This window comes from Bos javanicus, chromosome 25 (genome assembly GCF_032452875.1).
Source record: "Bos javanicus breed banteng chromosome 25, ARS-OSU_banteng_1.0, whole genome shotgun sequence".
NCBI lineage: Eukaryota > Metazoa > Chordata > Mammalia > Artiodactyla > Bovidae > Bos > Bos javanicus.
The window spans coordinates 963,207-1,030,049 of NC_083892.1; the positions used below are offsets into that span (position 1 = coordinate 963,207).

The window sequence follows — 66,843 nt, forward strand, 5'->3', positions numbered from 1 at the left end:
TGTGTTGCTGATTCAGCCTTCCCAGCGCCCAACGCACCACCCTCTCCCATCTGCACCGTGGTCCTGAATCATCTCCCCACGCCCCCCAGCGGTGGCATCCTCTGGACCAGCCTGGCGGCCCATGGGCTGATCCGTGGTGGAGCAGGCATCCTCCAGCCGGAATTCAGGGATGACCCTCCAGTTCGTTGACGCCTGGAATTCCTCCGCCAAGTGCTCACTCCCAGGGCTGTGCCCTGTTCCAGGCCGCCCCCTGCTCCCCTGGGAGTGAGAGGGCAGGAAGCTGGGGGAGGGTGGGCCCTGGAGCCCGGAGAGGAGGAGCTGCAGCCGCATGGGGCCCAGGACAGTGCCTGAGGGCGGACATCCTTGCCCAGCGCCCACGGAAGCCTCTCCTGGGGCGGGGGGGGGGGGGGGGGGGCAGGGGGGAGTCGGGAGGGCATTCCCAGTGCCACCCCCGCCCCCGCCATTGATGCCTGTGGGGGTTCCTGGCCTCCTCAGAGCCTCTTGGGAGGCCCCAGCAGAGCGCGTGACTCTACGGTGGGCTGGGGTCCCGGCCCTGCTCTGAGCCTGCCGGCTTGGGGAGGCCCCCGCCGGGCCCCAGCCGGGGTGGAGCAGGCTGTGCTGTGCTCGACCTTGACCTTGACCTCTGCCTGCCGACCCTGCAGACCCACACTGGGAAGTCTGGGGCTCCGGGAGGGGCCGGGGTGTTTCTTGCACGTTTGAAATACGGCTGGCCTGCCTGCTGGTGGGAGCGAACGATGTTTTAATTCCTAATTTAGACTGTTTATCTGCAGAGTTCTGGAGGCCGGGCGAGGAGAGTCAGTGCCCCCCCCCGCGCCCCTCCCAGGCGCCTCCCACCTCCACTGTGCTCCAGCTGCCTGGTGGGCACCGCTGGGGGCTTGCCTCCGGACCCCCAGCCCTGCCAGCCCCGCAGTAGCCTCCTGGATGGGCGTCTCTGGGCTGCCAGCTGGCCGCCACCCGCCCTCCATAAGGGGCGGCCCCCTCCCCACGCCTTCCGGGCCTTTCTCTGGGCCAGCACGGTGTGGAATCTGAAGCTGGGTAGACTCAGCTGTGGCCTGGTCTGAGTTTTACCTTAAAAGAGGGACTGGAGAAGGCAGGGAGGTTCAGGGGGCGGGGGAAGAGCCTGGTGGGAAAAACAGGCCTGCATCGGCCCCCTGCAGGTCCCCCGCCTCATTAAGGACCGACCCAGGATCAATGTCGCCTCTCCCACTTTAATTAGAAAATACGCCTCACTCTCTAGCCATAATGGTCTGGCTGAGGTCGGGCTGGCTTCCTGGTTGCCATGCCAACCGGGTATGCCCCCGTTTTGCCACCCCTTCCTGAATGTCCTCTGGAGGGAGCTGGGCAGGGTGTCGGCAGGCCAGGACCCTCTGCTGGCCGGGACCCTCATCAGCACCCGCTTCTGTGTGAACCTGTGTATTTCATCTTCGTCCCCTGATGCCCCCTTGCCTTTAGGGCGACATGCTTTGAATTGCTGGCCAGGAGGGAACTGGGCTGAGTGTAGCCCTCACGCCACAAGAGGCAGCGTTTGGTCACTCTGGGGGCCTGTGGAGCTGTGTGAGCGTGTTTGGAGCGTCAGGCATCCGGGGGGCCCCCAGGGGGTATGAAGGTGAGGCCCAACCTGGGAGGCTGGTGGCAGCTTTCCTTGGCAGAGCCACCTGGGCTGGGGGGCCGGTCCTGGCCGGCTGGTGGCTTTGCAGACCCCACGACCCCCCTCTGGGGAGCAAGCCCCCCTCAACTCATCTGCTGGCCCAGGCCCAGGTCCAGGAGGGGCCATCGGTGGGAAGGGTGGGCTTTGTTCCTTAGAAAGGGTCCTGCTGAGCCCCGAGTGATCCCCAGTCAGGGCCTTGTGGGGCAGAGGTACATCCGGCCCGGCCAGCCCAGGGGTGGTCCCCTCAGGCCTTGGCAGATGCGGGAAGGGGGCATCTGGGAACACATAACGTGGGGACCCCCGGCCAGCACTGGGTGTGGGAACCATGTTTGTGTGGCCAGAAGTGCTTTGGTCCCCTGGGGGTGTTGGGGTGTGTCCACTGGAACCCAGGGGGACCTGGGGAGGCACTGGCTGTGGACTGGGGGTTCTTAAAGCGGGCCCAGGAGGAAGGCCTCTGGGGGTGGGGCCTCGGGTGTCCGGCAGGGCAGGGAGGGGACATCCTTCTGAGGCTGGGAGCCCTGGCACGGTTGAGCACCCAGACCCTGTTCTGCCACCTCTGAAACAGGTTCCCGAACCCCAGGGCATGATGGATTGAGGCCCCAGGAGGTCTCTGCAATGGGCCTCTGTTCTGTTGTTAATCTCCTTGGAGTTTAAGTTGAAGAAATTTAGAAATCGTTCTTTAGTCATTAATTTAAAACAATAATAAACTCATTAGGTGTTGCCATAGCATTTTCTTTTATGAAAAACGTTTGTATTTTCCAAACCATAAAAATTCAGCTGGAAAAGGGGCATTGTGGGGTTTTGCCAGTCTATCGCCCTGGCCTGATGGAAGAGCTGGAGACAGCAGGGCCCTTGGGCGCCAGTGAGGGTGGGGTGGGTCCTGTTCCCCGCCAGGACCGCCAGCCTGGGACAGTAGCACTCGCCTGCCGGAGAATTCTCCAGGCTCCCCCTAGGGAGGGAGTGCCGCTGGGGTCGCTGCTTTGCAGATGAGATGGTGCTCCTGGGCCCTGGCCGCCTGCCCTGGCCCATTTGCTCAGCCTGCTTGGAGGCTGGGCCTGAGGTCTGCTGGTCACCCTGGCCCTGTGGGGGCTGCACCCCAGAGGGCATGTGCTTTGAGGAGCTGGGAGCCCGGGAGACTCGGGTGTAAATTCAGCTTCTGTCCATTGCTGGGGTGGGGGGTGGACGGTCTCCCTCCCAGAGTACCAGCGAGTGACTCCTCCACGAGGCCCACATCCCGGGCCGGGCTGGACTCGAGGGGAGAGCTGGACGGGGCCTAGAGCCCTGGGAGGGACGGTGCAGCTCTGGCCAGGCCGTCGGGGCCCCTTCCCCACGAGGGGCACAGCGAGGGTGGACAGCCCGAGACAGTGGCGAGGGGAGAGGCACCCTATTGTTAGTTTAAAAAAAATGACTCAGACCGTTCGCAGAAGCCTTCCTTTTCCTGCGGGTTTCCAAGAATCCTGCTCCGGCATAATGGATCGAGTTATTAGGGGATCGATGCAAAGGCAGGCGGCTGGAGGGGAGCCAGCATGGCTGCGAGCTCCCCAGGGCCCAGGGCTGCGGACAGGGGGCAGCCGGGCGGGTGGCAGCCAGGAGAGGTGCCCTCCCACAGCAGTGGGCCCGCAGGCCCCGCCTGGTCCACGCGTGTCCTGACGAGGCCGCCCTTCATTCATGACTCGGGACAGGACGCAGTTGTGCACACAGGCCAAATTCCCAGCCACGCATAATTTGAGGCCCTGTAAATGGGTGACCTCATTTGAAGTGTGGCCCTACTGTGTGCACCGGTGTACCTACCAAGCGAAGACTGCTGCGTGCAGGGGTCCCCCAAGGGGCTGCCCTTATGCTGCTGGGGTAGGATGAGCAGTGCTCTGAGAAGGTCTGGCAGCCTGCGTTCTGCGCCTGGGTCCTGTCTACACCTGGCTGGGGCTCCCAGGCTTCAGGGGTGCCCTGGTGGCCATGCTGGGGGTGCCGCCCCCGGGGCCGGGCCGCTGCCCCTCTGGTCATGGGAAGTGCCCCGCTAGTCGGCTCCCATGCGGTGTTCTCCGCGTCCTGCAAATCGGCCGCATAATGGCTCAGCTGGGCTCTCAGCTTAAAGAATTTCAGCCCATTAAGCGCAAATTCTGTGTCATTTGAAATGTTTGTGCCGGCCGCCCCTCTGTTGCTGTTGAGCACGCACCACACGGGGCTCTAATTAGCGTCTGATGGAGCCCGAGGCGCCTGTGGAGTGTCTCCCTCCCTGGTCCTGGGCATGGGGGTCGTGGGCGGAGTACATGCGTGTGTTTTGGACACTCCCTGGCCCCCACCCACCTGTGGGGGACATTTCCTGGAAGCTCCAAGGGCCCAGCTCTGTGCTGCTTGCCCGGGTTGGGTCTCTGTTGGGTCTGGGGGCCCGTACCTGCCAGGCCCGTACCTGCTGGCGGCTGGCTGCCCCAGCCCCCTGAAGCGCGGGGAGCCTGCTTCTGCGCGTGTGAGCCCAGCTGCTGAGACTTCCTGTGGGACGTGGCACCGGGAAGGGGCGGGGAGGGGTGAGACAGAGCCATGCCAGAGACAGCGGGCTGGCTGCTCCGGGAGGGTGGGGTCTGCGCTGGGGCAGCAGGAGGCAGGGGCCCCTGGGGGCCATGGGGCCATGTCGGATTCCCAGAGAGCGCGGGACCAGGGGCACAAGGGTGAGTGTCCATTGGAGTGTGGCCTGGCAGGCGATGTGCCCTGGGCCTTGGTTTATCCATCAGGTAAACTGTGGTCCCAGGAGGAAAATGGGACCCCCGCACACACAGGGGAGTCACCAGTGTCCATCCAGCTGTACATCTGTCTGGGCAGCCAGACCCCTCCCCCCGAGCCACTCCCCCAAATCTCTTCACCCAACTGACAGGGCCCATGGGACAGGGCACCGGGGCCATGCCGGCCCCTGGGAGTCCTAGCCCGGGTAAGGCGGGACTGAGCTGGGGGCAGGAAGGGTCCCCCAAGGACCTGGTGGCACTTGGGTGTGTTTGCACGGGGTGGCTGTGACAGCACCGCAGACGAGGCAGCTCAAACAGCAGATGTTTGTTTCCTCAACAGATGTTTATTCCCCCCGAGTCCTGTAGACTGGACGTCCGCAGTCAGGGCTGGTCTCTCCCGAGGCCACTGTCTGTCCTCACGTGCCCCCCAGTGTATGTCCGCGTCCCGATCCCCTGCGTCACAAGGCATTAGAGCCCGACGTAGCCTCTCACTTGACCTTCAGCGCTTCTTTAAAGGCCTGTCTCCAGATGCAGTCACATCCGAGGTCCGGGGGGTAGGGCTTCAGCATAGGACTTGGAGGGACACAGTTCAGTCCACACCCGGGAGGACGTGGCCGTGGGGGGCGGGCAGGGGGCCCCGGCCCGGGCCAGAGCATGACCCTCGCACTTGAGGAAGGCGTGGTCCTGGGCCGCGGTCTAAGCCGCGCTCCCACCTGCCCACTCCGCACTCCAGGCAGCAGGGCACCACCGGCCCTGAACCTCGGGCAAGACGTCCGAGCGGTGTCAGTGCTGAAATGTCAGGGGCACTGTCTGTGGTGGGGGTTGGGGAGCGGTGGCCGTGGGGGTGCGGGGAGACGGCGGTCCCGGGACGCGAGTCCAGGGCCAGCAAGTTTCACCTTGAAACTGGCATCCTGAGGGTCTGGGCCATCCTTTTAAAATGTCACTGCTGCTATTAACACAGGCAGGGCCGAGGTCATACCCGGCCAGAGGGCCTCAGGGGTGCGGAGGGGCCTGGGGGAGCAAGTGCGGCTGCCCAGACCTTCCAGAGGGCTGGGGCCTGGGGCCTAGTGCCCGGCTCAGCTCAGCAGTGTGGGCAGGGGGTCTGCTTGGGTGCGGGGGTCGCATCCCTGGGGGCTGCGAAGAGGAGACGAGGGGCTCCCGCAGGCCTTGAACTTGCTGCCCAACCGGGAGCTTCCTTCTCCAAGCCCTGGTGTGTCATCTGTAAGGGGTGGGGGGGCATCCGAATGCGTGGCCTCCTGCCCCCCAGATGGGCTGAGTCCTTCCAGAGGCTCCTTGGCAGCCCCGGGGGCAGGCCCTAGGCCATCCACACCCCCAGGCAGGGGGAGTGGGGGTGGGCAGAGGAAGAAGGATGCTCGGGCTGGAGAAGCCAGTGGTTCCATAGGTGGGATCAGCACAGGGGTGAGGAGTACCCACCCAGGGGCTTCTAGGGCCCGCCTTAAGCCCCAAGGCCCTGAGAGGCTGAGGCTCTCCCGCAGTGGCCTGGAGATTACCCTGTGCGGGGTGGTTGGGTCTAGGGTGCAGGAGGGGTGCCAGAGAGGAGGCCTGGACCCTCCCTGGGCAGAGGGCCCCATCCCCCGGTGGCTTCATCACTGTTGGAGCCGCATCCCTGACGGGGTCCCACCCCCTGTGCAGGGTCTTTCCTGAGAAGCCCACGGAGCCCTGGGGCTGCTCTGCTCTGGAGGGGGGAGGTCACCTTAGCTCCCAGTGCCTGCGACTCATCTGGAAGGTTCTGGACACTGCCTCTATTTTCCTCAGGACCCCCCCCCCCTTCCTGGGGCCCCTGCCTGGTGGTTCTGCTGCTGCGTCCTGGGGGCTGGCAGAGTGGAGGCAGTGGATGGCGCTCGACCCCTGAGGCTGGGCTCCCCAAACCTGCCTGGGGCATCAAAACAGCTGTGCGGGCCCCCAGCTGCTGTCCCCACCCCAGGGAGGGGCTCTGTCTTTACCCAGTGTCCGGGGGACTGATGGGGAAGGGGTGTGGCTCCTCTGGTGGAGGCTGGACTCTGGGGTCCCTGACCTCAGCCTCGAGCTGCCCTTCTGCTTTCCCCCACCCCAGGAGGGGGCCCGGCTGAGTCAGCCCTTGGGGTGGGGAGGCCTGACTGCGTGGGGATGCCCCGGGTGCCGTGGGAGGGCAGGCCGCCCCTGGCGGGCGGGCAGGCGAGGCCTGGCCTTTCTCCATCTGTTTAATAAATGCCCGGTTGCCCAGCAACACTCGTAGGGAAGCTGGGTTGCAGGGAGCCGCCCACGTAGGGCGAGGGCAAGGGGACAGTGCCCCTTGCGAGTTGCCCGCCCATGTCCCTGCCGTCTGGGTGACCAGGTCTCTCCTGTGCAGAGATGTGCATGCACGTGTAAGCCTGTTCCCACCACAGTGGCTATGTGTCCCAGGTGTGAGCTGGGCCTTACCTAACACACACAAGAGCTTGAGACCAGGTGTGCCAAGGCCTGAAGAACTCCCCGCCTGGGCCCTGCACTTGGGGGACGCGGGTCTGGGTGCGGGGGGAGGCCCTGCGGGGGGCCCCAGGTGCGCTAACCCCAGTCTCCTGTGGGAAGGAGCCCCCTGCAGCCAGCCTTCTGAAGACCCTGGGCCCCTTCTCTGGGGACAGCCTGCCGGCTGTGGGGGGCGGGGCGGGCCACTCCAGGCTGCGTTCCCATGGAAGGAGTGAGCAGTCCCCTGGGGTCGCTAATTCAGGCCGCGGGCAGCTGTGCAGTGTCGCGGAGGCGGTTATTTCTGGCCTGGAGAATTCCTGCCCGGAGCGGGCCCCACGCCGGCCTGTCATCTTCCCGAGGGGCCCCTCTTGGCTCTGTGCCGCCTCATCCTCCAAGGTCCAGGGCTGTGAGGAGCCCCCCAGCAAGGACCAAGATGGGCAGAAGTGTGGCTGGAAGGAGGCCTCACCTGGGAAGGCTGGGCCCTCCTGGGCCCAGGACAGAGCCAGCGGGGCGGACTGTTCCAAGGCCTCCACTGCTGCCCGCGGGAGCCAAGACAGAGCTGTGGCAGAAAGCTCTGTCGGGAAAGCTGGAAATAAGGGAGGGAAATAAGGCTGGAAGGGTTTTGGAGGGGCAGCTTGGGTGGCTTTACTTGCAGGCAGGAACATTCCTGGGCGGGGGCTATGGGCCACCAAGTGACTGGCGGAATCTCCACAAGGCTTGGTGGCCTAGACGTGGTGGCTTCTTGCGGGTGTGGTGATCGGCAGTGGAGACCAGGCACTTTTCCCTCAGTTATGCCTTGAAAAAAATCCCAAATCAAGCTCTTTATTAGGAGTTGAAGGGAACCATTAGCACCCTTCGTAATTAGCACAGTCTTCTGAATTGGGTGCTGGTACCAGGAGCTGTGGGCATGTGGTACGGTTCTTTGGTGTCCTGCAGTCCTGGGGTGGGGTCTTCCTCCCGAGAAAGAGGAGTGCCAGGCCCCCCCAAGGCCACCACCTGCAAGATGCACACGTGGCAATTTGCACGAGCTTGTGTGTGTGCAAGAGTGCATGTGCACGTGATGGGGTGTGTGTGCATGATGGCGTGTGTGTGCATGATGGGGTGTGTATACATGATGGCATGCACGCAAGAGTGCATGTGTGTGTGATGGTGTGTGTGTGCATGATGTGTGTGTGTGACGGGGTGTGCATGATGTGTGCGTGATGGTGTGTGTGCGTGACGGGGTGTGTATGCATGACGTGTGCGTGGTGGTGTGTTTGGTGTACAGATGTGTGAGCATGTGTGTGCACAGTCTTGCTTGGATGCACGCCTGGGGTGTGGATGGCTCGCAGGAACAAGCAGAGCACAGACTCGCACGTGCCTGGCACGCGCGTGCCAGGGGCGCAGGCCCGCTCTTGCAGGGATCTGGCTGCCTACCCCCTGGCCCCGCCTGGCTGGAGGCCAGGGGCTGCCTCTGCTCCTGTCCCCCTCCTCCATGGCACATGGGTGTGGACTGCCAGCGTGAGAACGGCGCTCTCCCGATGAGCTGAGTGAGAACTCTCACAGGCGGGGCGGGGGCGTCGGTGCCCCAGGCTGCTCAGGGTCTGGGCGCCAGCCCACATCATGCGGCCCCAGGGCGCTGGGGGAGGGGTGCGGAGCAGACTGGGGTCAGAACGGGCTTCCGGGGAGCCTCTAGACTCAGCTCCGGAAGTCTTTCGGGGCCGCCGGCACAGGGAGGGGCTCTGAGGACACAAAGTTGGGTCCAGGGGGAGAAAGAACGTTCCGGCAGCCTCAGCAAGCCGCTTGTGGGGCGATAAGCACCCATCACTGGGCTGGGTGGGTAGTGGGCTCGCAGGCGCCCGGGGATGCGCGCTACCTGGGACAGCCAGCACCCCCAGTACCCCCGCGTGACCTCAAGCCTCTCTGAGAACAAACAGCTCCATGTTTGGCCGGCTCTCGCTCCCCACCCGGCCGGCCGAGCAGACTGAGTGAGTCACACGGGCCCAGGCTGGGGCGGGGGTGGGAAGACCAGCCCCGTGCGCCGGGGTCTGAGCAGGCGGACAGTCGGGGAGGTCAGTGGGCACCTTCCGGGCACCGGGACAGGGAGAGCCCACAGGTGCTTGCGGTAGGCTCCTAATCCAGACCCCTGCCCCGTGTGACCACAGCAGGCACCCGGGACGGAGCAGGAAGGAAATGGAGTACTGCTGCACCCCCGATGGCCAGGACAGGTCCTGCCCCCCTGATGCTGGGTGAGCACGTCCAGGGAGCTCTAGACAGGTGGGCATACCTGTGGCTCCAAGGGGTACAGGTGACCTGTGGGGACTGGTGGCCACTTGTCCCCACAGACGTGGACAACGGGCAACTTGGAGCTGCCCACAGAAGACAGGGCCCTGCCACAGGCAGAGCCGCTGGGGGCAGGGAGGGGGCCAGCGGGGCCTTTTTCTCTCTGCTGCTGCTGCTGCTAAGTTGCTTCAGGTGTGTCCAACTCTGTGCGACCCCAGAGACGGCAGCCCACCAGGCTTCCCCATACCCGGGATTCTCCAGGCAAGAACACTGGAGTGGGTTGCCATTTCCTTCTCCAGTGCATGAAAGTGAAAAGTGAAAGTGAAGTCGTTCAGTCATATCAGACTCTAGCGACCCCATGGACTGCAGCCTAGCCTGCCTGCACCCGCCAGAGGCCGAGGCCACACACCCAGCTCCTCCCTGGTCTTGGGTCCCCCTCCTGCCTGCCCCACTTCTCAGACACCAACAGGATCCTCTGGGCTCCACCCCCTCCCCCAGTTAAAACTTGTGGAGCCTTCCTGTGGGGGAGACTGGGGGCAGCCCCTCCGTGGCCTCCTACACCTGTCAGCAGCTTGTCGCCTTGGCAATGGCCTGGGGGAAAGAATGGCTTCCTAAAAACATGGTCTCCATCGGCACCCTCCCCGAAGAGCCCCCCAGATGAACCCCCTTGCTCTTCCCTGGCATCAGGACGGCCGTGCTCAAGCCCTGCTCTGGCAGCCCCATGGGCACCGTGTGCTCCTGCGCTTTGTGGGGTTTCTCTCGCCTCCCCTTCAGATGGCTCTTGACGGCAGTGGGCTCGGGTCCCGGGCAGCCGGCTTTGCCCTGAGCCCTTGCGGGTGGACCTCAGCCCCACCTGGGCCCCAGGCCAGAGCCCGTCCATGCTGGATCAGCACACCCTCGGAGACAGGCCCTGCCCCCATGTCCCCGCTGGCAGTGGCCTGGGCACCCCTTGGGAAAGGGGGCATTTGGCATGATGTGGCTGAGGGTATAGTTACATAAATGTCTGGGTCCCCTTGGGGGGCTCCCTCACCACGTGGTTCCATTTTCAGCTTCCTGGTCTTGGCCACGCTGGCCTGTCTCCTCTGTCTGCAGCCCCGTGTGAGCAAGCACGTGCCAGGGGACCCACTTTGTCCCTCTGCCTGGAGGCCCCCAAGTCTGTAGAGCATTCCGTTCCTGGCTGGGCCCCGTCACCACAGTGGGAAACTTAATTAATGAATTACCTTGCTAATTAATTAATTATCCAAGAGTGCTTGTGGAAGAGGCATCTCCAGCCTCCAGGGAAGGTGCATCTGCCCAGGGTTGGGGGGGGCGCTGAATGGGGGCTGCAGGTGAGCCCAGACCCCCGAAGGAGGGGCCGGAGTGCTCGTTTTCAGGGGTCTGTCTCTGCCTAGACCCTCTGGCTGCACGTGGAGTCTGGCAGCCAGAAACTGGGCTGAAACTCACCCCACCCCAGGGGCAGGCGAGTCTACACAGGCCTCCGTCCACACCTTCTGCCTGCTCAGTGCTGCAGGGGGTCAGCCCCTGGCTCCCAAGCTGCTGCACACCAGAGTCCCTGCCAGGGCCCCAAGACCAGGGAGAAGACCCCTACCTGAGGGTCCAGCCCAAGTCCCTGGAGGTGTGGGCGTCACTCACAGGGGAGGATCGGGGCCTTGAGGCCATGGAGAGTGGGCCTGGAGCCCTGGACCCTGACAGAACCTGGGGGTGCACAGGGGGGCCAGGCCCAGCTCTGGGGGTACCCATGCTGAAGCCAGGGTGGATGCCACATAGCATGGCCTGAGTGCCACGTGTGTGGCTGCTGCCCGGCCTTTGAAGGGCGCTGCCTGGCCTTTGAAGGGCACTGCCCATGCCCAGGGGCCCGGCTCTCATTTGGTGAGGCTCAGCCCCTGCCTGCTGGGTGTTACTGTACCCCCAGCCCATCTCACCCACACCCCCGAGCTGCTGAGGCCCTGGGAGCCATCACTGGATACCCCACCCCGCCCAGCCCCTCACACTGGCCCGCCCGCCCAAGGGAGGCTCATTTCAAATGGCATCTTCCAAGGTGAAGTTCATGTACTGTAATACAATCAGCATTTTTATAGCGAACGGTTCAGCGGCATTTAGTACATTCATGGCCTGACCGACCACACCTGCCTAATTCTGGAGCTTTACCTCACCCCAAAGGGACCCCGCCCTCTCTGCCAGCCCCTGGTGCCCAGTGGGTCACTGCCTGTGGATCTGCCAGTTCAGCACGTCTCGTAAACTGTAGATGGGATTGTACTGACGTGGCCCTGGTGTCTGGCCACCCGCGCGTCACGTGTTCAGGCTCATCGGTGCGTGGCGGCAGGTGCTGCTCCACTCCTTTCCATGACCCAGTAGCGGTCCGGTGCTCGGGTGGACCATGTGCTGCCTGTCCATTTATCTGGTGCACGTTGGGGTTGTCCCCGGTTTTCGGGTGCTGTGAATGCGTGTATGAGCATGTGCTAAAGTCACTTCAGTTGTGCCCAACTCTTTGCGACCCCATGAACTGTATAGCCCACCAGGCTCCTCTGTCCATGGAGCTCTCCAGGCAAGAACACTGGAGTGGATTGTTGTGCCCTCCTCCAGGGGATCTTCCTGACCCACGGATCGAACCCGCATCTCCTGCGACATCTGCATTACAGGCAGATTCTTTACCACTGAGCCACCGGGAAAACCCTGAATGCATGTATGTATTAAGCTCCGGGTTTTGGGTCTTTTGGGTGTGACCCTGCGCTGCGTGGGGACTCGGGTTAACACTCTGAGGAACTTCCAGACAGCACCTCTTCATCTTCCTGCTTCCTCGGGGTCTGGAGTAGGGGCTGCACTTGGACGGTGTCCGTGGGTCCTGCCAGGAGCCCTCTGAGTTCCTTGTAGAGCTGGTGCTCCACAGATGGCGCTGCTGGCCAGCTTAGTCTCACCAGCATGCTGGCCCCTGAGTGGGGGCCACTCTCATGGCGTGTGAACTACCGGCCCTTCTGCGGGGATGCTGCCAGGGCGAGGCTTGCGAGGGAGGCCCCCCTTGTTAGTGACATGTGTCTGATCGGATGCTGGCAAGGGAGGAGGCTGCTCTGAGTCTGTGGCAACCTTGGGAAGTGCTGGTCACCAGCTGGGGGGCCGGGCAGGAGGCCTATGGGTTCTGGCTGCCCCACAAACACTGGGCTACGTGTGTCTGCTCAGGTGGGTGGCTGGGGAGCCAGGAGTGGGGACCCCTCCCCAGCCTCACTTAGCCAGCAGCCCTTGTGGATCGCGGTGTCTGCACTTCCTAACACCCCAGCTTGGTCACTGCACCAGCGATGCAGCTCCAGTGACGCTCACGTCATGTGTGGATCGGACTTCCCACCTGGGCCCAGCCCTCTTGCCCGCCTGCCGGCGCGCCTGCACACGCGTTCTCTGTAACAGGGTTGCTCTGTTCCCCACCGCAGACTTCTCCCACTCAGCCGCACAGGACATGTTTGGAGCAGTTCACGCACCCGTCAGTGGTCTCAGGGTTGCAGACACTGCTGTCCAGTGGGGCTTGGGCCCCTGCACCCAGACCGAGAACGTCAGGGTGCCTCGCCGCCGTAGCGGGTCCTGGAACAGAGCACTCGGTTCCGGACGCTGTGCTGCGCGGAGCGGGGCGGGCCCTGGGGTCTCCGTGCTGCCCTGAGCCCTGCCCATGGGGTCTCCAGCGGGCTCTGGGGAGGCACGCTCCCTCCCAGGCCTCAGGACCCAGGTTGTTCTTCCGCAGGGCGGGGCTTCCTCCCCCATGAATAAACATATGCTTTTCTCCTCTGGCAAATAGGAAGCGCAAGGTTGAGTGCTCCAGGACTGGAGGAGACAGAGATGAAGGCCGGCTTGCGTGGGCGGCGTGCAGCTACGGGTGGGGCAGGAGCAGAGCCGTGGGGAAGGGGCGGCCGCCCCCGGGCCCCCCACCCCGCGGCAGAGAGGGGTTTCCCACCAGGGGCCGCCCAGAGGTGGTGCGTCTGGGCAGGTCCAGAGCCTCAGTAACAGCTTGGCGTCCACCCTTCAAGTCCGTCTTCAGCCGTTCATCTTCCTGCCCATCGGGGCGGCTCTTCCACACCACACGGGACGGCCCGATGCTGGACCCTGGGGGCAGGGTCTGGAGGCCCCCCCACGCTCCCCACCGCCGCAGGACAGCCTTGAGGGCTTCCCTACAGGGGTCTGCCTGCTAGGGGTCACAATCAGCTAAGGCCTGCTCTTGCATCTGTGTGTCCTGGACCCTGGCGTAGTGGAAGGACGGGGCTCCGGGGGCTGCCGCAGGTACAGGGCAGGCAGCAGGGGGGAGGTGGTCCCGGCGCGAGCAAGAGTGGCCTGGCCTGGGTGGTGGCCTCAGCCATGGTGAGGAGGGCACAGATGCTGACCCGGATGTCTGGCGTGGGCAGCGCTGGGCCACCCCAACCCGGGTTCCTTTTCCTGGTGCTGGAGCCCCTCTGCCTGGGCACGTGGACGTTCACGCTGAACAGTTGTGGGCTGGGCCTAAGAGGGTGAGTGAGCCCAGCAGATTGCTCTGGGGGCAGCCAGCTCAGGCCTTCTCATCCTCCTGGGAGCTTTGCATCTCTGTCCACGTGATCTCAACGTGGCCTGGGGGGTCAGGGCTTAGACCCCACATAGCAACCACACCCGGGGACTCCGCCCTACAGCCCTTGAGTCCTGTGTTCCCCGTGGGTTTGTGTCTCTGGGGTCTGGAGCCCGGTTCTGCTGTCTGACCCCTGGTGATGGCGTCCCTCACCCTGACCCTCCCCCACAGGCCCCGCCCTACAGCCTCAGATCCTTGGTGGGGGGCAGGCATGATGTCCCCTCCCTCCGCATGTCCCGGGCGGCAGGGGAGGGGCCGTGGCAGCCTTCATCAGGATGAGGGACAGGATGGGGGGATCTGAGTGACTGTCCTCATCTGGAAAGTAGCTATCGTCACCACTGCTGTACAGGTGGGGAAACAGGCTAAGAAAACGTGAGAGGTGGGTGGTGGTGCTCAGTCGCTCAGTCCTGTCTGACTCTTGGCAACCCCATGGACTGCAGCACGCCAGACTGCCCTGTCCTTCATCACCTCCTAGAGCTTGCTCAAATTCATGTTCATTGAATCAGTGATGCCATCCAATTATCTCATCCCTGGTCATCCCCTTCTCCTCCTGCCCTCAGTCTTTCCCAGCGTCAGGGTCTTTTCCAGTGAGTCGGCTCTTTGCATCAGGTGGCCAAAATATTGGAGTTTCAGCCTCAGCATCAGTCCTTCATTCAGGGTTGATTTCCTTTAGGATTGACTGGTATGATCTGAGGCTAAAAAAAGGTGAGAGGTGGGTGGGGGTCATGAAGAGAACCTGGCAGTCAGGTTCTTGTCCCCAGACTCGTGGAACCAGCAGGTCTGGGTGGGCTGTGGGCAGCTGCATAATGCTGAGGATTTGGCTCAGGGGTCCGGGACCACACCATCCTGCGCCACCCAGGCCTCAGGGACCCCCACCCTGTGCCAGGACCCTGGAGACCAGTGTCCCTGGTGATGGGCATGGTGAGTCAGTACCCCCATGGCGTGGCTGCTGGTGGGTGGGCTGGCTGCCTCTGGTGTGTGCTGATCAAGCCTCTCCTGACCTCCCCAAACCCCAGCTCCCTACCTTGCAGCATCCTAGCACCTTTGGGGGTCACCCTGCTCCCCAGTTGTCTTCCAAGCAGCCCTTGATGTGCTTTTCTTAACCAGCTGGGAGTCTGGGAATGAGAAGGGACATGGAGCTAGACATTCTGAAGTGGCTCCACAGAGCCCGGCCCTGGGTGAGCCCAGCCTCTCAGCCCTCAGCTCCCCAGATGTGTACTCTTCAGCACCATGGACAGCGACTGCTGTCCACCTTGCCCTCCTTGCCCTCTGGGCCTGTCATTGGGTTTGTGTTGGGTGCTTTGCAGCTGTGGGCTGGGAGACCATGGATCCAGCACCAAGAGTCTTCACGACAAGACTGACTTCCTGCACTGCACCGGCTGGGGGAGGCGAAGCCTGTGGGCATGGCTGCAGGGGTGGGAAGGTGGTCCCCACCAAGGCTGCAGAGACAGAAAGAAGGGAGGAGCAGGGAGGAGGCTGATGCAGGGCCGGTGGATGCGAGGAGAGCTTCCAGACGGAGTGTGCGGCCTGTGGGGCAGGGTGGGGGCAGGGTATGGCACTTGAGGGGGTCCCAGGACAGACCAGATCCCTGCCCCCTTTGCTGACTGGGTCTCCGGGCCTGGCTCTGGGCCCCTCTTTGAGCCTCTCTGGAAACCCATTTCTCATTGCAAGCCCCCAGCCTGGGTGTGGGACAGGCTTCCCTAGGAAGTGTCAGTCCAGGCCCCACCCTGCCCAGGCTGGACAGCAGGGCTCTGTCAGGCCAAGGCCCAGGGGGGGTCCGGGAGCATGGGTCAGCAGTCTGTCTGCCTTTGTTTCAGCCTCCAGGCCTGGACAGAACCTTCCTGGCTGTGGGGTCCCGTGCGAAAGACCCAGGCCCCAGCCCCTCTGCATGTGGCCAGGCCTCTTGCCGGGCTGGCGCAGCCGTCTCCGCCCAGCCACACGTCAGCCTGGCTTCCTTGGACCCGCAGTGGAAATTGACTCTGATTTGTAGAATTTGGTTCAAAACCTACAGGATTTTTAATTAAAACCCGGAAAATCCATCTGTGTAATTAAGCCTCCGGAAGTCAGCGGCTGTGAGATGAGAGTCCGGTTGGCACCGCCTGTCGTCAGCTGCCCACTGAGGCGCGACTCGGGGATGGCTGGCCTAGGGGGCTGATGGAGCCTCCCTCCAGCGGGTCTCCTCTCTGGACTGGGCCAGGGGGACCCTGTGCGTGGAGAGCCCTCCCCAGGCAGGGCGGCTTGCGTCTCCTGGGTGCACTTTGTACAGACACGGGTTGCAGGACCCCGGGACCTCATCCCTCACATGGTGTTTAGGTGGGGGTGGGGAGGGTGTATCATAGGATGGTAACCACCAAGGGGTGTGCTTGTGGGGATGGGTGGGGGCCATACTGGCCAGGTAGGTCACCCCAGCTACACGGACCGTGTCTCCGCTGCTCACGTGAGCCTGTGCTCATCCCTCAGGGTCACTGCAGCCATGGAAGCTGTGCTGAGCCCCTGGGGCAGGCCCCAAGGTTGAGGGAGGCAGGCAGGGTCAGGGGAAGCTGAGGTTGGGGGTTTGTCTACGGTTTGGGAAGGTATCGAGGTAGGACCGCAGCCCAGGACCTTGAGCAGGACTGTCTTTACAACTTGCTGGGGACCTGGCTTGAAGCACCGGCGGGGGACTGTGACCCCCAGTGCCTGCCCAATAGCTCTTCATGGGTCCCAGTCCAGACCAGCCTGGGGCTCCAGATGTACACGGCACTGTCGAGTGCCAAGGTCCTCAGCTCTGCCCTACGCCAGCTCCAGGGTCTGGGGTGACCTCAGAGCGAGAGTGGGTGCAGGCCCTGGAGGAATCAGGCTGGTGACATCAGTCTGAGAAGAGGGATGTGGTGATGGTGGAAGATGGGAGGGGCTGAGGGCTCAGGGGTGGGCTGGGCTGGGCACTTTGCTGCTCCTGGAGCAGGACGTTCACCACGTGGGAGGCAGGGCCAGCCAGGCAGAAACCGTTGGGGTAGAGGAAGAGCTAGGGGAATTGGGGCAGGGAAGAGGTGTCGCGGGAGACGGGTGCGCAGTCCCCACACCCCTGCTGCTGGGGACAGGCAAACCGAGGGCGCAGGCTGCTCTGCGCTGCCTCCCTGCAGGGGTGGGGGCGGGAAGCCTGCAAAACCAAGGGACCAGCCAGGTCTGGGGAGCATCTGACCATCACCCACCAGGCCCAGCGCTGCCTGCTCGCGGTGGCCCGCCATTGCGGACCTGGGGGCCGGGCCCTCTGAGCTATCTTAGCGGGATGCTGATTTCTGTTTCTCTGCAGCCAGATCACAGCAGAGGCACTTGTTACTGCTGAACCCATTAAGTGTAATTATGGCGCTCTCAGCGGGAACGGGTAATTACATCGGTGGCCCAGTGCCACACTGCGAGGGGCGCCAGGGACCAGGGGCTTCAGAGAGGCCACTGTTGGCCCTCTCCCTGTGGGGCACCGGGGGAGAAGGGTCTGCCCCTTGTCCCGGTGGGGCAGGCTGCCAGCTCCACGATGGGAGGGCAGACAGACACAGCCCGGCCTTCTGCCCATCTGCCTGAATTAACACACAGGCCCTGAACATCCCCACGCCTTGTCCCTCCCTGACCCCGGTCACGCATAGCCTCTGCCAGTGTATCAGGTGACCTCAGGGTCAGAGACCCGCATAGGCGGGGCCACATGGACCCCGAGCCTAGCACCCACGTGCAGAGGGGCGTAGAGTGGGCTCTCAGGTCCCTGGAGACCGACCCACTTTGTGGAGCCAGGCCCTACTGCTATGGTCACCTTGTTGAACTGTGCAATGCGCCCTCCCCCAACTGGCGGACACTGAGGGGGCACAGAGGGGCACCAAGGCTCCAGGGCACACAGCCCACATGTGCTGCAGGCGGTCCAACCCATCATCCTGTCCAGCCCCCTGGGCGCCGGGGGTGGGGCTAGGGGCCGCGGTACCGAATTTCCCAGGCTGTCTTCCAACAAGCAGTGTGTTCCAAGTGCTGACTCTCTCTCTTTAGTAGGAGGCCCTTTCCACCCCACAGAGCTCGGGAAGGCTTCTCGGGTCCCCTGCTATCCAGCCCAGGGCGGCACAGGCGGGCAGCCCCACGAGAAGCCCACCCCGGGGTTGGCTATGTGTCCTGGTGGGAGGCGAGGTACAAGGAGTGCCCCAGGGCCCTCCCATCTGAGGGACACCTGCCTACACCCAGGGGCTTGAGTGAAGCCCCACTGCCCCCACCGGGGAACCCCCTTCCTCAGGCCTGGCACTGCTGGCCCACCACGTGGCTGCCTTCCGGAGGAGCAGAGGGGGAACTTGGCGGTGCACTGTGGCTTCTGTGGAGCCGAGGCGCCACCTGGTGGCCACTCTCAGAATGTGCGTCCTCATTGAGGTGGCCGGTGGCCTTCCATCCTGAGGGCCAGCAACCCTGCAGGTGACCAGGTTCACACAGCATGGGTTGGTACAGCACTGGCTGCTGGCCAGGCACCCTAATGTCCTGACTGGACACCCTTCTGCCAAAGGGAGAGTCTCCTGGACGGGACCCTTCACGAGCCAACTAACTTGGGGGGTGGTCCTCACTCACCTGTCCTTCGTCCATGTCCCATCCCCCTTCATCCAGGTTCACAGTAGGACTGCAGGTCCCCTGGGCACAGGCACTGAGCTGGGCTAAAGTTCGCATCCCTCTTGCCTGTCGCTGTGGTCAGGGCATCCTCTGGGGTTACAGGAGGGACTCTTGCAGGGCCACGGAGAGGGTCTTTGAGGCTGCCTTTATGGCACCCGTAACAATTAGTGGGCATTTGTAGTACTTGGGGTCCCAGCTGGGCAGCAGTGGTGAGCCTGGCCACAGTTTAGGGAGCCTGGTGGAGGGGCAGTGTCTGGCCCCGCGCCTCGGTCCAGGGTCCTGCTGTACACGAGAGGTTGGTAGCGGTGTCCAGAGGCCGGTATTGGGGTCTGTTCCTCACTGCCCAGCTGATGGGCCGGGCATGGAATGGGGAGATTTTGAGACCCCTGTGGCATCTGGGGGGGTGCTGGGGGAGCGACCTGGGGCTCCATAACTGTTACGTGGACCCTTAACTCGGCACCTGCCCCACGTGGTTCGAGCACGTCAGCATGCTGGTCATCATGCTCAACTGCGTGACCCTGGGCATGTTCCGGCCCTGCGAGGACGTCGAGTGCCGCTCGGAGCGCTGTGGCATCCTCGAGGTGGGCGGGGCCGGAGGGGCGGGGCCTGGAGGTGGGAGGGGCGACGCCTGGGTGGGGTCGGAGGGCAGAGTTGGGTGTGGGCGGAGCCTGGAGGGAGGGGGCGGGGCCAGTCACCTGCGGCCTGGGCCGTGTGAGGGGCGCAGGCCCCACTCTCAGGCCCCCCTCCTGCAGGCCTTTGACGACTTCATCTTCGCCTTCTTCGCGGTGGAGATGGTCATCAAGATGATCGCCCTGGGGCTGTTTGGGCAGAAGTGCTACTTGGGTGACACGTGGAACAGGCTGGACTTCTTCATCGTCATGGCGGGGTAAGGCCCCTCCCCCAAGGGCCAGCCTGGAGCGACCCCAGTGCCTGGTCAGGCCCGCCTGGGAGCGGCCCCGGGGGCCCCCAGGATGAGAGATGGGGAGGTGCACTCAGGCGGGACGGGGCCCGGGGAGTGGCTGGGGGTGGGGTGCCAGGAGCGGGACCTATCTGGGGCTCCCTGTGCCAGCACCAGGGACTGTGGGACAGACACAGGGTGTCCGGGGTGGCCTGTGAGCGGCGAGGGTCCTCCAGTGCTGAGCGGAGGCTGTGCTTTCCCTGCCTCCGGGCAGCTGGGCTGGGCAAACGACATGGGGATCATGTCTCCAGCAAGTGCTCACCTCCTGGCCTCAGCCGCCAGGGTACCCTGGAGAGAGCCGGGTGCCCGCTGGCCTAGCTCTGATCTCCCCTCCCAGCACCTGCCCCCGCTGAGCATGCCCCTGCTCTGCCCCCAGTATGATGGAGTACTCCTTGGACGGACACAACGTGAGCCTCTCGGCCATCCGAACCGTGCGCGTGCTGCGGCCCCTTCGTGCCATCAACCGTGTGCCCAGTAAGTGACCCCCACCTGGGGCTGGGGTAAGCGTGGCCAGACAGCCCTGCTGAGAGCTCCTGAGGCCCCACTGGGCACAAGACCCAGAGGCCATACCGCCTGTCTGGCTGCTGGGTACTGGGGTCCCAGCCCAGACCATGGTGCAGGCCTCCTGCCACTTACATGGCAGCTGAGGATTTGCCACTGCTTTTCGGGGTGGCGGGGGGCGGGTGGAGACAAGCAACCCTGTACCAAGCCGGGGTGTGATGGGCAGTCAGGCTGAATGGCAGCCCCATGTCCCCCAGGGCTGCTGAGTGTCAGGCCATTCGGAACCTCAGACTCATCATCCACACAGCATTTGGGATCATGTCCTGGAGCCATGCAGGACGTGGTGGCTTCCTTGTTTGGCCCGCCCCAGCAATCTTCCTATCTGAGCCCTGCCAAGGGGCCTGGTGCTCAGGGAAGCATGGAGAAACTTCTGGGCAGTCGTGTGGGTTTGGACGGTGTAGGTTTGGAAGCTTGTTTGGAAGGTGGTCTGTGCTGACCTTGGTCATGCCCACATGGGTCTGTGTGGGGATCTCTGTGTCTTCAGAGTTTCCAGTGTTCTGACTGAATTCAGCTGTTAGTTTTCCTGAGGGTATAGTGGGGGGCATTCCCCACATGACTGTCAAGTGTGTGTACGCACGCATACAGGTGGGTCTCGTGTACCACCTTAGTGTGCACAGCCTTTCTGGCTGCCTATCCTGGGTCCTGGTGGCTTCAGCACCGTGGCCCAGGGGATCAGGGCTTGTCCTGCAGCTCCTCCAAGAAGTATCCCCCCCAGGATGGGTCACTGTCTCCCCCTGAAGCTGTCAGCTCCACCAAAGAGCAGGAGGGTGAAGGGTTATGCTGTGGGACTCCTAGGCATTCCATCTAGCTGCCACTTGGCTCTACCCTCGGGAATCAGACAGGGTTCAGATGCTGTGTGACCTTGGGCAAGTAACTGTGCCTCTCTGAGCCTTGGTTTACCCACCTGTGAACATGGTACTCCTCAAGGACGGCTGTGAGGTGAGGTGGTTCTTGGCTCTGGGCCCAGCACCACCACACACTGGCATTGTTCACCTGGGTCCCCTTTCAGTGCCTGAAGTGACAACCCCTTTCACAGTACAGACCACTTTTCAGGCCAAATGCTGCCTTCAGCCTAGTTTCCCTGTGGGGTCAGGCCCTGGTCCCAAACAGGGTGCCTCCCCCACACTGGACCATGTTCCCTTCACTGTGAGCCCCCAGTGGGCATGTTCCAGGCTGCGTCTCACTCTGGCTGCCTGGGGTCCACTCTGAACCCTGGATCATCTGTGGCCTTGGAGCCAGTTTCGGTCTGGCAACGGTGGTGCTCTCAGACTTTGTCCCTGGTGAATCTTCCTCTCGGCCATTTCTGAAACTGCAGTGCCCCTCCCAGCTGTGATTACTCCTGTAGCCCCAGGGGCCCCTCTGTCACCCAGCAGCCCCTGGGTGCTCTCCAGGGGGCCTTGGCATCTGCCCCAGGCTCTGCCTGCACCCTTAGCCTGGCCCTTGCTTGTTTCTGGAAGTGAGACATGTCCTTGCTGAGGTCTGGGAGCAGGGCAGAGCCAGGACCAAGCGAAGGGTTGGTGGGGCTGGCTGACCCACTCCCTGGATTAATCTGTGTTCACACACTCCATTGCACCCAGGAACGAGAGCTTCCAAACGCTTTCTCAAAAGCTGCCTCCTGGGACTTCCCTGGTGGTCCAGTGGTTGGGACTTCACCTTCCAATGTAGGGCATGTGAGTTCGAGCCCAGGTCTGTGGGCTAAGATGCCACATGCCTCGTGACCAAAAGTCCAAAACATAATGCAGATGCAGTATTGTAACAAATTCAATAAAGACTTTAAAAATGGTCCACATTAAAAAGAAAAAAATCTGTAAAAAACAAAAAACTGCCTCCTGTCCTGGGGTGCACACAGCCCCTACCTCCCCTCCAGGGCTCTGCTTCACATGATTCACATAGAGAGTGGGAAGAAACACTGGTCCCCAAACACAGTACCTGCTTCAAGACCCGTGGCTCCTGCATGCAGGAGGCAGCCCAGAATCTGAGCTGCTGGGGCTCCCCCAGGCTGCTGCTCCCATGATGAGCTTGGGGCTGCGGGACTCCTGAACTGTCACGCTAGGGGCCCGCCTGGATACAGTGTGGTCCGGGCTGGCGTTCCTGAGGAGCAAGGACCACCTACCCTGAGCCTTTCCAGTCGGTGGCCTTATTTACTGCCCTCCGTGGGGTCTAACAGAATGTACAGGGGCCTGGGTCGTGTCCCCCGCAGAGGTACTGATGCCCACCTGTGAATGGCAGAGAGCTCAGGAGGGGCTGGGGCCTCAGGGATGCCCAGGAGGGCTCTGTTGCGCTGACCGGCTGCGTGATGCCTGCAGGCATGCGGATCCTGGTCACGCTGCTGCTGGACACACTGCCCATGCTCGGCAACGTTCTCCTGCTCTGCTTCTTTGTCTTCTTCATCTTCGGCATCGTGGGCGTCCAGCTTTGGGCCGGCCTGCTGCGCAACCGCTGCTTCCTGGACAGCACCTTCGCCAGGTGCGCAGGCCCTGCCCCTAACCTGCTCTTCCTGGGCCTACCTCTGGAGTCACCACCCCAACAGGCCCCTCCCTCCAGGTCCCGCCCCGGAGGCTCCACCCCAACAGGCTCCTCCCTCCAGGCGCCCCAACAGGCTCCTCCCTCCCGGCCCCGCCCCGGAGGCTCCTCCCTCCAGACCCCGCCCCTGGAGGCTCCACCCCCAAACAGGCTCCGCCCTCCAGGTTCCTGCTCTCCAAGCCCGGTTTCCCCAGACAAGACCTGACCTTCCGAGAGCGGCACTAGCACTAGCGGACTTAGGTCTGCCTCTTACCTTTTGTTTTTTGTGTGTGTATACCTCTGTGTGTGTCTGTCTCGCCGTCTCTACTCCAGGAACAGCAACCTCAGCTTCCTGCGGCCGTACTACCAGCCGGAGGAGGGTGAAGAAAACCCGTTCATCTGCTCCTCCCGCCGGGACAACGGCATGCAGAAGTGCTCGCACATCCCCAGCCGCCGCGAGCTGCGCGTGGAGTGCACGCTGGGCTGGGAGGCCTACGGGCAGCCGCAGGCCGAGGGTGCAGGTGGCACGGGTCACCACACCTGCATCAACTGGAACCAGTACTACAATGTGTGCCGCTCGGGCGACTCCAACCCGCACAACGGGGCCATCAGCTTCGACAACATCGGCTACGCCTGGATCGCCATCTTCCAGGTGGGCTCCGGGTCTCTCCGGTACCCCACGCCCAGCGTGTAGGGCTGGGGGCTAGTGCCAGGCAGGGCTTTCCTGCCCCGCCAGCCATGCCACCCTCCCCAGGACAGGCGAGGAGGGCCCACTGCCTTCTCAGGGCCGTCCATGTGTCCAGCCTCCTGCCCGCCCCCCCTCAGGTGATCACGCTGGAGGGCTGGGTGGACATCATGTACTACGTCATGGACGCCCACTCCTTCTACAACTTCATCTACTTCATCTTGCTTATCATCGTGAGTGTGGGGACGTGGTGGGACATCCGCTGCAAGGGGTGGTGGGGTGTCCCTGCATTGTGACAGACCTGTCTCAGATCCTGAACTCCTCTGTTACTGGCTGTGGCCCTGCCCCCGGGATCCATGGAGGTCCTGTGCCATCCTGGCCCTCCACAGGGAGTGTGATCCCCAAAGGTGGCACTCAGTTGGTTCTCTCAGTGGCCCTGGGGTCTGAGGCAGGGTCTGCATAGACCAGAGGTGAGTTGAGCCAGGAACCTGCCCTTTGTTGCTGCTGCTAAGTCACTTCAGTCGTGTCCGACTCTGTGCGGCCCCATAGACGGCAGCCCACCAGGCTCCCCCGTCCCTGGGATTCTCCAGGCAAGAACACTGGAGTGGGTTGCCATTTCCTTCTCCAGTGCATGAAAGTGAAAAGTGAAAGTGAAGTCGCTCAGTCGTGTCCGACTCCTAGCGACCCCATGGACTGCAGCCTACCAGGCTCCTCCGTCCATGGGATTTTCCAGGCAAGAGTACTGGAGTGGGGTGCCATCTCAGACCATAAACCCAAGCACAGGAGAGTGTCATCTGCTGATCCTGCCACAGAGGACAGTGCAGCCTTGGGGGCTGGGGGAGGCCTGACCCAGGCATGAGGATCCAGTTGGAAGAATATATCTTCAGGAGGAGGGAATGAACCACACAAATGACAGGAAGGCGTCTCCCTACACGTCCTCCAATTGTCCATAATTGATAGCAGCCACTGCCCACCACCCATTCCAGATGCTGGGGCTTAGTATCGAATCAGCAGGGATCCCGCCTGTCCCAGGGTGCCCCGTCGGCCCCTAGATCGGGAAGCCCACAGTAGGGCTCAGTGTATTTCTCATCAGAGGCTTGATAGTGGTGTAGAAATCACAGCTGTTGTCCTGGCCTCCTGCCTCACCCAAGATGGATCCCAGTGCTCCCCACTTCCCCACCTCCCAGGAGCACATGGCCAGCAAGCTCACGGCTGCCTGCCCACCACAGGTGGGCTCCTTCTTCATGATCAACCTGTGCCTGGTGGTCATCGCCACGCAGTTCTCAGAGACGAAGCAGCGGGAGAACCAGCTGATGCGGGAGCAGCGGGCCCGTTATCTGTCCAATGACAGCACGCTAGCCAGCTTCTCTGAGCCGGGCAGCTGCTATGAGGAGCTCCTCCGGTACGTGGGCCACGTGTGCCGCAAGCTAAAGCGCCGTGGCCTGCGCCTCTACGCCCGCTGGCAGAGCCGCTGGCGCAAGAAGGTGGAGCCCGGTGGCGCCACGCATGGCCAGGGCTCAGGGCGGCGGCCGCGGCGGGCAGGCGGGCGCGCTGCCTCCATCCACCACCTCGTGTACCACCACCACCACCATCACCACCACCACTACCACTTCAGCCACGGCAGCCCCCGCCGGCCAGGCCCCGAGCCAGGAGCCGGCGACACCAGGCTGGTGCGGGCCGGAGCGCCAGCCTCACCCGGGCGCGGGCCCCCTGACGCCGAGTCGGTGCACAGTGTGTACCACGCTGACTGCCACGTGGAGGGGCCGCAGGAGAGGGCGCGCGTGGCACACGCCGCAGCCACTGCCGCTGCTGGGCTCAAGCTGGCCGCCGGGCTGGGAGCCATGAACTACCCCACCATCCTGCCCTCGGCTGCGGGCAGTGGCAAAAGCGGCCTCGGGCCCAAGGGGAAGCGGCCTGGTGGCCCCCCGGGAGCCGGGGGGCACAGCCCCCTGAGGCTGAGCAGCCCGGACCCCTGCGAGAAGATCCAGCACCTGGTTGGGGAGCATGGTAAGGACCTGCCCCTGTGGGGAGCGGTGGGGGGTGGGGCACAGGGCTCCTGTGACATCCCCACCTATGTGCCCACCCTCATGAGCCCAGCCTTCTTTGGAGTCCTGGACAAGGGAGAGAAAGGGGGCCTGGGGGCCTCAGATGGGAGGAGGTGCCCCCCCACCTCCACCCATCCTGTGTTGTTGAGCAGCTGATGGCTCAGTGGGGTGCGAGTGTTTGCCACCGGGAAATGAGAATTCTGAAGCTAGCAAGCAAAAAAGAAGCCCCAGGGCCATGTCCCATGGCTCACGTCTGGCCCCGAGCAGGGTGGCCAGTTGTTTCTCAGGAGGAGCACTTGGCCTGCACTCTTGGTGGGGAGACTGTGGCTGGGGCCGGGGCGAGGGGAAGCCAAGGTCGCAGAGCTCCCAGAGGCTGAGCAGAGGAGCCAGGGTGCCCCTCGGTACACCCGGTCCTCCCACCTGGGCCCCCGGCCTAACCCACCTGGCTCATGCAGGACCCTGGGGTCACACCAGGCTGAGGCCTCCCAGGTGGCCTGCACTGGCAGGGGCACCTGGGGCAGGGAGAGGTGTGTGTGCCGGGGTCACCCTGTGTGCTCACGTGGTGCCCGGGGTGTCACCGCACACGTGCCTGCAGCTCTGCACTATGCCCTGGGGGAGCATGGCCCTGTGGGGCTCCTGGCTGCAGCGAGTCTAAGCCTCTGTGGGTGCAGAGTCACCTGGGCCCCAGAGACTCAGCCGGGGAGGCAGCGTGGAGTGACGATGGCTCAGGGCATCATGAGCCAGAACATTCACGGTCATGGCATCCCTTTACTGGAAAGTGGCTCACGTCGTATTTCTGTGGGTGGTGTGGCTCCTGCGGGGATGTGCCTCTGCCTCTTTTCACCCCTGAGTGAACAGAGAGCAGCTCTGCAGGGCGTATGAGTGTGCAAGTGTGTGCGTCTCTTCCTGTGCATGTGTTCAGCTGTGTGCCCAGGTGTGTATGAGAGTGCCCAGATGTGCACCCGTGCTCAGGTGTATGCAGGCATGCATGGTATGCTCAGGTGTGTACAATGTGCTCAGCTGTGTGCCCAAGTGTATATGAGTGTGCCCAGGTGTGTGCAGGTGTGCACATGGACACCATTCACCCCACAGCAGCCTCCGTGAGCGCCTGCTTCCTGGGCACCAGCTGAGCAACCTGAGGCTGCCTGCGTCCTTCTCCCCGCAGGACTGGGCCAGGCCCCCAGCCGCCTGTCAGGCCTGAGTGTGCCCTGCCCCCTGCCCAGCCCCCAGGCGGGCACGCTGACCTGTGAGCTGAGCAGCTGCCCGTACTGCACCAGTGCCCTGGAGGACCCCGAGCTGGAGTTCAGCGACTCAGACAGTGGAGGCTCAGACAGCAATGGGGTCTACGAGTTCACGCAGGATGTGCGGCACGGGGACCACCGCGACCCCATGCAGTCGCCCCCCGTGGCAGAGGCGCCAGGCGTGGGCGGCACACGGCGGAGGGGGCCGCAGCGGGCGGCGGCAGGCGAGCAGGGTGGGCTGGGCCACGTCTGGGCCTCCTTCAGTGGCAAGCTGCGCCGCATCGTGGACAGCAAGTACTTCAACCGGGGCATCATGGTGGCCATCCTCACTAACACGCTGAGCATGGGTGTCGAGTACCACGAGCAGGTGGGTGCCCCACACAGACAGCCCTCAGAGTGGCCCTGGGGCACGTCCCGCCTGCCTGTGTCTCCTGCAGGCTTTAGCCTCTCATGGGCTCCACAGAGGGCTCTCTCAGGTTGGGGAATAGGCGTGGCAGTGGGGCTGAAGGTCGATTGTGAGGGAGTTTTTACCGTTCACTCAGCGGATGCTCCTGCTGCTCATTGGTGGGCCTCTGCTGAGTGGAGACAGAGAGACTGTGGCTCCATCCGGAGGTCCTCTGTCTGGGCTGGGGCGTTGAGATCACAGACCCAGAGGCAGCAGGGAGCCGAGGGCACTTGCCAGGCCATCTGGTGCTTTTCAAGGTGGGACTCCCAGAGCCCAGCTTTCATGGACGGAGCCCCCCATATGAGCTGGGCCTTCAGGCTGGGATTCCCTGGGCGGCCCCAGAGGGGAATGTGGCAGTGGCACATGGTGCTGGCACGCGTCCCCTGCCCTGGACTGGGGCTTCCCCAAGGAGCAGCGGCTGGGCTGGCAGGGAGAGGTCGTCCTCCCTGGGGACCGAGGCCAGTTCACTCTTAATGACCAAACTGCCTTCCTCCTTTTCTGCCTTCTGGGCTTTTTAAGTCCCTTATGCTCTGGTCTTTCATCCTTTAGCAATTTCAGGGAAAATGCAAGTGATATTAGCCTCCAGCTGGCGGCTGAGAGGTGCTGTCTGTGAGGGTGAGATCCAGGGCAGGAGCAACAGCAGGCTCGGGGATCCCTGGCCAGGAGGAGCCTCTGCACACACACGCATGCACACACGCACATACGCAAAGGTTATCTGTGCAGATGTGGGCTTGTGCACAGACACACACATGGGTGGCGATGCGTGCACACAACACATGCGGGTACATGCAGACTCACGTGCACACAAGCAGACCACACACTGGCACACACACACCAGCATTTACACTGGCACAGGTGTGCACTTGCACACATAGGCGCCTAGACCAGCATATCCCCAGTAAGAAAAGGGCCTCTGGGGCCTTCTGCTGACAAGGAAGGGTGTGTGGGGCCACCAGGGCCAGGGCAGCTGCTGGGGGAACCACACTGTACTGTCTGCACCCCGGGTACCCACACGCCCACCCTGGAACAGATGCTCTAGGCTCTGTTCCCAAGGCCTGTGCTGTTGGGGTCTGGGAAGTGTCTGGAGCCCTGTTTCTCAGACATGCTGCTGGGAAGGTCAGGTGGGGCCTGGGGGAGCCAGGGACAGTCAGGGTGGGAGGGCCAGGCAGGCTGGGGTGCAGCTGGAGGGGACACCCCTGCGGTCCCTGTTTCCTCCTCTGGACAGCAGCCGATGGGGCTCCTCCTGAGATGTTGCCACAGCCCCTTGATGCAGCCTTACCTGCTCCCAGCGCAGTGGAGTGGTGTCCCACCCTGCCATGACAGGCAGTGGGGGCTGGGGGTGGGCCCTGACAACCACTCTGCCACCCACAGCCCGATGAGCTGACCAACGCCCTGGAGATCAGCAACATTGTGTTCACAAGCATGTTTGCTCTGGAGATGCTGTTGAAGCTGCTGGCCTGCGGCCCACTGGGCTACATCCGGAACCCTTACAACATCTTTGACGGCATCATCGTAGTCATCAGGTAGGTCCCCTCCTCCCCTGGGGCCTGGGGAGGCTCCCATGTCCACCGCAGCCCCCGCAGATGGCAGAGCCCCTGCCATTGGGAAAGGCCCTGCCATCAGGGTGCAGAGGTGGGGTCTCCTGGGGCGGGACCCTCGCCCCTCCTCAAAGGCAGAGTCGGGTGCACACGACAAGGTCAGCTGCAGCTCAGGCGGGAGTTTCTAGAAGCTAGTGGAGCTGTTCCCTGCGGGAACAGAACAGGCACTCAGTGGCTGTTAAGCCTTGCAGCTGGCCTCCACTGAGGGCTCAGCCCCTGCAAGAAAGGCCAGCTTGCTGCAGCAAAATCAGCACAGAAAGAACCAGGGGGATCTGGGGAAATTCCCTCCCCCGGGACAAAGCAGGGCCCTTGGGAGTCAAGGGGGCCCCCAGTCTAAGGAGAGCAGACAAGCCAGGCACATTGGAAAGGCGCTCAGTCGAGTCTTCAGAGACACCACCACCCCTCAGCCCCTCCGATGCTTTGATGCAGCCGAACCTGCTCCCAGGTGGGGTTGAGCAGAGGCCGAGGTGGCTCCAGGCTGTCGTTCCTGCCTCTGGGAAGAGAGTGTCCCAGAGTCAGGGCGGGAGTAGGCCATCCTAACCCTGCCCACCCCACCCCACCCCCGACCCCCAGCGTGTGGGAGATCATCGGGCAGGCGGACGGCGGGCTGTCGGTGCTGCGCACCTTCCGGCTGCTGCGGGTGCTCAAGCTGGTGCGCTTCATGCCCGCACTGCGGCGCCAGCTGGTGGTGCTCATGAAGACCATGGACAACGTGGCCACCTTCTGCATGCTGCTCATGCTTTTCATCTTCATCTTCAGGTGTGTGCGCCGCGCCCTGCCCCGGGTGGCTGCAAGGGGAAGGCCTGTGGCAAGGAGCCCGCACGGGCGCTGGACAGGAGGCCCTGCTCCCAGCCGGGCCCGCCCACTGCGCCGGCCCTGGCTTCGGGGCCTTGGGTGCCCTGAGCCTCAAAGAGGAAGACAAATTCAGTTACTGTGGGTTTTGCTGCCAGGCGCCAGCACGCAGTGGGGGACTTGGAACTGTGCTCAAGAGCCAAGGGCGAAAGGGGCGGAGGAGGGAGGGGCAGGCAGGCAACCTGGGGCTCCTGGACCCCTGCTGCTGTCACTGATCCCAGGCCTCGGGGAGGGGTCTGGGGCAGAGAGCAGCCCACATAGGCCGGGTGAGACAGACACCCAGTCCTGGCTGCTGCCTGAAGCCAGAGTGGCCTCCGGTGTTTCCCGCGTTCTTGGCTTTGGTCTTACCACCTATAGAATGGAAACAGTTTGGCCATGGACCCTGGGCAGTCCTGCCCACAAGGAAGCCAGAGTTCAGGAAGGTGTAGAGGAGTGGATGGTGGGCGTGGGGTGACCAGGCTGGGTCCCCAGCCCCACACCTGGCCCTCCGCACCAGTCACTCATTGTACCCCTGCCTGTCCACCCCCCTAGCATCCTTGGCATGCATCTCTTTGGCTGCAAATTCAGTCTGAAAACAGATACCGGAGACACAATCCCCGACCGGAAGAACTTTGATTCCCTACTGTGGGCCATCGTCACCGTGTTCCAGGTACAGCTGGGCAGGCCGTCCCCTGCTGTGCACGGGTGGTTCCTGGAGGGCCATAGCCCTGCTCAGAGCTGGCTGAGGCGCCTCCGAGGCCACTGGGGGTGAAGAACGGTGGCCGGGACGTTGAGGTGGTGGGCCTGGTCTCACTCGTCCTTCTGGTCCTGAGACCTGGCGGCATTCCCCCAGCCAGGACCCCATCCTGGTGCCCCCTCGGCCCACACGTTGGGCCCACTCTGCCCGCCGCCCCTCCCCCAGATCCTCACCCAGGAGGACTGGAACGTCGTCCTGTACAACGGCATGGCCTCCACGTCCTCCTGGGCCGCCCTGTACTTCGTGGCCCTCATGACCTTTGGCAACTATGTGCTCTTCAACCTGCTGGTGGCCATCCTGGTGGAGGGTTTCCAGGCTGAGGTGAGGGGGAGTTTCCAGGGGAAGTGAGGGGGCTTCCAGGGGAGGTGAGGGTGCTTCCAGGGGAGTAAGAGATTCCAGGGGAGGTGCGGGGCTTCCAGGGGAGGTGTGGGGCTTCCAGGGGAGGTGCGGGGCTTCCGGGGGAGGTGAGGGGGCTTACAGGGGAGGTGAGGGGGCTTACAGGGGAGTAAGAGATTCCAGGGGAGGTGCAGGGCTTCCAGGGGAAGTGAGGGGCTTCCGGGGGAGGTGAGGGGGCTTACAGGGGAGTAAGAGATTCCAGGGGAGGTGCGGGGCTTCCAGGGGAGGTGAGGGGCTTCCAGGGGAGGTGAGGGGCTTCCAGGGGAGGTGAGGGGGCTTCCAGGGGAGGTGAGGGGCTTCCAGGGGAGGTGAGGGGGCTTCCAGGGGAGTGAGGGGTTCCAGAGGAGGTGAGGGGCTTCCAGGGGAGGCGGTGGGAACCAGGAGTGTGGGGCAGACCTCGTCCTCGCCCTGCTGGGCTCTTCTGTCTACGCCCACCCCTTGTGGGCCTGACCTTTACATTGGGGGTTGCCCCCCCACGGGGAGCTTCACGTTTGCTGTGTGTTCGTCGGGCACAGGGTGATGCCACCAGGTCCGACACAGATGAAGACAAGACATCCACCCACTTGGAGGAGGACTTGGACAAGTTCCGAGACCTCAGGGCCACAGGTGCGCGTGTGGATGGGGGGCAGGGATGGGGCGGAGGGGACACTGCCTCTAGGGTCTGGGCACAGCTGGGACTCCGGAGGGGGATCCTAGGCGGACAGGCGCTCCTTCCTGGGAGCTCTGCAGGCTCGAGTGGCCTCCCCTCTCCCCCCTCCCCTAGAGATGAAGATGTACTCGCTGGCAGTGACACCCAACGGGCACCTGGAGGGCCGGGGCAGCCTGCCCCCTCCCCTTATCATGCGCACAGCGGCCACGCCCATGCCCACCCCCAAGAGCTCCCCACACCTGGACGAGGCCCCTGGCCCCCTGGACTCGCGCCGTGGCAGCAGCAGCTCCATGGACCCTCAGCTAGGAGACCAGAAATCTCTGGTAGGGGACCCTGCCTTGGCCTCAGGGCACCTTCAGGCTCACCCCCCCAACACAGCTCCTTAGACCTTTCCCAGAGATGAGTGAGGGTCCCAAATGTGCCCCCTCCTCCCCAGAATCCATCAGGCCCGAGCGCTTTGTTTTCTATAAATGGAACTAGAAACCGCTGTTCTGATGGGAGGTGTATGAATAAGCAAGTAGAATAGCAGGCCAGAAGTTTATCTTCCAATTTGCACAATGTAAGATAAAAGCTGGCAGAACACAGAATGTACAAGAAGGGAAAACAGAGAAGGATGGCAAAAAGGTGTAAAAGCTGAGCACACGAAACAGGTGACGGAAGCCGGGCGGAGGCTTCCATGCGTCACAACCAGCAGCGCCCTGCGGAGCTGGGGCCCACGGTCTTTCCAGACAAACCCAGGAAGCACCACCCCAGACAGACGCAGCTAGGGCCGGCTCTGTGCGTCTCAGAAGGGCCAGAAGGGGTGGGTGGAGCAGGACAAGCTAACTTGGGGTGGGGTGGGGGGTGAACCTGGAGGAAAGTCCAGGTGAACCATCGAGAGGGGGAGGGGACATCGAGTGTCAGTCACAGAACAGCTGTGGCCAAGCACATCACAGCTAAGCTGCTAGAGCCCCCAGGAGGAGGATGGAGCTGTTGGGCCAGATTCCAGCTCAGCTCCTGCTGACCCAGGAGGTGAAAACGGCGAAGGGCAGAGAGCATAGGCACAGCAAAGGTGAAGTCCTGGAGCACAGCTGAGTTTCTCTCCTGAGGTGGCGTGTGGCTCCTCCTGGAAGTCCAGAGCCTGCTAGCCAGAAGTTGATGAGCGGTCCCTCCCCTGAGATCCAGGTCAGCTGCTGGGCCGCATCTGAGGATGCCTGGTCTGTAGCTGGTCCCTGGCCCGTTGATGACCTTCGCCCACCCTCTGGTCTTCAAGCTGGCATGTGAGGCCCCCTCAGGGATCTGACACTTGCTGGCGGTGTCTCCAGCTCACCGTTGACCCACTGTGTGCCACAGGCATCTCGCTGAAGGCTCAGTGCCCCTAGCAGCTCCCTAGAGGAGAGGCCCTGTTTAGTTTACACATGCATATTAGTTGCTCAGTCATGTCCAACTCTTTGTGGCCCCATGGACTGTAGCCCGCCAGGCTCCTCTGTCCATGGGATTCTTCAGGCAAGAATACTGGAGTGGGTAGCCATTTCCTTCTCTGGGGGATCTTCCCAACCCAGGGATCGAACCCAGGTCTGCTGCATTGCAAGCAGATTTTTTACCATCCGAGCCACCAGGGAAGCCCATTAAAGGAGATGATCCATGTACGAATGTCACCCACGGGTGTCACTGGAGATCCCTTTCACCAGGGAAAGGCCCGTGAGCCAGGTGCCCTGAGGCCAGCGTGTTGGGGGTGACTTGGGAGGGGTGTGACCTGCTCATTCCTGCCCTCACCCCACAGTCCAGCCTCCGCAGCTCGCCCTGCACCCCCTGGGGGCCCAACAGCGCCTGGAGCAGCCGGCGCTCCAGCTGGAACAGCCTGGGCCGTGCACCCAGCCTCAAGCGCAGGAGCCAGTGTGGGGAGCGCGAGTCGCTGCTGTCCGGTGAGGGCAGGGGCAGCGGCAGCACTGACGAGGAGGCCGAGGATGGCCGGCCCGGGGCGGGGGCCTCGCCGGGTACGCGTGCCACGCCGCTGCGGCGCACCGAGTCCCTGGACCACCGTAGCACGCTGGACCTGCGGCCCCCACGGCCGGTCACCCTGCTGCCCACCAAGGTCCACGACTGCAACGGGCAGGTGCTGGCCCTGCCGAGCGAGTTCTTCCTGCGCATCGACAGCCACAAGGAGGATCCGGCCGAGTTTGACGACGATGTGGAGGACGTGAGTGGGGGTGGGCTTCACGTTGGCCCCTTGCCTCCCCGCAGTCGTGGGGGCAGTGTTCATGGGAGGCCCTGGGGGCGGGAGGGGCTGGGAAGCAGGACAGTCTGGGCCAGAGCGAATCCACAGGGAGCTCTGGAGTGGGATTCGCCCCAGGGTCAGCCCCACCTCAGGCTGAGGGCTGGTTCTGGGTTGGAGTTGGTCAGCCAGTGAGACGTCTGTGGGGGGAGGGTAAGTGCCTTCTTAGCTGGGCACCCCGCTGCCCAGGACTGCTGGGGGCCACCTGGGTGTGGATCTGAGGGTGGCCACTCACTGGTCCCCCGGACCCCAGTGTAGCTCCCTGGCCCCGTGCCTGGGTGGGTGGACAGGGCTGAGCCTGAAGGTGGGAGGGGCTGGGGTTGGTCAGGCTGGGAGGGGCCCTGAACACCCCCCCCTCCTCCCCAGAGCTGCTGCTCGAGGCTGCAGAAGGTGCTGGAGCCGCACAAGCCGGAGTGCTGCCGGAGCCGCGAGCCCTGGGCCCTGTACCTCTTCTCCCCACAGAACAGGTGAGGGGCGCACCTGGGAACGCTGACCCCGCCCTGGGGGCCCCCTTCATCCCTACCGGATGGTGAGCTCTGTGGACAGAAGCCAGGGCTTGGCCAGGACTGTCCTCAAAACCCCACTCCCGGCTCTCAGGTTCCGCATCTCCTGCCAAAAGATCATTGCTCACAAGATGTTCGATCATGTCGTCCTCGTCTTCATCTTCCTCAACTGCATCACCATCGCCCTGGAGAGGCCCGACATCGACCCCGGCAGCACTGTGAGGCTCTCTCCTCACCGGGGAGGGGTGGGTCCCATGGCCACGGCCGGCCTCTCCCATGTTCCTGTCTCCTGCAGGAGCGCGTCTTCCTCAGCGTCTCCAACTACATCTTCACAGCGATCTTCGTGGCGGAGATGATGGTGAAGGTACACCGTGTCCTGGGGGACCCGGGGGTCTGTCCATCTGGCCTTGCGGCCATGGCCACATATACAGGGCGTAGGTCCACGAGCCCATCATCTGTACTCACCAGGTGGTGGCCCTGGGCCTCATCTCGGGTGAGCATGCCTACCTGCAGAGCAGCTGGAACATACTGGATGGGGTGCTGGTCCTGGTGTCCCTGGTGGACATCATCGTGGCCATGGCCTCGGCTGGCGGCGCCAAGATCCTGGGCATCCTGCGTGTGCTGCGCCTGCTGCGGACCCTGCGGCCGCTAAGGTGGACTGGGCCGTGGGGCGGGGCCAAAGGAGGGGACGGATGCAGGAGGGCGGGCCCACTCGTGGGGCGGGATCCGGGAGGGAGAGGGGCCCGGGCTGCAGGTGCAGGGCGGCAAGGTGTTTGCAGTGCTGGGCGCTCCTCCTGATGGCAGCTCCCTTGGGCGTGCCCAGCAACGCGTTCCTTCTGGCCCTCTTCCAGGGTCATCAGCCGTGCGCCGGGACTCAAGCTGGTGGTGGAGACTCTGATATCGTCCCTCAGGCCCATCGGGAACATCGTCCTCATCTGCTGCGCCTTCTTCATCATCTTCGGCATCCTCGGGGTGCAGGTGCGTGGCCTGTCTGCCTGAGAGACAGTGGGTGGAGTCGCCTGGGAGGGCCTCGGCCCAAGCAGGCAGGGGGAGGGCGGGGCCCGTGAAGGGGCGGGGAATGGCAGGGCAGGGCCTGGCCCTCTGAGTGACCGCCCCTCCCGGTCAGCTCTTCAAGGGGAAGTTTTACTACTGCGAGGGCGCCGACACCAGGAACATTTCCACTAAGGCCGAGTGCAGGGCCGCGCACTACCGCTGGGTGCGACGCAAGTACAACTTCGACAACCTGGGCCAGGTGGGCGGGGCTGGGGCGGGGCGGGCGGGGCTGGCGGGTGACTCACCCAGCTCAGCCCTGATCTAGAGGGCGGGAGCCACAGGGTCTCAGCAAGTTAGGAGGGTTCGCGGTGATCGAGCCAGATCGTGGCAGGAGGCCACGCCCAGAGGTGCCCGCCTTGCTCTGGCCTCGCAGGCGCTGATGTCGCTGTTCGTGCTCTCGTCCAAGGACGGCTGGGTGAATATCATGTACGACGGGCTGGACGCCGTGGGCGTGGACCAGCAGGTGCGGCGGGCAGCCCTGCTCCTCTGCGCGGGCCTTCTCCCTTGGTCTCTGCTTATCTCAGAGAGCGCAAGGCCCCCAGAGACAAGGCTGCGTTTGGCCTCTGGGGACGTCCGCAGAGGTCCACATCGGGGGTCAGCGCCCATGGGCGGGGCTCAGCGCGTGTGGGCGGGGTCAGTGCCCGTGGGCGGACCGGCACCCACGCGCTCTCCTGTGCCGCAGCCCGTGCCCAACCACAACCCCTGGATGCTGCTCTACTTCATCTCCTTCCTGCTCATCGTCAGCTTCTTCGTGCTCAACATGTTCGTGGGCGTCGTGGTGGAGAACTTCCACAAGTGCCGGCAGCACCAGGAGGCCGAGGAGGCGCGGCGGCGCGAGGAAAAGCGGCAGCGTCGCCTGGAGAGGAAGCGCAGGAGTAAGGCCCTCCGGGTGGCAGTGGCCGGTGGCTACCTGCGCGTCGCCCAGCCCCCCCCCCCCCATCCACCTGAGCCCCACTTTTCGCCTATAGGAGGGTGGCTGGGGACGGGAGGCCAGCCAGGGGCAGCTCCGAGACCGGGCTGCTGCCGCCGGAAACCAGGTCCGCCTCGCCCCCGGCCCAGGGCTGTGAGGACTGCATCTGGGCAGCGGCTCAGCACCCTGGCCCCGGAGCCCCCCGCCTGGCCCCACTCCTCTCGGCCCTGGCCTCTCCAGATGGCTCTGCACGCTCTGCCCTTTATGTTCTCAGAAAAGAATGGCTGCGGAGGAGGCAGGGGGCCCTTCCCAGGAGGCACAGGGATGAGACCCCAGCCCCCACGCCCACCACTGCAGGGGCAGGCTCACGCCGCTTTTGTGTTCTCACGCCTCGGTGGGGGGAGCAAGCAGAGCCATTCAAGACAGAGAGAGGGTCTTAGGACACCCCTGCCCAAGCTGGGGAGCAGAGTGGGCTTCTTCCAGGAGGGGTCCTGGCCCCGCCCACCGGCCAGCTCAGACCATCTCCTTGTCTTTCCAGGCACTTTCCCCAACCCAGGTACCTGCCCCCACCCCGCATGCCTCAGCCCCGCTTCTGCCAGCCACTGCATGGGCCTGTGAACTGGCCTGATCTCTGCTCCTCTGCCCCTGCCACAGGGAAGGGTGGACATTGCAGGAAGGTGCCAGGCCCCCTGGGGTCCACCGCAGGGTCAGCACGGGATGGCTGTAGGGCGCCAGGTGCCAGTGGGAGGAGGAGGGATTGCTGGCTGGCCTGCCTGGTGTTCACGCTGCTGCCTCTGAGCCCGTGTGTGCCTCTGCCTGGCTTGCACGCCTGCCTGCTGTGCTGGGACGCCTGCTGGCTGGTCGCTACCCCATGTCCTCAGTGCTGGCCGGGCCTCACTGGCTTCTGGCCCCCTTGGCTGCTGCACTGAGCTCTCTAGTGACCGCATGCCAGACCGAGGAGCATGTGGGCCCCAGGGGGGGGTTGGTTCCCATCGGCCCCTGCTGTCCCTGGTCCCTGCCACAGGTTCTGAGGCCAAGGAGGGCCCCTGGGCAGTGGGGGCAGCTGTGCCTTCACCTAGCAGGCACTGGTGTGCCCTAGGGAGTTACTGCAGGCAGAGCGTTTAGTGCAGACAGAGCTGCTGGGAGATGTACCCCCTCCCATCCCCCAGGTCATGGCCCCCAACCTCAGATGGACCAGAGGGCAAGCAGACCCCAGACAGCAGGCACATGGCCACAGGCCTCCTGGAGGACAGGGAGTGGAGGGACTCTAGGCTTGGTGGCCAGAATGCAGCACATGCCCAGCTGGGGAGATGGGGTTGTGGTGGGCCACCCTGCCCTGCCCTGCCTTGGGACTGTCCCTGCCCAAAAGCTCCCATTTGCCACTCCCTTCATCGCTGAGGTATCTCTGAACCCTGATGCCAGTCCAGGAGAGTAGACGACACAGGCCCTGGCTTGAGACCTTCTGGCAGGGTGGGGGTTCCAGACAGGGCTCCAGGGCAGGGCCCAGGTGGAGTCTCAGCTTCTATGCCCACTCCAGGGATCTGCTCTGAGGCTGAGGCCCTCTTGGAGGAGGAGGTCAGTGGGTGACCTGCCTCGAGGCCCATGCGCGAGCCTGGCCCCTCCCCCAGCCCCCTGACTCCCCAGCACCTGGGAGGCAGCCCTCTCATGCCGCCCCACCTGCCTGCTCACCACTGTGCTCTCCCTGCAGAGGCCCAGCGACGGCCCTACTATGCGGACTACTCGCCCACCCGCCGCTCCATCCACACTCTGTGCACCAGCCACTACCTGGACCTCTTCATCACCTTCATCATTGGCGTCAACGTCATCACCATGTCCATGGAGCACTACAACCAGCCCAAGGTGGGGCTCGCTGCCTTGACACACCGGCCCTCCTGCCTCCAGGCCTGAACACTGGGGGCAGGGGTGGGGGGGTGTTGGTCACCAAGGGTGGGGTCTGTTGCCAGCCGGGTGGTGCTACCCTGAGAGCTGGAGGCCCCAGGTCTGCAACCTTGCCTGAGCCCTCGTAGGGGCTTGTGGGATACATGGAGGTGTGGCTTGAACAAAGGGCCCTCCTTCCTTTAAAGCCAGTGGACACTCCCTGGGCCACCTGTCCCAAGGGCATCCTTGACCCCGTGACAGGTTCCATCCAAAAACACTGGCTAGGGGATGTCCCCAAGTCCAGAAAGGTCAGACTGAGAGGGTGATGCTCTCAGATTCCATCTCCATTATTTCATCAAAGACGGGACGCCCCCTCCTCCCAGAACAGCTGAGAGTCTCTGATTCTGTAGCTGAAGCTGAGCCCGTCTGGCGGGCTGGCTTCTGCCCTGGGCTGTGGGTGGGACTGGTCCAGCCAGGGCTGGGAGTCTGGGTTCCCAGCAGCAGGTTCCCCCAACTGAGGGTCGTGCTGAGAATCCTGTGAGGGTCAGGCCAGGCAGGCCTCCCTAAGCCAGCATAGACCTCCATCCAGTAATAGCTGAGGCCTGTCCGTGGGCGGGCCTGGGGTGCCCCGGTCGGTCCGCAGAGCAGAGAGGTGGGGCAGGGTGGGCAGCGTTGCAGGGGCCCTGATGTTCAGGAGCCTGGTGCTCGCCCCCAGGCTCTGGACGAGGCCCTCAAGTACTGCAATTACGTGTTCACCATCGTCTTTGTCGTCGAGGCCGTGCTGAAGCTGGTGGCCTTTGGGTTCCGGAGGTTCTTCAAGGACAGGTGTGTAGGGCGGGGCAGATGGGCACCGTGGCCGGAGCCTGCAGAGGCAACGGTGCTGAGCAGGGGTGCCCCTGGCGATACCAGGACGTTCCCAGGGGACAGGGAAGGGACTGCAGGTGCTCCGAAGGGCCGGGGTGCTGGGGGGAGGCACTGGCTGGCGCTGAGCCATGCCTGCCCGCCCGCCCAGGTGGAACCAGCTGGACCTGGCCATCGTTCTGCTGTCCATCATGGGCATCACGTTGGAGGAGATCGAGATGAACGCAGCACTGCCCATCAACCCCACCATCATCCGAATCATGCGTGTCCTCCGTATCGCCCGCGGTAGGCCACCACCCACCTGAGCCTCGCGCTGTTCAAGGGCCCGCCCCCCACCTCCTGCCTCACCTGCCCCAGTGGACCGCCTGGGGACCGGGGGGTGGGGGTATGCGTAGTTCGGGTCAGACCAGCCCCACCCCCCACTAATGCTCGGCTCCCCGTCCTAGTCCTGAAGCTGCTCAAGATGGCCACGGGCATGCGGGCCCTGCTGGACACGGTGGTCCAGGCGCTGCCCCAGGTACGTCGGCCGCTCAGGGGCCTGGCCTGGGTCTGGCTCCCCTGCTCCCAGGGTGGGCATCACAGATGCCCCCAAGAGGACAAGACTGCAGGAGGGCCTGGCTCACTGGTCAGGCATCATTCGTTCACGTGGTCTTTCTAGTCTCTAGACAAACGCAATTATTCAAGCCCCTCCCCGCCACCTACAGGGAGTAATGGGCTGCTGAGCTGTGCTGTGAGGGGGCGGCCCACCTGCTTTCTGGCCTCACTCTAGTCTCTCTGGGGAACACCAGGGCCCACTGCCCGGTGCAGTTCTGCGCTCAGTGGGCTTTGGGCAGAGGGCAGAGCCCGTGGGTGCAGCGGGCTTATCGAGTTTGGAGGCCCACACCCGGGGCTCGGGTGTTGGCCAGAGGCCTGTCTCTCCTGAAGCCAGCTCAGGCCCTGTCCTCACATCCTGTGTCCACAGCCCCAACCCTGACCCTGTATGGCTTCTTGAGTTGAAAGTCTCATTACCCCATCTGTGTAGTATTCAGCCCCTGAGCCAGTCCACCCGGGCATCCATGTGTCCATCTGACCGTGACTCCAGCCCTCTTAACAAGCCATCCAGCCACCCAGGCTTCTATCCATCCATTCAGACAGTTGTCTGTCCCCCATCTACCAGATGCCCAGCTGTCCATCATCCAGCCCTCCTGGCCACTGTCCATCGGCCCAGCATATATCTATCCATCCGGCTGCCTCCCCAGCCGTCCACACCCTGCATCTTCAGCTGGCCTCCACTGGTCCCCAGCAGCCTTCCTCAGCCCCGAGTTATGCCCTTAGTGCTCCAGTGTAGCCACCCCCTGTCTGGGAGCGGCTGGATGGGGCGGTGGGAGGGAAGCCCAGGCCCCGGCCACCCCCGGTGCAATGTCTCTGGGGGCTGGTGAAGAGAGGGACCAGCCACATCAGAGTCAGGAAGGTGTGGAGGAAGGGCGGCAAGTTCATGGAAGAGCCGCGGGCAGGGGTTGGGCAAGACCTGGCAGCCTGCAGAGCTTCCTCCTTCACCTCGCCGTGGGGACCCTGAGGCTGGAGTCCACCCAAGCCGCTGGGAGGTCTCAGGAGCAGAGGAACTGGATGCAGCCCCCTGGAGTGCAGGGCAGGAGTGAGAGCCAAGGAGGGGCCCTGGGCACCAGGCAGCCCTGGGGCCACAGGAGCCTCGAGGCCAGGAGGCCTGGAGCAAGAACAGGGCTCAAGGCAGGCCTGGGAACTGCTGGGCAGGTCGCGGGTGGGGGACGGGGCGGGCTGAGCCCCCTGACCTCGCTCCGCTTCTCTCCTGTGTAGGTAGGGAACCTCGGCCTGCTTTTCATGCTCCTGTTTTTTATCTATGCTGCCCTGGGAGTGGAGCTGTTCGGGAGGCTAGGTGAGTGCGGCAACGCGGCGTTCCACTCCCCAGACTCCCCGAGGAGGCGCAGCTTCACGCATGCGCATGCGTTCAGGCTGCTGGCCCAGCCTCCAGCCCGGCCCCTGCCCCGCGGCCCTTCACTGTGAGGTAACTGTGGACGTGGCGCATGTAGACGCGCTGTGCAGACCCGCACACGTGTTAACACCCAGGCCAGGCCGACGGAGCCGCACGTCAGTGTGAGTGCACGCACACACACACAGGTGTGGCCCCAAGTCTACCGGCCCCAGGGTTGTGCTGTAGCCAGCCCTTCCTATCACCCAGGGTCTCCTCAGACCTCCCGCACGTGCGGCTCTGTCCAGTCTAGGTAGGGGCCTGTGGGGACCTTTCGTGGCGGCCCAGGTCCTATGGGTGCCCCCTCCCACTGGGTGTCACTGAACGAACACTTAATGGGTTCCAGGAGCCACCAGTGGGCCTGTGTGGGAGGGGGTTGAGGTGGCTGTCACCTTTGAGGGTCTGCCCGGACCCCGAAGTTGGTGCCCCGACCCTGGACCTGGCGACTCCCAGGCCTGACCCAGCATCTGGGGCTCTCCAGTGCCAGGGCCTCCCGGTCATTCCGCAGAGCAGGGGACTTGCTGGGCCACCACCCTGCACCCCGAGGAGCATGGCTTTCTCCTGGGCGAGGGCAGGCCCGTGTGTGCCCTGGCCCCGTGGGGCGGGCTGACCCGGTCGCTCCCGGCAGAATGCAGTGAGGACAACCCCTGCGAGGGCCTGAGCAGACACGCCACCTTCTCTAACTTCGGCATGGCCTTCCTCACGCTGTTCCGCGTGTCCACCGGGGACAACTGGAACGGGATCATGAAGGTACAGGCTGGCGCAGTGGGCGGGGCGATGGGAGCCCCCAGAGTAGGGGGCTGCCGGCGGAGGTGGGAGCCTGCCCGCCGCCCTCTGCCCGCAGGACACGCTGCGCGAGTGCGCCCGCGAGGACAAGCACTGCCTCACCTACCTGCCGGCCATCTCGCCCATCTACTTCGTCACCTTCGTGCTGGTGGCCCAGTTCGTGCTTGTCAACGTGGTGGTGGCCGTGCTCATGAAGCACCTGGAGGAGAGCAACAAGGAGGCCCGCGAGGACGCCGAGCTGGACGCAGAGCTTGAGATGGAAATGGCGCAGGGGTCCCCCGCCCGTCCCAGGCCGGCGGCCCCTCAGAGCCCCGGCGCCTCGCCGGACTCCCCCAACGTGCTGGTCGTGCGCAAGGTGTCGGTGTCCAGGATGCTATCCCTGCCCAACGACAGCTACATGTTCCGGCCCGTGGCGCCTGCGGCAGCCGCTCACCCCCACCCGCTACAGGAGGTGGAGATGGAGACCTACGCGGGCGCGGCCGCTGGTACAGCCTCTGGCGGATGCACCCTGGCCCTGGGCGGGCGGGGCCGCCGCGGGGTGGCGGGGGCCGGGGCGGAGCCAAAGGGGGGGATGGGTGAGGGCAGGGGCCAGGGCGGAGCCAGGGGGCGATGGGGGCGGAGTCAGGTGGGGCAGAGGGGCCGGGGCGGGGCCAGAGGGGCGATGGGGCAGGGCGGGCGGGGGTCAGAAGGGCAGTCGGGGCAGGGGTCAGAGGGGCGTGTGTTGTCGGGCAGGGCCCGCTGGGGGTGGATACACATTTCTGGCGTTTTCCTGCCGCAGGCCAGGTCACCGCTGCCCACTCGCCGCCTGTGGAGTCCTGCGCCTCCCTCCAGGTTCCGTCCGCCGTGTCTTCCCCGTCCAGGGGCGGCGACACCCTCCGTGCCCTGCCCCCACGGGGTGCAGCCCGGTCGCCTAATGTCGGCCGACTTCTCTGCAGACAGGTAGGAGGCGCTTTCGGGTCCTCAGCCGAGCCCTGGGGTCTCTGGGATTCCCTCCCCATTTGAAGCGTGAGAGACGTGGGCGCTGGGCCCTTGGAGTGTGTAATGACCACACCCGCCCACGGGGACCCATGGCCCCTTAAACAGCAGCCTGCTGCTAAGTCACTTCAGTCGTGTCCGACTCTGTGCGACCCCATAGACGGCAGCCCACCAGGCTCCCCCATTCATGGGATTCTCCAGGCAAGAACACCGGAGTGGGTTGCCATTTTCTTCTCCAGTGCATGAAAGTGAAAAGTGAAAGTGAAGTCGCTCAGTCGTGTCTGACTTTTAGCGACCCCATGGACTGCAGCCCATCAGGCTCCATGGGATTTTCCAGGCAAGAGTACTGGAGTGGGGTGCCATTATCTTCTCCGAAACAGCAGCCTAAGCCCCCCAGAACCCCCCTCCCCAGAAACCGTGCCCACGAGCCTGGCTGCAGCCAGAGATCCTCTCCTGCCTGAGCCTTTGGTCCCCCTCCCTTCCCCCTCCCTGCTTGGGGAACCAAGCTGATCTAGTACCGCAGTCCAGCAGCGGCTGCAGCCGGGGTCTGTGCCCCTCAGGGTTTCCAGGGCCCTGGGAAGGCTCTGCCCACAGGAGCTTGGCCTCCAGTCCTCCCCACACAACCAGAATTGGTGAGGGCTCCTCTGCTCCAGTTGCGGGGCAAGTGCATCCACACCAGCATCTTGCAGCCTCGTCTCACCCTGGCCCATAGCCTTGGGGGGTCACAAGGTCACCTGGCCTGGAGTGGGGAGGGGGTCCCTCTGGCTGGTCTCACCTGACTTCCTGCCTTTGCAGGAGGCCGTCCACACGGAGTCCCTGGAAGGGCATGTCGATGGCACTGAGGACAGCAGCCCATTCTGGGGAGAGCCTGGCGGGAAGACCCCCGTAAGACAGGCATCCCTGGGGCCCTCCTTGCGGTCCCCATCCCGGTCCCCGCGACCCTCCAGCATCTGCACCCGCAAGCACACTTCTGGACAGCACTGCATCTCCAGCCGGCCTCCTGCCCCAGGCGGGGAGGAGTCCGAAGCCCCAGACCCAGCTGACGAGGAGGTCAGCCACATCACCAGCTCTGCCCGTAGCCCTTTGGCCTCGCCCACTGCCTGTGGGATCGTGGGCGGCGAGCCAGACCTGCACAGGCTCTACAGCGTGGACGCCCGGGGCTTCCTGGACCAGCCGGGCCGGGTGGATGAGCAGAGGCGGCCCTTGGGGGAGCCGGGAGTTGGGGACAGCCGTCCAGAGGCCGGGGAGGCGAAGCCCCGGGTCCTGGAGGCCGAGCTGGCCCTGGGGGCGCGCAGGAAGAAAAAGATGAGCCCCCCCTGCATTTCCATAGAGCCCCCCGCTGAGGACGAGGGTGCGGCCAGGGCCCCTGCGGCAGAAGGCGGCAGCACCACCCTGCGGCGGCGAACCCCATCCTGCGAGGCTGTGCCCCATAGGGACCCCCTGGAGCCCACAGACAGCACAGGGCTGGACGCTGCTGCCAAGGGGGAGCGGCGGGGCCAGGGCCCCTGCCGTACAGAACACCTGACTGTCCCGAACTTCACCTTTGAGCCACTGGACGTGGGGAGCCCCAGTGGGGACCTGTTCACAGATGCGGGCCATGGGGCCACCCCAGAACCCAGACCCTCCTCCTCAGGCACCGCGGCCCCTCCAGAACCCCGGGAGATGGAGTGCACAGTGCCCTCAGGAGACCCCCTAGAGGAGGGGCGGGGGGTGCACCTCACTGTCCCGGAGAGCCCACCGAAGAGAGCGTCCCCACCGGCTGTGCCAGTCCCGGGTGACGACGTGGATGAGCCCGTGTAGCTTGGGTGCAGTGCCCACAGGCTTTGGCACGGGGGTTGAGGTGCGCCCAGCAGGGTGGCGGCCAGGACAGAGCTGTGTGTGGATCCTGGCTTGGGCCCCCCGAGGGCAGAGGAGCCAGAAGGATGTCAGTGCAGGGAAGGGGAGGCCCATGCCATTCTGGGCACGTGGAGCAGCGGAGGCCACAGCCAGAGGCCTCCGTCCTGTCAATTCAGGTTTGGGGTTTCCCAGTGTGCCGAGGTGGTCCCAGGCCGTGTTGGCGGCCCGCCCAGGAGTCCCAGGGACACGGGCCAGGAGGAGGAAGGCAGAGGCCACCCAGCAGAGCCCCATCCTCACGTCCTCTTCTTTCTATAGGGAACACGCTTGGGGCCGCTCGCGCCCTCTGGTGGCGGCTTCCTGCCAAAGGCCGCCGTGGCCACGCTTTCCGTCATTCACAGTCTCGAGTTCTCATCCATGTCTCCACCACTCATCGCTGTCTCATCTCCCCTCCACACCCACTCCCTGCCGTTCCAACCCCTCAGGATTCCAGAGAGCACCTTGACTCTGGTCCCTGGGAAATGACCGGTCGCCAGGGAGTGGGGACCGTGCAATAAGCCCCCCACTGCCCGTGGGGCCTGGTTCAAGACTTTGAGCTGATGGCCCCATCGTTTCACTTTCTTTTATAAATTCAGGTTAAACGTTTGCAATAATCCGATGTGGAAAACTCGGCTTCTCAAGTCAAGGGGAGGGGAGGGGGGTTGCAAAGCAGAGCAGAATAAATATTAACTTATTTAAGAAACACGTTGGATTTCCACTGCCAGAATTGGTACGCCCCTCCGCCATGGGAGGGTGGCCAGCCTGTGGCCTTAGCAAGGGCAGACGTGGGTGATGCTACCACCAGGGCCACAGGGCTCCACAAAGCCCCCCTGCCCCTGTAGGTCCTCACCACTCCCCAGTTCCCCACCCCACCCTCACCACACTCCCCGGCAGATCTCAGATAGAAAGTTCTGCTGGGAAAAAGCCAAGCTCACCTTGGCAGCCAGAACCATATGGCTGGAGTCTGATCCGACCGGGAAGATTTTGCAAGGGCTCCCGGCAGGGGTGGAAGCAGGGGCGTGGGCCCCTGTGAGACAGCTTCCTAGCTGGGCAGTCGCTTGGGGCTGTGGAGGGCACTGACCCCCGCCTGCTGTCTCTCTACCTGTGTCCCTGCCTGAAGGCTCTGACCCCAGACCTGCCCCATGTCTTGCTGGCCTCAGCTGCAGCCCCAGTGCAGAGACCCTCTCCCCCCACAATCCCTTCCCCCTGAGAGCAGGAACAGAGGGGGGCCAGGTCAGCTTAGAACCTGTGGTCCTCCATGGTGGGCTGTGGCTGTGGCCATGGTGTGGGGCTGTACCCCGTCCAGGGTTGGCTCCCTGATAGCATTCAGGCACTGCCTTCCACTCAGCAAAGCAGATGCCCATGGCAGCAGGACAGTGGCTGCCTCCAGGCTGGTCCAGGTGGTGGGAGGTGGCATCTGGGACTTACCTGGCTGAGGCCGGGACCTATTTGCTCCGACCCAGGTGGGCAGCGAGTCTCCAGTATGGGGGCCCTGGGCTGCAGCCGGCCCCTCCCCCGCTTCCCCACCTGCCTGGCCCTGCCCAGCCCAGATGCGGTAGGGTCTCCTTCTGGTGGAGATTTGAAGAACTGCAGGACTCCAGAGAGCAAGCAGCCCCCCAAGTTGGGCAGAGGTGGACCCGGGGTGCTAGGGTCTGTGATCTTCCTGCCTATGATGTTGGCCTCAGTTCCCACAAGGAGAAGACGCTGAGCTGGGTCGGACCCAGGGCTGCTACAGTAGTTCTTGCCCCAGGCCCAGGCAGTGGCCCCCACTCTCTGTGCCAAGGACGGGTCGTGGGTCAAGGGTTAGAGGACAGGAGGGCGGGACAGTTGACCAGGCTGTGTGCAGAAGCAGGGACGTGGACCACAGTCCTCACCCAGCTCACCTGGGTGATGTATTGGCCCCTGGGGAACAGAGGTTCTCCAGGTCACTCTGGGGGACGGAGTGGGGTGGGGACCAGCGTGCCAGGGAGTCTGCATCCTCTGGCGAGAGTCTGGGGTCACTGGGCAGGCCTCCTAGGGGCTGCCTGCTGGGCTGGGTAGTCTGGATTGTTAGGACAGGGCCTTGGGGCGGGGACAGGCTATAGGGGATGATAATCTGATTCTTGACTCATTGCTGGGTACCTGGGGCCCCGAGAATCATCTCAATGACTGTGTTGCTTTACCTGTTGTGAAAGGTACTTTTTACCTCACCAAAAACACAAGCCAGTGTGCAGAGAGTGGCCCTGGGCTCGAGGGGCAGGGCAGGGCCACCCCCACAGCCAGGTGGGTGCCCAGGGGTGGGGGAACCCACAGAGATGGTGGCTGCACCCAGCTGGGCCCTGAGGCCCTCCCCTCCTTCGGCGACACCGTAACCAGAGACAGGCAGGACCACGTCTGCTCTCCATGCTCTTTAATGAGTGTCAGCAGCCCCTGCCGGCGCCCTGAGCTGAGCGGGGAGAGGGGTCAGCCAGGAGTGGGGTCATCAGGGGTGGGCATTGGGACAGGGGGCCAGGGAAGGTGGGGGAAGGTCTCCTCCTCGGCCGGAAGCAGCGGTGTGGGGACAGAGGGGGCCAGCTCCTCCGCTGACCCAGGGGGCGGCCTGGGGACCAGGCTCAGGGCCCCTGGGGGACGTACTGGTGGATCCAGTCCAGGTAGGAGGTGACGCGGGTGTAGATGCCGGGCCGGTTGGGCTTCGCGCAACCATCGCCCCAGCTGACCACCCCCGCCTGCAGCCAGGTGCCATTCACCTTGCAGACCAGGGGCCCTCCAGAGTCGCCCTGCGGGGTGGGTTGGGGGAGTCAGTGCGGCTGCAAAGCTGGGCGGTGGGGGCTGGGGGCGGGCGCTGACCCACCTGGCAGGAGTCCCTCCCGCTGTCCCCAGCACACAGCATGTCCTCCCGCACGATGCGGACGTTGTCCCCCGTGGACAGGCCAGAGTGGTACTTCCTGTCACAGACACTGTTCTCCACGACGGGCACCTTCACCTGCTTCAGGGGGAATGGGGGCGGCAGGCGCCCTGGGGGGAGGGGGCAGAGGGAGGCAGCATCAGGGGGAAGCAGGCGGTGGGGACCCTGGTCCCCAGAGGAAACACCAGAGCCTGGAGCCTGGCCCCGCCCCATCCTGGGGGCCCCGACACTCACTTCTATTGTCCACGTTGCCCCAGCCCGTCACCCAGCACTGCGTCCCCGGGGGGAAGGTTTCCGACTCAGGGGGCAGGGTGACCGGCTGGACGTGCCAGGAGATATTCACAAGCTCATCCAGCTCCAGCAGGGCGATGTCCGCCCCGTTCTCAACGCTGTAGTAGTTGGGGTGGGGGATGATCCTGCTGATGGGCAGCAGCTGGTCCTGGTAATACAGGTGCTGCTCCCGCAGCTGCACCCTGAAGTATGAGGGGCCATGGACTTCCCTGGGGACAGAGACGGGCCCCTACTCAGAGCTGAGCCACCCTCGGGACACCCAGGAGCCTGGGTGGAGCCCCAGGCGCACCCCGCCCGCAGACCCCCTGGAGACTCACGGTCCGACGCAGTGGGCTGCGGTCAGCACCCACTGGGGGTGGATCAGGGAGCCCCCACAGTGGTGCCTCCAGTACCGACGGCTGACTCTCAGGCTCACCTGCCAGGGCCATCTGCTCCCAGGGGCCTCCTGCCCCCCGACGATGCCCGCACGCTGCAGGGCCTGGCCTGGGGCTGGAGCAGGAAGCCTTCAACCTTGGGCTCCTCTGAACCCACCACCCGCCCCTGGGCTTGTGGGGGTGGGGGAGGGCAGAAACCCCACGGCCTGGGGTCAGGACTCACCAGGGGCTGCGGAGACCAGGCTCAGCAGGAGGGCGAGCGCCAGCAGATGGAGCATCTGGAAGGAGCAGGGAGGGGTCTGGGGGTAGATTCTGGGGGTGTGTGGTCTGGGGGTGTGTGGTCTGGGGGTGTGTGGTCTGGGGGTGTGGCGTCTGTGGTGAGGGCTCTGGAGGTATGGAATCTGAGGGTGCAGGGGTCTGAGGGTGTGTTGTCTGGGGAAATGGGTGTGGGGTCTGGGTCTGGATCTGGGGTCTGGGGGTGTGGGGTCTGGGGGTGTGGGGTGGGGTCTGGGGTCTAAGGGTGTGAGGTGTAGGGTGTGGGGTCTGGGGTGTGGGGTCCGGTGGCATTTGGCCCTTGACCAGGGGGTCTGTCCATGCCGGGGTTCTGGGGCCTCAGTGCTCGGCCAGCCAGCTGCACAGTGACACCCGGTGTCAGGGTCCTGCTGGGGGGCTCACCTTGGCAGGTCCAGGCTGCTCTTGCCCAGCCTGCTCTCTCTGCCCCTTTATCCTCACAGACAACGACAGGATCAGAGGAGGGGGCGGGTCCTCCAATCCAGGGGAGTGGGGGAGGAAGTGGATGACTCAGACCAGAGCGAGTCCATCTGGTCAGGAAGGGGCCCTGCCGCCCCCGTTCACACCAGCAGACCCGATTCCTCCATGTGGTCCCATATCCATCTCTGGCTGTTATCTGAGAACTTAACTCTACCATCAGGGGAGCCTTGTTATCTGGGGATCTGAGTGCCATCGCAGAGGGACAGGCCGAGGGATGTGACGGGGAGGGGACAGGAGAGGCCAGAGCCACCTTCCCTGGACGCTCCCCCACCAGGCCCAGCACCCCTGTCCCCCGCCTGCAGGCCGGGGTGAGCCCCATCCCTGTCCACCCACCCCACCTCCTCACTCTCCCTTGGGCCTGCTGGTCACCCGGTTCTGCAGCCCATACGCCCTCCTCACCTCATGGCCTCCTGACCCCTGCCTCCCCTTCCCTACCATCCATGTGGCACCTCCTGTCCTGCTGGGACACCAGCCTGGCTCTGGGGCCCTCCTGTCCCTGACTGGCTTTCTTGCACGCCTTAGGGGTGTACTCAGCTGGATTTCTCAGGTGAGCACCCCTCAAAACAGGCAGGGGCTGCCCAGGCCCCATCTCAGGCGTCCCTCCAGCAGACCCTGGTCATTGATTCTCCTGCCCCCACACCAGGCCTCCTGGGCCCTGGGAGGGGTGGCCTGGGCTCCAGTTCTCACCACCCCGGTGCCTCCCCGAAGGCCACCTTCCTAGGTGTATAGTCCCCGTGGGCTCAGAGCGTAGGTAGAGCCTCTATCGTCCTGATTTGTCAGCTGATCAAACGCGGAGTGCACACTGTTGGGCCAGGGCTCTGAGCCCAGGATTGGCGGGGAGGAGACAAGTCTGCCCCCCACTGCCTCTGTCCCCCACCGCCGTGGATCATCAAGCAGCTCCCCACCCAACCCCATGCCTCAGCTCCCCGACACCTAAGAAGGGGCCGCTGATCTCGAGCTTTCCGGAGGACCCGCAGCCTGTGCTTAGGAGCTGGGCAGGGGGCTGGGGCAAGAAGGAGGGGCAGGAAGATACCAGCCCCTCCCAGGGGCCTAATCAGCTCAGTCATCAGGCCCAGGCCAGGCAGAGGACGGTTAGGAAGGGGCTGCCCCAGGCTGGGCAGCTGGGGCTGTGCCCATCTGATCTGCGGTGGGGCCCACGGGACCCAGGGACGGGTGGGCACAGAGACACCAGTCACAGGGCTGAGCTGAGCCTCAAACGCTATTCTGTATTTCTTTTTTTTAATGTAATTTTTTAGAACAGGTTTAGATTTACAGAAAACTTTCCAAAGCGGTGTCGACGCACCCGTGAACTCCAGGGACAGTGACAGTGAGGCTCCTGGGTGCTCCCAGGGACACAGCTAGGGAACTGCACAGGGTCTCACACATGAGCACACACAGGCACACACATGCACACACGGACTGGCATGTGAACACAGACATGTACACACGTGCGCAAGGGATCACACACATGCACACAGGGGCTGATGCATGAGCACACACACGGGCTCACACCCCCTGTATTTACTGAACTGTATGGTTCAGTGTCTACACTGAAGCCACCAGCTTTCCCCAATCCCAGCTCCACACCTCGGGGTTTACTGCAGCCCCATCTCCTATCTCCTGCCTTCTCCGGTGGGTAAAACCCGGTTCTGCCCCTAATCCATCGACTTATTTGGCCAATGCCCACGTGTCCATCACCCTCCCATCTCCATTAGCCTTGCCTGAACACAAGCCCTTTTGCTCCGCTGGCACCCTCCTCTCTTTTCTGCAACACTGATCCCCTCTCGAGTGAGCGCCCACCCAACTGCCCAGCTCAGAGGAAGGGACACGGGGAGGCAGTGGGCAGAGCCCGGGGTGTCCCTGCGTTTCAGAGGGTGAGTGGCGGCATCTCCTCTCTGCACTTTCCTGATGAGGAAGAAGGTGCTTCACCTTTGAGGAAGCATCTACACAAGCTGTTGCCCCTTTAAATCAGTGGGGTGTCGTCTGAGGGGTTGTAAGCCTCCTCCTCTCCCTGCTTTACCTGGCCCTTGCCTCACAGATATCCTTCTCAGTAGGTGGGTTACACTTTCACTTTCTTAACGGTGTCTCTCAGAGCGTAAGTTTTCAATTTGGCGAGGTCCAGTTTCTTTTGACTCAGAAACTCACCAGCTCTTCTGTTTCTCTTGGTGGTTTCCGAGTCTCCTCGCCTTCCTCCAGGTCAGGGTTTCCTGCTATAGTTTCCCGTGTTTTACAGTTTTATTGTCTACACTGAGGCCTAGTGGCCACTGTGAACAGTTTCTCTGTGTGTGTTACAAGGCGAGCACCAAGGCTCACCTCTCTTCCCACACAGATGACACAGTTGTTCCAAACATGTGCTAGGAAGGTCCCCATCTCTGTCTCCTGAAAACAGGGGACTGTGTTTCTGAGTCTCTTTCCAGGCTACTGTCCTAACACTCTGGACATCACCCTGCACTGGTAACACCCTCTCGCGGCCACTGTGGGTGCCTGGCATCCCGTGTGTGGGTGACTCAGCAGCTCAGGGCTGCTGCCACCTTTTCCCTGTAGAGCTCCCCCCAACCCGAGCCTCCCCCGCTGCCCTGCAGACCACCAGCCAGGATGACCTGACCCAGAGGGCAGCCCCTATAGGCCGGCTGGACATGCTGCGTCCCCTGGACCCCCAGGAAGGTCGGGCAGGTGAGCCCAGGCTTGGGAAGTGGAGGACAGGGACTCCTCGGCTCTCTGGCCTCCTGGTCCTCACCCCATTCTGCCCACAGGACAACCTAGTGGACCTCTGGTCAGCCAGTACCTTACAGCAGGTGAGCTGGGTGAGGGCTGTGGCTGTCCTGACTGGCCCACATCACGGGCTCTCCAGGCTTCCTGCTCTCTGACCCTCGACCCATGACCCCTCCCTGGCAGGGAGAGCACAGGCCATAGGCTGGGCCTGGGGCAAGAAGCACTGGGTCCAGTCCACCTCAGCGTTTCCTCCTTGTGGGAACTGAGGCCATGGTCACAGGCAGGAGAGTCCGTAGACCCCAGTGCTCCAGGTCCAGCTGTGCTCCCCACGCCCTCCTCAGAGGTCCCAGCCCAGAGCCACAGCTGCAGTCAGACCTCCACTCTGAGACCGCGAACTGGTAGGCAGGTCAGGGATGGCTGGTCAGCTGGTCCCTCCTGACACACACTCCACAACTCCGATCTCCTCCACACTGCCCTGTCACTCCCAAGGACCACCCCCGGGGAGACCTGCCCCCAGGTCCATCATCCCCGGGGCAACAGGCCTCTCACCCGGGGTGGCCCAGCCCCACTTTCTCTGCATCACCCTGTCCTTAGCAGACTGAGGCTCTCAGGGCATCCCCCAGGCTCCTCCCTGGAGCCTGCCTCCTCCTGTCCTTTCTCACTTCAGGTCCCACCTCAGGCCAGTGGCTTGCGATGCCTGGGGAGGCAGGACCCCCATCCCTGGCCCCAAAGACCACAGCCTCAGACAGAGACTTCCCCTGGGGCTACCCTAGGGGCTGAATGCACTGACCAGCTTCAGTCATCACTTATTCATTCCGCAGTTAGAAATCCACAGGAAGCTCAAGAGGCCACTGGTTTAGGGCTCTTGAGGACAGGATGCCATCGGCCAACAGCATCGCTTCTCCAGCCGGTGGGACACATGGGATGCATCCTTGCAACACCGGGAAGTGTATCTCAGAACCTTGCAAACTTGACCCCCAACATGATCGCCCAATTTATATCGCATTTTCGTTATTGCTGCTGCTGCTGTTGCTAAGTCACTTTAGTTGTGTCCGACTCTGTGCGACCCCAGAGACGGCAGCCCACCAGGCTTTCCCGTCCCTGGGATTCTCCAGGCAAGAACACTGGAGTGGGTTGCCATTTCCTTCTCCAATGCATGAAAGTGAAAAGTGAAAGTGAAGTCACTCAGTCGTGTCCGACTCTTCGCCACCCCATGGACTGCAGCCTACCAGGCTCCTCCGTCCATGGGATTCTCCAGGCAAGAGTACTGGAGTGGGGTGCCATTGCCTTCTCCGATTTTCGTTATTAACTAGGTAGAATCTCTTTAGGTTAAAAATTAAACATTTCTTCATTGAATTATTTATTTATTTGGTTATTACTGATTTTGTACAAGGGGCTTAAACTTATTGCTGAGTTTCAAGAGGAGGAGGTGGTCTTTATGAACTAAGGATACTCAGTTCAGAAGGTCTTCGGGAGGACTCACGTGAGGTCTGTCCACACCTTCCCATCACCTAGCCTCGCCCACATCCCAGGCCTGACCAGGTATTGGTCCAATGTTAGCCAATCAGAGTAAGCACATGCTTAAGCTGCTGATTGGCCCTCTTCCCAGGGCTAAGCCAATCAGAGCCTCCTTTGCAGGTAAGGCTCTCCGGGGCTCCCTAAGCCTTGCCTGGTCCCCTAGCAGGCCCTGGGCACCAGCATGTCACTGTTGTCCCTGCTTCCCCCCCTCCCCTACCCCTGACCGTGGGCTCCTAGAGTTCCTTCTCCATTAACCTGCTGCATGGACCCGGATGCAGCACCTGGAAGCCCTGGAATGAATTGTTGACAGAATAAGTGACCAGGGTCGGCTGGAGGGATGCCTGAGATGGGGCACGGGCAGCCTGTCTTCCTGCCTGTCTCCAGGGGTGCCGACCCCCAGAAATCCAGCTGAGTACACCCCTAGGGCGTGCAAGAGAGCCAGCCAGGAACAGAAGGGTCCCAGAGCCAGGCTGGTGTCCCAGCAGGGTAGGGGCAGGACAGGAGGTGCCACATGGATGGTGGGGAAGGGGAGGCAGGGGTCAGGAGGCCATGAGGTGAGGAGGGCGGATGGGCTGCAGAACCGGGTGACCAGCAGGCCCAGGGGAGAGTGAGGAGGTGGGGTGGGTGGACAGGGATGGGGCTCACCCCGGCCTGCAGGCGGGGGACAGGGGTGCTGGGCCTGGTGGGGGAGCGTCCAGGGAAGGTGGCTCTGGCCTCTCCTGTCCCCTCCCCGTCACATCCCTCGGCCTGTCCCTCTGCGATGGCACTCAGATCCCCAGATAACAAGGCTCCCCTGATGGTAGAGTTAAGTTCTCAGATAACAGCCAGAGATGGATATGGGACCACATGGAGGAATCGGGTCTGCTGGTGTGAACGGGGGCAGCAGGGCCCCTTCCTGACCAGATGGACTCGCTCTGGTCTGAGTCATCCACTTCCTCCCCCACTCCCCTGGATTGGAGGACCCGCCCCCTCCTCTGACCCTGTCGTTGTCTGTGAGGATAAAGGGGCAGAGAGAGCAGGCTGGGCAAGAGCAGCCTGGACCTGCCAAGGTGAGCCCCCCAGCAGGACCCTGACACCGGGTGTCACTGTGCAGCTGGCTGGCCGAGCACTGAGGCCCCAGAACCCCGGCATGGACAGACCCCCTGGTCAAGGGCCAAATGCCACCGGACCCCACACCCCAGACCCCAGACCCCACACCTGCAGACTCGCACCCCAAGACCCCTCCCTGCTCCTTCCAGATGCTCCATCTGCTGGCGCTCGCCCTCCTGCTGAGTCTGGTCTCCGCAGCCCCTGGTGAGTCCTGACCCCAGGCCGTGGGGTTCCTGCCCTCCCCCACCCCCACAAGCCCAGGGGCGGGTGGTGGGTTCAGAGGAGCCCAAGGTTGAAGGCTTCCTGCTCCAGCCCCAGGCCAGGCCCTGCAGCGTGCGGGCATCGTCGGGGGGCAGGAGGCCCCTGGGAGCAGATGGCCCTGGCAGGTGAGCCTGAGAGTCAGCCACCGGTACTGGAGGCACCACTGTGGGGGCTCCCTGATCCACCCCCAGTGGGTGCTGACCGCAGCCCACTGCGTCGGACCGTGAGTCTCCAGGGGGTCTGCGGGCGGGGTGTGCCTGGGGCTCCACCCAGGCTCCTGGGTGTCCCGAGGGTGGCTCAGCTCTGAGTAGGGGCCCATCTCTGTCCCCAGGGAAGTCCATGGCCCCTCATACTTCAGGGTGCAGCTGCGGGAGCAGCACCTGTATTACCAGGACCAGCTGCTGCCCATCAGCAGGATCATCCCCCACCCCAACTACTACAGCGTTGAGAACGGGGCGGACATCGCCCTGCTGGAGCTGGACGAGCCCGTGAGCATCTCCTGTCATGTCCAGCCGGTCACCCTGCCCCCTGAGTCGGAGACCTTCCCCCCGGGGACGCAGTGCTGGGTGACGGGCTGGGGCAACGTGGACAATGGAAGTGAGTGTCGGGGCCCCCAGGATGGGGCGGGGCCAGGCTCCAGGCTCTGGTGTTTCCTCTGGGGACCAGGGTCCCCACCGCCTGCTTCCCCCTGATGCTGCCTCCCTCTGCCCCCTCCCCCCAGGGCGCCTGCCGCCCCCATTCCCCCTGAAGCAGGTGAAGGTGCCCGTCGTGGAGAACAGTGTCTGTGACAGGAAGTACCACTCTGGCCTGTCCACGGGGGACAACGTCCGCATCGTGCGGGAGGACATGCTGTGTGCTGGGGACAGCGGGAGGGACTCCTGCCAGGTGGGTCAGCGCCCGCCCCCAGCCCCCACCGCCCAGCTTTGCAGCCGCACTGACTCCCCCAACCCACCCCGCAGGGCGACTCTGGAGGGCCCCTGGTCTGCAAGGTGAATGGCACCTGGCTGCAGGCGGGGGTGGTCAGCTGGGGCGATGGTTGCGCGAAGCCCAACCGGCCCGGCATCTACACCCGCGTCACCTCCTACCTGGACTGGATCCACCAGTACGTCCCCCAGGGGCCCTGAGCCTGGTCCCCAGGCCGCCCCCTGGGTCAGCGGAGGAGCTGGCCCCCTCTGTCCCCACACCGCTGCTTCCGGCCGAGGAGGAGACCTTCCCCCACCTTCCCTGGCCCCCTGCCCCAATGCCCACCCCCGATGACCCCCCTCCTGGCTGACCCCTCTCTGCTGACCCCTCCCTGCCCTGAACCCCTGCCCCAGCCCCCTCCCCACTCAGCTCAGGGCGCTGACAGGGGCTGCTGACACTCATAAAAAGCATGGAGAGCAGACGTGGTCCTGCTGTCTCTGGCTGCGATGTCGCCGTGGGAGGGGAGGGCCCCAGGGCCCGGCTGGGTGCAGCCACCATCTCTGTGGGTCCCCCACCCCTGGGCACCCACCTGGCTGTGGGGGTGGCCCTGCCCTGCCCCTCGAGCCCAGGGCCTCTTCTCTGCTCCCTGGCTCATGCCATAGAGCACATGTGTCTTGCGGGGCAGAGGGTCCGCTGCTGTTGTCAGGTAGCCCCCAGGGGACCGCCCCCACAACTGTCCCGGTTCATCTCGGAGACACGCCTGGGCCCCTGCCTCCCAACTGTCTTCACTGGGACTGTGTTCCTGCTTACGCACAGGCTACTCTTGCTGTCAGTATCCTAGCGCTGTCTCCTCATTGGCTGTTGTGTCTGGAGCAGATTCCCTACAACCCCTTGGCAACACTATATCATCTCCAGAAAGGCTGGTCCCCTGTCTCCTCCCACCTGTGGGCATCACGGCGCTCCCCTCATCACTGCAGCCCCTGAACCTTCTCCTGGCCCAGCGGCGCCCTTCCTGGTTACACCCTACTTTACCAGGAACCTTGCTGATTCAGCAAGATCCCTGCCCTTAGTACCTGATCACCCTTGATATCTGATCAGAACCCTCACTCCCCACCCAAGGTTTCATCTCCCTGGGCTGTGTCAGGAGCCTCTTTAGGTTGGTTTAACCAGAATTCCCCCAGACATGCTGTCTCTGCTTAGAAATGCTCCATCCATCAACCCCTTGCTCCCTGACCCTCAATCCCCACTTGCTTCCTTCAGACTGGAGCCCAGTCTGTACTGGGGTCTCTGCTCCCTTGTTGCTCTGGTTTTCTTTGAATCCAACATCTTGACACAATGTGAGACATACCCTGGAAACAAACTTGAGACCTAACCTATCATGTCATTGAAGTGTAATAATGTAAACATGATGCAAGATACATAATATAATATATGTGATACACAAGATATAAAAGAAAATGTATCATACACTACATTGTGAGGCTTGCCCACAATGTAAGGGGGTTTGCCTTAGGGCAGGTCTGCGCTTAGGTGGCGCTAGTGGTAAAGAATCTGCCTGCCGATGCAGAACGTAAGGGACACAGGTCCCATCCCCGGGTTGGGAAGATCCCCTGGAGGAGGGCATGGCAACCTACTCTAGTAGTCTTGCCTGGAGAATCCCATGGACAGAGGAGCCTGGTGGGCTGCAGTCTGTGGGGTCACAGAAGGTCAGACACGACTGGAGCCACCTAGCACGCACGCACGCATACTACGTCGAGGGAGTAAAGGCATAATCAATACTCAGTGTTTTAAATCATTGTAAGGAGTAGCATTCTTTGACTGCTTCATTTTGTAGATCGCATTTATTTCATTGCTGGGGTGCAGGTTTTGCCTTAGGGCAGCTCTGTGTTTCCCTGGCAGGGAGGCTTGGAGTCCTTAGGTTCTTCCCGTCATTTTGAGGTTTTTGATGAAATGACTGCATTAACACTTTTGCAGTTGCTGAAAATTGTTTTCGTTGGCTTTGTAAAGTTGAAGGTGTTTGTATTTACACACTGAAGATTTGAACTGTCACACATGCACACACATACACGCACGCACATACGTGTGTGTACTCACACATGCGGACATACTTTGACATTAATCCTCTAGGACTGATTTCCACATCAGGTGAGGAGACAGAACCACGGAGACAAGACTGCCTTTGCATTTCCCAGTCCTTTCCTGCCCTGCCAGCCTCGGGCCCTGCAGCTCCGCCAAGGCTTGGGGGCCGAGGGGCACTGGGGTCCACCTTGCAGAGCCCCAGAGGTCAGGCCCTGGTCTGCAGCCAGACTCCCAACTTCTGATTCTGACTTGAAGCCACACACTGGGGGAGGTGCCAAAGCTGCTCATTCTCCATCTTTGTCTCAAATCATTTTTAATCATAAATGTAGCACGTCCATGTCTCAGCTCCCCAACACCTAAGAAGGGGCCGCTGACCTCAAGCATCTCGGAGGACCGACAGCCTGCACTTAGGAGCTGGACAGGGGGCTGGGGCAAGAAGGTGGGCAGGAAAGTCCTGGCTCTTCCCAGGGTCCTAATCAGCTAAGTCATCAGGCCCTGGCCGGACAGAGGACAGTTAGGAAGAGGCTTCCCCAGGCCGGGTAGCTGGGGTTGTGCCAATCTGATCTGTGGTGGGGCCCACGGGACCCAGGGACGGGTGGGCACAGAGACACCAGTCACAGGGCTTGAGCTGTCTCCATGGGGCTCAGTCTGGGCCTCAAAACTACACCTTCCTGAGGAACCCCAAAGACTAGGGTCCTAGAGGATAGAGAAGTGTGCCCTGCAGGAACCAGGGAGGGCTTCCTGGAGGGGGTGGCACTGGCTCCAATCCCTGCCCAGTTGGGGAAAAAAGTCTTTGCAGCCAAGACGCTTGGGGTCTGACCTAACCCTGCTGAGTCGGCCACTTGCTGCCACGTGACAGTGTCCACATGGGGACAAAGAGAGGTGACAGGTCCTCCCTGCCTCCCTGCAGGAGGAGGGAGCTCCCCAGGCCACACGGCAGACAGCAGAGATGTGGGCTCTCAGGGCCTTTTTCCAGGGATGGGACGCCAAGGGCAGGCCAGCTGTGCAGCTGCGGGAATCCAGGCTCTCCGCCACAGGTTTTAGGTTTGCTAGGGGATGGGGTCCTGGCAGGCTTTCGGCAATAACCCTGGACCCCTCCAGTGAGGAGACAGGCCTTCCCAGGCTGGGACAGGCAGCAGCAGCGGAGCCTGCCCTCCACACAGGCGGCCTCTGAGACGCGGACAGGAAGCAGGGTTCCACCAGGCAACTCCAGGGCCACAAGACGCCCTCCAGGCCCCTTCCGGCCGTGTCTGCACCCAGAAGCTGGGGCCCTGCCTGCTCCGCCCCCTCTCTGGACAGAGGAAAGTCCCCTCGGACCCTCTTCCTAGCCAGGGCGTGGTTGGAGGGCAGGCAGGAGGAGGGGCTGGGAGCGCCTTCCCAGCTGGGCTCCCTGGACCCAGTCTGCGCCAGGAGCCACTCAGGGCCACCCCCTCCTTTGCCAACGGCCAGGACGGGAGGGTCTGGGGCATGGACGTAGGTCCGCTGGGCTCTCTGCTCCCTCCTCCTGGCTGGACAGTGAGACTTGGACCGGGGGTCTAGGGCACGGGTGACCTGGAGTCACATCACTGCTCACACCCTGCAGCCTGGGTGGGCCAAGCCGTTGATGGGCTCACTCTGTGGGTGTCCCTGTGCAGAGAAGGGCCTGACTCATGGAGAGACTCAAAAAGAATGAAAAAGTCATTACCTGCCTTTTAAACGAGACACTGCCAGTTATGTAGCCTTCCCAGACCAGGGTGAGCCTCAGGCCACTGCTCTGAGACCAAACACTATCCACAGCCTTCCCCACCTCCCCCACCTCAGACACCCCCAAACCAGGGGCGCAGAGCCCCCCTGGGGATGTCCGCTTAGGACGTGTGGTCCTGCAGCCCCCACTGCCGTGACTGTTCAAATGAACAGGCCAGAGGAGCAGGCTACCAAGCATTTGGTGTTAGCATCAGGGTGTTGGCCGCCCCCAGTCCCCCAGGCCCCCAGGGCCCCCGAGGCCACCCGCAGGGCCCAGCAACTTTGTGCTTCCCTCCTGACCCAGCTCTTTGCTTTAAACAAGTCAAACCGGCTGCATGCCCCGGCTGTCTTCCATCCTGGTCACGTGGGGGTCAGGGTGGAGAGCGGGACAGGCGGGGACAGGCGGGACAGGGAGCCAGAGCAGGGAAGGGCCCCACAGAAATGGGCAGCTCGGAGGAGATGATGGGAGAAGGGCAGGCCATGCCCCGGGGAGGGGTCAGCCCCCGCGCAGGTGTCTCGGCAGGAGGCCGAGGCGCGGATCCAGGGCTGACAGGTAGAGACATTGGCGCACACGCCCGGGTGGCTGGGCTCAGCGCAGACCCCACTGAAGCTCACCACTGCCACCTGTGCCCAGCGCTGGTCCTGGAGCGTGCAGACCAGGGGACCTCCAGAGTCACCCTGGTAGAAGCAAGAAGAGCAGACAGGTCCAGGGGCTCTCTGGCCGAGGCTGACTTCAGGGAGTACAGGGACCGAGAGGGGCTGGGTGCCGGGGCAGGGGACGGGGGCACACAAGCAAGCTCTTTGGGGCTCCAGGTGTCCATGCAGCAGCTTCATCCTTGATCTGTCCTTTTGGCAGCCCTGCATATCAGCTCTATCTGCCTCTTTTTTTTTTCTTTTTTTTTTTTTTGAGGCCTCTGAGGCTCAGAGAGGTTAAGAAACTCCCTAAAGATCACACAGCTAGGTTACAGCATCACTGAGATTCAGTTACTTTATTATTATTCCAAGCCTGGATGCTTCCCCTGATGCATGCTGCCTCCCTTACAAGTCACATGGCCTCTCTGAGCCTGGATTCTGACCCTCTGCGTCTTTGCAGCACCCGCTCACCTCCCTGCGGCAGCTGGAGCTCGAGTTCTCTGGCTGTTTATTGTCAGGTTGACTCCAGACTCATTCTTGTAACAAGCATCCATCGAGCTCCAGCTGCACCAGACACCGTTCCACGTCGGGGGCGAGGCAAAGCCCTCCACCTCGTGGAGCAAGATGGTGATGTCTCTCCCCTGCCCCAAGTCCAGGACCCAGCCTGCCTCTCGGGGTCACTTAGGATAAAAGGGGACCTGGGGAGCCTGGCTAAGCACGGAGCAGGCATGTCACAGACTCCCTATGAACGGGGCTCTGCTTCCTCACCTCACTGTGCTGAGCAGGAAACAGGCCAGGAGGGGTCCGGTGGCTCCCCAGGCCCAGTGAAGGACCAGGGCAGGAGTGCCAATGGGGGTCTGAGCTTGCAGAAGCCCTTCTGGCCCTGGCAGTGGCCAGCACCCAGCATCTCCTTGGTGACGGGCTCCAAGCAGGAGAGCCTGCGGCAGCTCTGCAGGCTGACAATGTGCACGTCTACCTCCTGAAGCCTATGGGGCTCTGGCAGGGCCACTGCAGGAGGCTGGGCATCAGGGAGGGAGGAGGGGCCTGTGGGTGGGGAGTACAGCCATGCCTGCCCTCGGGGGTGAGCCCCGCCCCGCACGGTGAGGCCGATACCTGACCCAAGTGGTCAGCGAGGTGAGTGGTGTGCAGGACCAGGCGCTCAGGGACAGGGATGCCCAGAGAGGCCACGAGTGACCCGTCACCCTGCACGTGGCCTGCTCCACCTCAGGGCCGCCCCTTCCACCCCCGCCCCTGGTTCCTCACCCACCATCCTGCCTGATGTCCCCCCAGCCGGTCAGCCAGCAGAGGGTGCCCGGTGGGAAGGAGGAGCCTGCCGAGGCCAGAGGGATGGGCCTGACGGTTTGGGAGACGGGCACAGCGGAGCCAGCTTCAGCAGGCACATTCCCGTTGAAGGAGGGGTGTCAGATGACGCAGAGCACAGCCACGAAGACAGCCTGGGGGGCTGGTGTGCAGGACAGATGCTCCCAGCTGGACGGCCAGGCTCACAGAGCTGTGCGGGAAGTGGGGGCACATGATGGGGCGTGAGGAGGGAGAGTCTGGTGGCGCTGGCGCCATCAGAACTGGCTTCTGGGGGTGAGGGCCATGTGCTTGGGGGCTTCATTCAGACCCTCTCTGCTCAGCCCTGACCCACGGGGCTGGCCACATCTGGGAGGAGACAAAGACTCCAGGGTCCACTCCAGCCGTGAGGTTAGATGATTCATCTTGTGCAGAGCCCCACATGAGGCGGGGCCTTGCTGCCAGGGCCAGAAAGGACTGGACCCCACTCTTCCCAGGCCAGGCGGACAGCGAGGCAAGTGGTGCCCAGATGGCAGAAGCTGAGGCTGGCAGTGGGCGGCAGACAGGTTCTGTGCCAGGAGGCAGGCAGGCGGCTGGCCGGAGCTCAGGGGCTCCAGGTGCAGCTGCGGGGCGGGGGGTGGCGGATGGCCCCTTCCCAGTGTTTGAGGACAGCTGAGCTGAGCCCTCTGGCAGGTAAGACACTGACCTGAAACGGGTCAGGACAGGGTCCCCTGAGGAGAGCAGTGTGCAAAAGCACACACAGGCAGGAATTTTTTTTTATATATACACTCATTTTTATGTGGCTGCGCTGGGTCCTAGCTGCAGCGTGTGGGATCTAGTCCCCTGACCAGGGACAGAACCCGGAGTAACAGGGGCGGAGGCATCACGCAGCCCCAGTGAGAGGGAAGCAGGACTCACCTGCAGACGCAGTGGGCGGCGGGCAGCACCCACGGAGGCTGATGAGGCTGCCCCCGCAGACGTGGCGGCCCTGCTCTCTCGGGCTGACCTGCCAGGGCCACTGCGGGGGGACTCCTCGGTGCTCCTGACGACCCGGGCCTACGGGACGAAGCTGCTCGCTGGTCGAGGGGTGGGTGAGAACGCTCACAGTCAGCCCAGCAGCCCCCAGGTGGCCCCTCTGCAATAACAGGGCCTGGGGTGGGGCCAAGGTGGCTGCCCTCCTGAGTAGCTCTAGACTCCTGCCTGTGACCAACTTTCTGAACCACAAGCAGCCGCCCCCTGAAACTTTCCACGGTAAAGGGCTCAGTACTTCAGTTTGTGTGACTAAACTTTTCACCTAATTTTAATCAATTTAGACATAAGTGGGCCCCGTGGGTAGTGAGTGGCTCCCAGGCTGGAGACTGGGGAGGCCTCAGTCCCCCTGCTGGGACGAGAGGAGGGTCTCCTGGGTGTTGTTCTGAGGTTTCGGTGAGAAGGCCTGGGGGTGAGAATGGCTCCACTGGGTTCTGCGTCTCTCTGCTCCTGAGCCAGCTGAGCAGCCTCAGGGAAGGACTTCGAAAGTTATCAAAGCGGCAGGACCTGAGTGTTCTCACACAGACCCACCAGGCACAGGTGACGGCCTTCAAGAACCAGTGGGCGTGGGGGAGAAGGGCTAGTTAAGGACTTTGGGAAGGTCACGTGCACACTGCTATCTTTAAAATGGATAACCAACAAAGACCTACTGTAGAGCACAGGGAGCTCCGCTCATGTTGCATGCCAGCCTGATGGGAAGCGGGGTTTGGGGAAGGATGGATACATGAGTCCCTTCACTGTCCACCTGAAATTATCACAACAGTGTTAATTGGCTACATCCTAATACAAAATGCTTCTTGGTGTTAAAAAAAATAAAATTGGAAAAAAAAACTGGTGGTCTTGGAAGTGACCCCACACATATCTCCCAGGGGTGGAGCCAGGAAGAAAAGCTAGATGTTGTGAGGGCCCAGGACAGACCTCAGAGCGAGTGGGATGCGTGTGGCCGGAGCCCTGCCTCGCTGCTGGGGAACACCCAGCCCACAGGAGCCGCAGCCTGCCCAGAGGGCCGGGGCCTGGGCTCTAGGGCGGCAGGACGCCTGCCTGGGCTCTCACCTCTGTCTCCCAGGAAGGGAAGCCCCAGGAGTGCCAGACGGAGCCACACCTGCGGGTGGAGGCAGGGGGACTGAGCGCCAGCACCTGGGAGGGCAGGGGCGGCCCCGGCCTCTCCCCGAGGCCACCGCCCGGGGTGCTGCCCAGGGCCTGGGCGCCGCCGCTCACGAACCCCCACCAGAAAGACCAGGGGTGCTGGAGAGCCCAGCCCAGAGAGCTGCTGTGGGGCCACAGCACCACAGTCCCAAGAGGCCTGCGCCCCTTGCCCTCCTGAGACCCCCTCACCTGGAGGGACGCCTGCCAAGGGCCAGCAGCAGCTCCAGCTTCTCCTTCTGCCCTGGCCCCATCTGACACGGGCTTCGGGGCACGGGGTCTGGCAGCCAGCGGCAGCCAGGACTGATCCCGGGCAAGCCTCCTTCCCTGCCAGGCTGGGTTGTAGATAAGAAACGTGCTCCCCGCCCCCCTGCCCGCTGCTGTGTGGGCCCTGCGGCAGGGTGAGGGGGAATCCAGGAGAATCCCAGGCATGACCTTAAGGGTCTGCCTGGTCCGGGCGCCAAGCAAACCGGAGGAGGAGGGCGCATTCTGGGATCACCTGGCCCAGAAGCCGCATCCCTGCCAACTTGAGCAGGCGCCTGTGACTCAAGAGCCTCCCTCATCTCTGGGCGCCTTGGCCTTCGCTGCCCTGCCTGGACTTGCCCTTGCGGCCCTTCAGCCAAGAAGACAGTGGGCAAGACGGGGAAGGGACCCTGTCCCTGTCCCTGTCCCTGGCCACTTCCCACCGCTGCCAAGGGGGAGAGAGGAGGTGCAGGCTGAGGACCACGTCTGCCAGGACCCGCAGCTCCCCTAGGGGGCCGTGGGACCTGCTCTGGGCACCCCAGGAAAGCATGCCAACCTTTGCCCCTTCCCACTGCTTGGGTCTTGCTCCCACCTGCCCCCACTACTGTCCCGGGGTCCAAGGGTCACCTCCGTTGAGACCCTGGTGCTTTGCTCGCCTACAGGCAGCTGGGACTGGTTCCCACCCAGAGACAGACCCTGCGGGAGCCAGTCCCTCACCTGAGCGATCCCCAGGGGAGCTAACATCTCCCCAGAGAAAAGGCAGTCATGTCATACCCGGGTCACATTCACATGGCGACTGGCTAATTCAGAGAACAGAGGCTGCCTCACAGGAGAAAGGGGTGGGTGGATGGGTGTCCGGGGGTGGGTGTGACACCAAGTCAAAATCGTTTGACTTGGATAAATTCCCTTTGGAACCACGCACAGTGTCATGTGGTGAATTCTGGGACAGGTGGACCAAGCTGGGGGCTGTGGCTTCAAGGTAGAGCTGACGCTGAGATCCCTGCTGTTCTCTGCCAAGCCAGGGTCGGCATTGGTCCCAGGAAGGGCACTGGTCCCAGCTCAGCCCTCTGCCCTCAGGGCTCGGGACACATCCCCCAGGGGAAGCCATGCCATCCTGGTCAGTCCCAGCACCCCCGGTCACTCCTCGTGGCCTTCAATCAAGTAGAGGCCTGGGGCCCTCTCCCTTGCCCCCTCCACCACCACCAGCATCTCCCTGCTGCCTCCTCCAGGGTCAGGGGAGCCCTGGACACTGAAAGACCAGAATAGAAGGTCAAGGGCAGGGCCCAAGCGGCGAGTCTGGGAAGAAGAGGAGGAGGTCAGGTCCTCCAGGCTGGCCTAGGTTGAGGCCAGGGGACTGAGTTAGGGGAAACTCAGGATTTGCTGCTAGGTGCTCCAGGGTGCTAGGTCCCCAGAGTGTCACACGGGGCCCAGCCAGAGCCCCAGCTGGGCACCCCTGCAACTGCTGGGAGCCTCTCACCCTGCAGACGGGAGGCCGTGGGGTCACCCTGAGACAGGAAGGGTGGCTGTGGGGTGCAGCTGCAACAGAGTGGGCAGGACCGGGTGGGTATCTCACAACAGGAGACAGGAAACAGACCAGCGAGTGCCCAGTCGGGCACCTGGGAGGGAGTCTTACTGCGGAAGGAGCACCAACATTCAGAGCCCCAGGAAGGGAGGCGTTTACTTTCCTTAATTCTGACCAATGCGCCCTTTTCTTTAATAATTAAAGCAGGTGCACAATGTGTGTTTGATGGCCACAAACAGCCTGAGAGTTAAGTTAGCATAAGATCGAGTTCAATCATGTATAAGATGGAACGACTTCCCCAGACCCCAATAAGTGAATACTTCTTCCATCCTGGGTCAACAAAATGCATTCCACTTGAGGATTTGGTTGTAAATCCTACAGCACCTTACAACCAACCGTTAGTTCACTTTTTTAAGCGTCAGAGAGTTTAGTGATCACTTTTTATTCCCTCAGCCTGTCATCAAGACATTCAGATCAGCTTGTCCTGCTGACACCTATGGTGATCACCACTTAGGCCCATCGACCTTGGACCCAATTTCACCGATCAGGCTCCTGTCATTGCTGCTACAAAAATGGGCAGGTCCTCCAATTGGCACAGAGTCTAAACGGTCAGCTGTCTGCCCGGTTTGTTTTCAAGGACTAGGAATCAGCTGTGTCCAGTTTGAGCTCAAGCCAGTTAAAACTAATTAGGACCCAGAACACTGTAACTGGGCCCCAAACTTCATCCTCAGAGCCCTTGGGTCCCACAGGGAGAGGGGCCAGAATCCATTCTGGACAGATGCCTCATTCTGTTCAGGAGAAGCTGGCTCTTCACATGGGTCCTGAGAGGCCTGGCCGGGGGGGAGTCAGCTGGAGGCCAAGCAGCGTGAAGACGTGGACCCGGACACCCCTCCCGCTGGGCCCCCCTGCCGGGGCTCTCTCCGCACCCCAGGCCCCTTACACCTCCAGTGTCACCTAGACGCACCTCCGAACCCCAGAGACCAGCTGTCCAAGGGGGCCCACAGGACACATCCCGTAAGAAACAGCTGTAGTCGTGAGAGATGCCAGCGGGGACCCCATTCTCCTGGTGCGGGTGTCAGGTGAGGAGGGGCAGGGAGGGGTGGGGAGGGACGTGTGGACTGAGGCCACAGGGTCTCAGAGAAGCAGGCAACAGATGGCGGTGGCGGGAGGGGGAGAAGCCGAGGATACCTCCCCAGGAGGTGGGCCCACCCTGCTCCCCGCCAGCTGTGCCCAGGGAGCCCACCCAGAGATCCCCCACCCCCACCCCGGTCAGATCAAGCACACACAGCCTGGGAGCAGCTCTGCACAGTTTAATGAGGCTCACGTCACAGACAGCTGACTGCCGGCCTCTCCCTTCCACACGGTGCCCCCTTCTGGAGCCCCTGCCTTCTCCCCAGGACCACCAGGGGCCCCTGAGTGAAGAAGATTGGGGGTCTCCAGGTCTAGGGCCCTGGGGACAGCAGGACATACTGGCGGATCCAGGACATGTAGCTGGTCACCCGGGTGTATACCCCAGGGAAGTCGGGGAGCGCACACTTGTGGCCCCAGCTGACAACTCCCACCTGGACCCAGGAGCATTTCCAGAGGCACACCAGGGCCCCCCCGGAGTCACCCTGTGGGAAAACACCACTCAGTAAGCACTTCCCATGCCCCTAGGCAGTGGGGCTGGCGGGTCCCCTGCTCAGGGGTTGGGGGGACAGATTAGAGGGTGAGTCCGGGGTCCCACCTTGCAGGAATCCTGGCCCTTGCTCCCGGCACACAGCATGTCATCCTTGATTGGCTTGGTGCTGTTTTCAACTTTCTGATAGTGTTGGTTACAAACCTGGTTCCCCACGATGGGCACCTCCACCTCCTGCAGGTGGTAGGGCGGGGGCAGGGGCGCTGCGGGGAGAGGCTGGGTGAGCTCCGTGCTGGGGAGGGGCTCCCTCGGGCTGCGGGGGGCCTGGGGACCCACTGCCAGCCTGACCCTGGGATCTAGACCCAGCGCCCCTGATCTTGGACTCAGTGTCCCCACAGCCATGAATTCGGGGTCTGATCACATGATTCTCAAACGTCTAGGTGCCCCTGCAGCATGGAGGAACCCTGACCTTGGCAGGTTGCCCACGCTCAGTGACCCAGACCTCCTCCCCATGACCTGATGACCTCCTTGTGTGCTCAGGCTGAGGGGGTCAGAGCCCAGGACAGCTGGGGCAGAGTCTGACCAGAACCCAGAGTTAGTGGCCCACCCCTGAGATTGTTCCAAAAGGTTCCCGTCCAGAACCACGCAGAATACCCCTCCCTGGGGTCCAAAGGTCTGCAGAGTGAGCTGCTTTCCCTGAAGACCCAGCCTCCCCAGTTCCTCATCCTTTGCCTCAAGTCTCC

General features: G+C 63.1%; 3 protein-coding genes across 7 annotated transcripts; 2 read left to right on the plus strand and 1 right to left on the minus strand.

Moving 5' to 3' along the window:
- Nucleotides 1-16,573: 16,573 nt before the first annotated feature.
- On the plus strand, nt 16,574-44,715 carry CACNA1H (calcium voltage-gated channel subunit alpha1 H). 4 transcript variants are annotated; one of them, XM_061400677.1, is made up of 32 exons: nt 16,574-18,849; nt 19,021-19,154; nt 19,603-19,700; nt 22,094-22,253; nt 22,623-22,941; nt 23,115-23,207; nt 24,204-24,981; nt 26,185-26,627; nt 28,077-28,228; nt 28,877-29,062; nt 29,687-29,804; nt 30,057-30,212; nt 30,803-30,893; nt 31,051-31,259; nt 32,699-33,115; nt 33,557-33,657; nt 33,788-33,911; nt 33,989-34,057; nt 34,162-34,346; nt 34,545-34,671; nt 34,820-34,945; nt 35,153-35,209; nt 35,429-35,641; nt 37,367-37,516; nt 38,250-38,359; nt 38,547-38,680; nt 38,842-38,912; nt 40,208-40,286; nt 41,008-41,129; nt 41,224-41,650; nt 41,944-42,104; nt 42,936-44,715. In XM_061400677.1, exons 1-32 carry the CDS (start codon nt 18,757-18,759, stop codon nt 43,938-43,940), a joined length of 6,708 nt encoding a protein of 2,235 aa, XP_061256661.1. In that variant the 5' UTR covers nt 16,574-18,756; the 3' UTR covers nt 43,941-44,715. The 4 variants fall into 4 exon arrangements, with proteins under 4 accessions (XP_061256661.1, XP_061256659.1, XP_061256660.1 ...); XM_061400675.1 differs by having other exon boundaries at nt 16,575-18,849; nt 35,120-35,209; XM_061400676.1 differs by having other exon boundaries at nt 16,575-18,849; nt 35,120-35,209; nt 35,429-35,621; nt 37,365-37,516.
- A 1,671-nt stretch (nt 44,716-46,386) lies between these two features.
- On the minus strand, nt 46,387-48,291 carry LOC133238062 (tryptase-2-like). The gene is made up of 6 exons (XM_061400680.1): nt 48,237-48,291; nt 47,785-47,839; nt 47,505-47,670; nt 47,131-47,396; nt 46,843-47,006; nt 46,387-46,768 (listed from the first exon to the last, which is right to left on the minus strand). The coding sequence occupies exons 2-6, from the start codon at nt 47,837-47,839 to the stop codon at nt 46,604-46,606; spliced, it is 816 nt and encodes a 271-aa protein (XP_061256664.1). The 5' UTR covers nt 48,237-48,291; the 3' UTR covers nt 46,387-46,603.
- Nucleotides 48,292-53,593: 5,302 nt separating this feature from the next.
- LOC133238063 (tryptase-2) lies at nt 53,594-55,294 on the plus strand. 2 transcript variants are annotated; one of them, XM_061400682.1, is made up of 6 exons: nt 53,594-53,611; nt 53,801-53,855; nt 53,970-54,135; nt 54,244-54,509; nt 54,634-54,797; nt 54,872-55,294. In XM_061400682.1, the coding sequence occupies exons 2-6, from the start codon at nt 53,801-53,803 to the stop codon at nt 55,034-55,036; spliced, it is 816 nt and encodes a 271-aa protein (XP_061256666.1). In that variant the 5' UTR covers nt 53,594-53,611; the 3' UTR covers nt 55,037-55,294. The 2 variants fall into 2 exon arrangements, with proteins under 2 accessions (XP_061256666.1, XP_061256665.1); XM_061400681.1 differs by lacking the exon at nt 53,594-53,611 and having other exon boundaries at nt 53,705-53,855.
- Nucleotides 55,295-66,843: the final 11,549 nt, after the last annotated feature.

Coding starts and splice junctions, on each gene's coding strand:
- LOC133238062 (XM_061400680.1), bottom strand. CDS start 47,839: ATGCTCCATCTGCTGGCGCTCGCCCTCCTGCTGAGCCTGGTCTCCGCA. Junction 47,671..47,784: donor CCTGGTCTCCGCAGCCCCTG/GTGAGTCCTGAC, acceptor CTCCAGCCCCAG/GCCAGGCCCTGCAGCGTGCG. Junction 47,007..47,130: donor GGGCAACGTGGACAATAGAA/GTGAGTGTCGGG, acceptor CCCTCCCCCCAG/GGCGCCTGCCGCCCCCATTC.
- LOC133238063 (XM_061400681.1), top strand. CDS start 53,720: ATGCCACCGGACCCCACACCCCAGACCCCAGACCCCACACCTGCAGAC. Junction 54,136..54,243: donor GCAGCCCACTGCGTCGGACC/GTGAGTCTCCAG, acceptor CTCTGTCCCCAG/GGAAGTCCATGGCCCCTCAT. Junction 54,510..54,633: donor GGGCAACGTGGACAATGGAA/GTGAGTGTCGGG, acceptor CCCTCCCCCCAG/GGCGCCTGCCGCCCCCATTC.
- CACNA1H (XM_061400675.1), top strand. CDS start 18,757: ATGCTGGTCATCATGCTCAACTGCGTGACCCTGGGCATGTTCCGGCCC. Junction 28,229..28,876: donor GGCATCATCGTAGTCATCAG/GTAGGTCCCCTC, acceptor CCCGACCCCCAG/CGTGTGGGAGATCATCGGGC. Junction 29,805..30,056: donor CCATCGTCACCGTGTTCCAG/GTACAGCTGGGC, acceptor CCCCTCCCCCAG/ATCCTCACCCAGGAGGACTG.